Source organism: Mobula birostris, chromosome 6 (assembly GCF_030028105.1).
Source record: "Mobula birostris isolate sMobBir1 chromosome 6, sMobBir1.hap1, whole genome shotgun sequence".
In the NCBI taxonomy this organism is placed as follows: Eukaryota; Metazoa; Chordata; class Chondrichthyes; order Myliobatiformes; family Myliobatidae; genus Mobula; species Mobula birostris.
The window spans coordinates 141,005,816-141,077,904 of record NC_092375.1 but is presented as its reverse complement, the minus strand read 5'-3'; the positions used below and the strand labels follow the sequence as shown (position 1 = coordinate 141,077,904).

Here is a 72,089-nt window from a genome sequence, read left to right as displayed (position 1 = left end):
CTGCCTCACAGTTTCAGTAAACCTAGTTCAATCCTGACATCATGTGGTGTCTGTGAGCAATGTGCATGTTCTCCTTGTGGAGAACTGTGTGGGTTTCTGCCAGGTGTTGGGTGCCTGTAGGTGAACTGGCTCCTGCAATTTGCCCCTGGTGTGTAGGTAAGTAGTAGAGTCTGGGGTGAGTTGCTGGGAATGCGGGGAGAATAAAATGGGATATTGTTAATGTGTGCGCTGGTCAACATGAGCTTGGTATGTTGAAATGTCTGTTTACTGGCTGAATGAACCAACCTCATTCAGTATTACCAGCTGTACTTGACACAGACACACACACACACAAAGACACATGGGATGGGACAAGAGTAGAACGCTGCATTTTGGGAGGTCAAGTGCAAGGGGAAGATATATGAAAAATGGCAGGACTCTTTGGAGTATTGAGGTACAGGGGGATCTTGGTGTGCAAGTACGTTGCTCCCTGAAAATGGCAATTTAAGTGGGAAGGATAGAAATTAAAGTGTATGACATGCTTGCCTTCATTAATCAGAGTTTTGAGTTTAGAAGTCAAGAAGTCATGTTGCATCTGTATAAATCTATGGCCAAAGTACATTTATTATCAAAGAATGTATACTGTATACTGTATACAAACTTGAGATTGTGTGTAGCTCTGGTAAGCGCAATACAGAGAGCTTTAGAGAGGCTTTGGAGAAGGTGCAGAAAAGGTTCATCAGGATGCTGCGTGAACTGGAGAGCATTTCCTACAAGGAGAGGTTGGACAAATTTGGATTCTTTTTCTTTAGACCATCAGAAGCTGATGCATGACCAGATAGAAATTATGAGAGGAAGAAACAGAGATGGTCCGTCATCTTCCCAGGGTGGAATTGTCAAATACCAGAGGACATAACTTTGAGATGAGAAGTGAAGAGTTAAAAGGTTCATGAGGCAAGTTCTTTACTCAGAGAAAGTGGTAGGTGCCAAGAGAAATGGCAGAAGCAGGTAAAAAGGTGGTGTTTAAGAGGCATTTAGACAGACATATGAACAGGCTATAGACCGTGTGCTGGTAGGTGAGGTCAGCTTAAATCACAATCAGCAAAGATATAGTTGTCCAAAAGGCCTGTTTATGTACGGTACAGTCCCACATCTGTTTTATGTTGCCAGTTCTGCTGGTCCTCACTTAGCGAAAGATTGCTTAGTGCTGCCATCGTGTGGAAAACTCAGGGTCAGCATCATGAGGCAAAAGTCGACAGAATAATTGTAGATATAATAATACCCCCTCTCCCAATATCTACAAATACGGCTGCTCAGAACATAGCCTTTAGGTGCCATGTTCGAATTGCAAAACTCAAGTAGTTCTAGGTGCTTAATGTGATCATTAAGAGAAGAAAATGGAAAGAGAAGCAGCAACAACCAAAGCCCGACCTGCCATCTGGAACTACCTGTCCTGAATGTGGAAGAACTTTCAAAGCCAAGATTGGACTCATAAGCCACTTGAGAACCCATAAGTAGATCAACAGAACGAAGACCATCATCCTCAACCTTGAGGGATAGCCACGACGGCAATCATTGTATACACAAATTGCAGTTTTGTTGTCAGGATACTACAAAATATATTCCACCCATCATGATGTAATGATGGTAAACAGATTCAATCAAATTACCTTTTAAAGTAATTACTGTAGTTTAGCTCTTCCTTTACAAAGTTTGCATGTTTAGAAAATCTCTAGTATATTGCAACAATCTAATAATGCCCTACACTAGTAACTATAAGAAAACTGACCACTGTGTTCGATTACTTTGAACGAGGGGAGCGAAAGTTTGAATATTCATTCTGAGCCATGTCTGCTTACAGACTACATGACACAGAATTGCTGGGCGTGTGCAGGGACCTGAACTAGTGTGTAGCCAAGAGGTGACATCACTTGCATCAATGTACATCTTCAGTCTCTGATTTGTTATTCGAGATGGTCTTAAACAACAAGAAAACAATTGGAACAAACCCAAGCTCTCATGTAGATTGATCAAAGGACTGAGAGACTTGTTGTCAGATCATTCAGACAATCCACTGTCATGGCATGGAGTGTGAACTGCTGCCCATGAATCTGAAATAAAGTTACCGTGCTGATGCCCTTGCGCGCAGAGTAACTACTGATAGCCACTGTGGAGTCTTAGCTATCAGAGAATAAAAGGGCAAATATAAGCATGTGATTAAATAGCAAAGGGTCAGAAGGGAAGGAGGTAACAGATAGACAAATGACAAGCAACACACACAAAAAAGCTGGAGGAACTTAGCAGACCAGGCAGCATCTATGGAAAAGAGAAAACAATCAATGTTTTGGATGACTCCCTTCATCAGGGAATATGCAATTCAAATGATGCACTGGCACCCAAAGCGTTGAAGTAAGCAATGCCATTGTAATATTGAAACTGTTGTGAATCACCTATTGATCTTAAAGTATAAAAATGTGATGTACTTTTGGATTTGTGAAACTCAACTTCAAGTGAGGTAGTGTCTCCCAAATGCCTGATTGCTGTGATGAATAAGGGCTCCTATATCTCCAGCTTCAGCATCTGTCAGGTAACTTTGATGACAGTCACAACAACCATGACATGCAGTCTTCAGGCTCAGATAAACTCTGTAGATGGCTCACTATGCCACATAAAAAACAAAGCAAAATTGTCACACTCTCTATGTGTCTTTGCATTGGTGTTCCTGTTCCTTTTCATTCACAGGTCTTCTTCAATCAGAATGTTGATGGTTGTTATTTAAGTTTTCTCTAATGAGATTGTTGCACTTAGTTACAAATTCTTACCCAATGTGTGCGCTGGAGCCCTCTCTTACACTTCCACTATTTCAGTAGCACCATCTGTGACCTGGCCCATGGTGATCCAGAGAGCAAATGAAAGAGACCAGGTACTTTCAGTGCACTAGATTTATACTCTGCCTGTGCCATGATGTCATTAGATGGTGCAGGTGCCGAACAGCAGCCAGTGGAAGGGTTACAATGCTCGTTAAACGGACCAATCCCTAGCCAGCACGGGAAAGTGGCTTTCAATGAGCAGGTAAGATGAGCTCTTACTGCAACACCAGCCTTTTTAATTCCACTTCCATTCCCGCTCTGACATGGTCTCTCTACTGCCAATGTTGAGGGTAGATGCACATCAGAATAACACGTCATATCCCACCTTAGTACTCTCACCTGATGACAACAACATTGATGCCTCTAACTTCTGATAACGACCCCACTTTTGGCAACCTCTCTACTATGTTTCATACTCTGCCTACCTTTTTGTTTTCCCTTAGCCCTCTAGCTCCCTTTCGCTTTTTCTTTCCATTCCCCCATCCTCATGACCTGCCCAGCACCTACATCTTCCTCACTTTTTTCCCCACCTCCTTCCCTTTATTCCATGATCCACTGTCCTCATCTATCAAAATCCATCTTCAGCCCTTCACCATTTTTACCTATCAACCGCCAGCTTCTCAGATTTCATTCACACTACCCCCCACACCCACCCGCCTATCTTCCCCCTCTCACCTGGATTCATCTATCCTCTGCCCTCTTCTTTTCAAGTCCTCATGAAGTGTCTTGGCCCAAAACATTGACAGTACATTGGCCACCATTGATGCTGCCTGCTCTGCTGAGATCCCCCATTGCTTTGTGGATGGCACTCAAAGACCTATTGGCTATGCTTTGTATTTCTATCTCATAGGTGGGATTTCGCCTCGGTCTATCCATTGATCCTCAGATTATAATTGGCAGGAGTGATTCAGACTTTATATTGCTACTTGGGATTTGGCTACTTTTAATTTCTGCTTTAAGATCCTTGGGAAGCAGATGGCACAAACCCCAATCTTTCTGAAGACTTAGTTCTGCACAAACTTCTACAAAGTTTGTACTTAAACTTTTTTTTCCCAGTGACCTTGTAATCCCAGCTCCAAGTTTTCTATCAACTCTTCCAAAGTAAGTGGAAAACCTAAGGGAAAGGGAATGAGACTGGCACATTGGAGAAAATATTAATTTATATTAACCATTATATTAATATTAATGGTGGCCAGGCAGCAGAAAGCTGCTAACATGCAGGGCAGTGAGTTGAGTAAGAGATATGAGCAATAAAGGCAGGGCTCTGTGAGTATGCTGAAGCTTTTAACTTTGGCTGAACCATGGGGCACCACTTGCAATGCCTCACCCTCCATCTGAAGCATCCAGTGCACTCCCACCCGCACATGGTGATTTGAAAAAGATTAGCTTTATTTGTCATATGTACATTGAAACATACAGTGAAATTAGTCATTTGCAGCAAGTCAAATCAGCAAGGATTTTGCTGGGCAGCCCACAAGCGTTGCCACACCTCTGACACCAACATAGCATGCCCACAACTCACCAACCCTAACCATATGTCTTTGGAATCTGAGAGGAAACCAAAGCTCTCAGAGGAAGCTCACACAGTCATGGAGAGAATGTACAATCTCACTACAGGCAGTAGCAGGAATTGAATCTTGATCTCTGATTGCTGGTACTGTACTGTAAAGCGATGCATCAACAATAATGTATTAGTGTGATTGTAATAGTGTTACGCTTACCGCTACTTTACTTCCCCAACCTACTAAAACAATATACAATGTTTCTCCCCCATGCTATCTGTCCCTCTCTCCCCACACCATCTCTCTCCCTCTCTGCCCCACACTATCTCTCCCTCTCTCCCCACACTATCTCTCCCCCACACTATCTGTCCCTCTCTCCCCTACGCTATCTGTTCCTCTCTCCTCCACACTATCTCTCCCTCTCTCCCTCACACTATCTCTCTCCCTCTCTCTCCCCCACACTATCTCTCTCCCTCTCTCCCTCTCTCCCACATTACCTCTCTCCTTCTCTCTCCCACACTCTCTCCCTCCCTCTCTCTGTCAATTGCATTCCTCTCCTAATTACTGAGCACTTCTCCCTCCTCAAGGAAAAACAGCAAGTTAGTGTTTCTTTCACTGCTCAGCTGTCATGAGTCATGACCCTTTCCTGAATTCTACTGTGATTCATTCCTAACCTAACCCTGCCATCTTAAAAGTCCTGATGCAGGGTTTTAAACATAAATATTGACAGTTCCTTTTCCCCAATACAGGTGCTGCTCAGTCCTCCAGGTACAGTGGATTCTGGTTAATTGGGATAGCCACTTATTTGGGACTACTCTTTAAGAACAAAAACTAATTGAGAAAATAGCCAGGATTCTTTTAATTTATTTTGGTCACTGTGCTGCTTAATTAGGATAGGAGACTGTTGCCGTACAGATTCTAATCAGCACAGGTTGTGTGCTCTTGTGGGGCCATTAGACACTACACCATGCTTAGAGCAAACAGTTTTTAAATAGCATCAGTTGTGTGTTGGTGTTCAAAATGCCTTGGTTTTTGTCACTGATAGTTGGCAAGAAGTAAGCAGTAAGACAATTCAGAACTCTTCTGCTTGTTGAGGTTTCAAGCAGTCAGACTTGGAAATGCCATAAATGGCCAGGAGTGAAAATGAAACAATTTCACTACGTCAGAAATTTTGGAACTACGAAGAATTTGAAGGTATCAACAATCATCTTGAACGTTACCCTATCTTTGGTCCCCACTGGACATCAGCTCTCGCCTGTGGCTCCAAGTAGCTGTTTGCATATGACAGTCGCCAACACCCAGTACACTGCTTCGACAGGTGGACTAAACCAGGTGAGGGTAGCCGATGGGTCTCGTACCCCAGTGGGATAGGGACATTGCTGTTCTAGCATGCAAAGTCAGCTCAGGCGGTCTGGGCAGGTGAGACCTCATGGACATAAAGGCAATTCCCTGATGCTACATGGAGAGTGAAAGGCATGACAAGGCACAGAGAGAGTGACCAGGGAAGACCTAGTCGTGATGTCTATTCGGAGCAGTGGACTTGGACTTCCAAGGTCAAGAGAGTGGAACTGCCCCAGTGCAATAGCTTTTCAACTTTAAAGACTCACCTACACAGGTTTCCTGTCATCGTTGGATATGATGGACAACCACCAGTAGTATTGGTACTGTTCTAACATGTTATGTATTTCACTTATATACATCATATACACATCTATAGAAGTTTGTCAAAGTTTTAGATGCCATGCCGAATCTTTGTAAACTCTGAAGGAAGTGGAGGTGCTCAGGGCCGGATTAAGCTAGTGCGGGGCTTGTACCATATGTTATAAAGGGGCTCTAAATTAAGACAATGCATGTAAATATTAAAACATAAATTATTTACTTACATAGTAAAGTAATTCAATTTTTTCATTTGCTATGCAGCCAGATAATATGACAAATGCCTGACTCTTCAGTAATAGTATTACTTACATGTAGGTATCAATTTCAAATATCAAAAGTAACAAAACTACAATTTAAAAGTTACATTTTCTAGATTTATAAACACAAAATAATCTGCAGATGCTGGGGTCAAAGCAACACTCACAACACACTGGAGGAACTCAGCAGGTCGGGCAGCATCCGTGGAAAAGATCAGTCGACGTTTCGGGCCAGAACGTCGCTTCGGTCCTGACGAAGGGTTCCGGCCCGAAACGTTGATTGATCTTTTCCAAGGACGCTGCCTGACCTGCTGAGTTCCTCCAGCGTGTTGTGAGTGTTGCATTTTCTAGATTTAGCATGAGCAAATTTGTTGATGATACTGGAAATGTGTATTTCACACAGATGTTCATGTTCAATGCTCACTAGAGTGAGATTGTTCAATCTGTTTTGACCCATGGTGTTCCTTAGTTCATTTTTAATCCTTTTCAGTTCTGAAAATGAACGTTCTCCACTGCAGTTGGTAACCAAGAGTGACAAATAGATACACAAGGCATTTTCTACATTTGGAAAACATAACTCCAAAGAATTGTCAGTTATCAAACGGTACAACTATAACTCTACAAGGTCTTGTTTGACACCAATATGAGAAGCAAGATCAGTTTTCAACAGTTCAGTAAGCCGCTCAAATTCTTCATCAAGACTTTCTTCCAAAATGATTTAATAAGATTTGCTGACCTCTTTATGATCTCTTCAGGTGTAAATGACTGTAACCGATGAAGGAATCCAAAAACACCTTCATATAAGCTTTCTGTCTTTTTGACAGTGCAGAAAGCAAGCTGTCAATAATGGCAAGAAATGTTCAGCTTTTAAACTTCTGAGAAGGCGTTTGAGATTCAACAAGTGGATCAAGAGTGATGGATCCACTGAAATCATCATACGCGCGATTTTGCTTGTGTTTTCTTCGAGTTTGCTGTTGATAATCTTCATACTTAGTCAGATCCTTGGCTTTTTGCTCAATGTCTGAAAAAGTAGACCGCATAGCTTGAATATATCCATGCAAGGATTCATAGAGTGCACAAGCTGTGTTCAAGTCTTGGCCAGAAGATTGCAAAGAAGCACTGGTCATTTGAAAACATTGTAATACTTGATCCCGTAATATGACCATTATTCCTGTTTCCAACTTCATCATGGTGGAAAGTAGTCCACGAGCCTGTTGTCAACACTCTGCCTTCTGTTCATTGTTATTTGAAATGTCATCCAAGACTTGTTTTATTGCAGAAGAGCTGTGAAAAAGTGCTTTTGTTGCATCTGCACGAGCTGACCACCTGGTATCTGGCATTCTTTTCACAATGGCCAAATGAGCACCACCATCAGATAATGCAGCAGAAAGGAGATCCCACCAATAAGTAGAAGCAGAAAAAACTGTGTACAGGCTTTCTACAAATTGAAAGAAAATTAATGTTTCTTGACAACATTCAGCAGCACATTTTCCAAACAAATTTAGTGAATGTGCAAAACATGGAATGTAATCTGCAAACTCATTCAGCTCTTTAATTCGTGCTTGTAAGCCACTATACTTGCCACTCATGTTGCTGGCATTGTCATAACTTTGACCACGGCAGTCTTTTATATCAATGTCATTTTCCTTTAAAAAGTCAAGTAAACTTTGAGTGAGCTGTTCAGCACTATGACCTTTCATATCTAAAAACTTCACAAATCTTTCAACTGGTCCAGACGGCAAAACATAGCGCAGTCAAAGTCAGCTGGTTCACATTAGATATATCTGGAGTAGTATCCAATGAAACCAAATAATACTTGTATTTCTTCACTTCACTGATAATGTGATCCAGTATGCTGGATCCAATCAGATTGCTGAATTCCTCACATGTTGTTTGAGATAGGTATGATTTATGTCCCCTTCCTTTGTTTGCATGAGCATTTATATGCTCGGCCAGAAAAAGGTCAAACTTGGCCAGTAATTCTAACAACCCCAAGTAATTTCCATTATGAGGAGAGCCAATAATTCCATCACTACCACGAAATGAAAGGCCTCGTTCTGCTAAAAACTTAACAACTTCAATTATTCGCTCTAGAAGTGTGCGCCAATACTTTTGTTCAGTCTCCATTTCTTTCATAAGGTGAGAATCGACATGTTTAGTTTTGTTTTTGAGCATCGACAGTGAAATTAAAGCATGTCTATTTGAGGAACTTTCCTCATGTCGATGTAATAGATTGCTTGCATCTTTCCAGTCATTAAACCCCTCTTCACTAAGCTTTGATGAGCATCCTGAAGTCATAACCTTGCATGGGAAACAGAATAGGCTTCCTTTGCTTTCTGAATCTGTGTCACGTAAAACTGTTGAGTCGCACATCCCTTGTCGCAGGCTCACTGCGGCGGTGCACCCTCCAGCGGTGTAACAGCACACGCTGCAGCGGCTCAGGAGCATGGGGGATAGCACAAAGGTCACCACGACACAGCAAGGAGCCAACACATGCCTGCACACACATACCATGCAGCATGCAGCTCCCTCAATATGGAAGCAACAGCGCTGCCAGATCGTCATGAGAACACGGTGAGATGCCGATTTCACCAGACTGCAGCTTGCAAGAATTTAGTGCGGGGCCCTCGAAAATGCAGGGCCCGTAGCATATGCTACTTTTGCTATTAGGTTAATCCGGCACTGGAGGCACTTAACTAATTGCACTTAACTAACATCATTGCACTTTCATAATAATAACACAGAGGAATTTAAAGTTGCTGACCATATCCACCTCTGATCCTCCAATCAGGGCTGGCTCATGGACCTCAGTCTTCTTTCTCCTGAAGTCAATAATCAGCTCCTTGGTCTTGCAGACATTGAGTAAGAAGTTTTTTCTATGACACCATTCAGACAGATTTTCAATCTCCATCTTATATGCTGATTCATCACTGCCTTCGATTTGGCCTATGATGCAGCCAGTCAATCTGCTCTCCGTCACACCATTATAGAATTTTGTCAAAGTTTTAGATGTCATGCAGAATCTTCGCAAACCCCGAAGGAAATAGTCAATGAGAGGGGCCTGGGGAGTGTTGTAAATCAGAGGAACCTAACAGTACATAGTTCCATGAAAGTGCTGTCACAGGTAAACAGGATAGTGAGGAAGCAATTTGGCAAGCTGGCCTTCATCACTTAGAGTAAGGATGTTCTGATGTTATGTTGCAGTTAGACCATAAGACCAAAAGACAATAAGGGATAGGAACAGAATTAGGCCATTTGGCCCATTGAGTTTGCTCCGCCATTCAATCATGGCTGATCCTTTTTTTCCTCTCCTCAGCCCCACACCCCAGCCTTCTCCCCGTAACCTTTGATGCCATGGCCAATCAAGAACCAATTAATCTCTGCTTTAAATACACCCAACACCCTGGCCTCCACAGCTGCCTGTGGTAACAAATTCCACAAATTCACCACCATCTGGCTAGAAAAATTTCACTGCATCTCTGTTTTAAATGGATGCCCTTCTATCCTGATGCTGTGCCCACTTGTCCTAGATTCCACCACTATGAGAAACAGTCTTTCTACATCTACTCTGTCTGAGCCCTTCAACATTCAAAAGGTTTCAATGAGATCCCCCCCTCATCCTGCTAAGTTCCAGCGAGTACAAGCCCAGAGCCATCAAATGTTCCTCATATGATAAAACTTTCAATCCCAGAATTATCCTTGTGAACCTCCTCTGAACCGTCCAGTGCTAGCACATCTTTTCTTAGATAAGGAGCACAAAGCTGTTCACAACACTCAAGGTGAAGCCTCACCAATGCCTTATAAAGCCTTAGCATCACTCCCTTGTTCTTGTATTCTAGACTCTTGAAGTGAATGCTAACATTGCATTTGCTTTCCTCACCACTGACTCAACCTGCAAGTTAACCTTTAGGGCGTATTGCACAAGGACTCCAAATTCCCTTTGCATCTGAGATTTTTGGATTTTCTCCCCTTTAAGAAAATAGTCTGCACATTTATTTCTTCTACCAAAGTGCATAACCGTGCATTTTTCAATATTGTATTTCACTTGCCACTTTCTTGCCCATTCTCCTGATTAAGTCCTTCTGCATCCTACCTGTTTCCTCAACGCTACTTGCCCCTCCACCAACCTTCATATCATCTGCAAACTTGGCAACATAGCCATCTATTTCGTCATCTAAATCAATTATAAACAGCATAAAAAGAAGCGGTCCCAACACTGACCCCTGAGGAACACCACTAGTCACTGGCAGCCAACAAGAAAAGGATCACTTTATTCCCATTTGCTGCCTCCTATCAATCAGCCAATCCTCTAACCATGCTTTAACTTTCCTGTAATACCATGGGCTCTTAACTTGGTACACAGCCTCACGTGTGGCACCTTGTCAAAGATCTTCTGAAAATCCAAATATACAACATCTACTACACCCCCTTATCTATCCTACTTGTAATCTCCTCAAAGAATTCCAACAGGGTCGTCAGTCAAGATCTTCCCTTAAGGAAACCATGCTGACTTTGTCCTATCTTGTCCTGTGTCATCAGAAGTCAGTACAAGAGTTGCTAAGGCCACATGTGTAATATTGTGATCATTTCTTGTCGCCTTGCTAGAGAACAATGGCACTAAGCTGGAAAGAGTTCAGAGGAGACGTGCAAGGATATTGCTGGTATTCAAGAGTCGGAGTTATGGAGAGCGGTTGAGCAGTTTGGGACTTTGTTCATCAGAGCATAGCAGATTAGGGGGTGATGTTATGAAGAAATATAAAATCATGAGGGGCATAGATAGGGTCAATGTGCACATTGTGCACATAGGTACATGGATAGGAAAGCCTTAGAGGGATATGGACCAGATGCATGCAAGTGGGTTTAGCTTAGATGGGTAGCTTTATCATCATGAACCAAAGGACTTGCTTTGTGCTGTCTGACTTATTCCTTGAACTTAAGCCATAATGAAATGTCTGGCAAAGGAACTACATAAGTCAAGCACTGCGATGCATTTGAAGGGCCAGATATCATTACAAGTGGATGTTGGGGATTAGTAGATAAAGATGGAGTGTGCTGTTATTGAAAACCCATCTGCCATTAAAAGGCAAGGTTCTGAAACCAGATGTAGAGAGGGCATCTAGCAATGGGAGGGAAATAAGAGTCACAGCTCTTCCTCTGCGAGAAGTGAGAATGAGAAAACTTTGACTGAGAGCAGAAGTCGGTCTGAAGAGTTGCTTCACTATTGCTTGCTTCTCCTCTGGATTCACCTGGCTGCCAGTACAGCTTTATATTCATCAGCTTGAACAGGAAGATTATGTGAAAGTAGATGCCCATTTTGTGTCCTAACGTGATGACTTCAATGCCCTTTCCCAAATTCTGGTCAAAGTAAAAGAAATCAGACCAATTAATGAAAATCTTCCAAAGTTGCAGCCTGAAGGTTGACCTTGTACCTGACCTTGCTCTTTAACCTTTGCTGGAGAGCACATTGAAGTTACTGCATCTCAGTTGGATCCTGGAGTTTTCTCCTCCCATATTCTACCCCTTGTGTAATCATTTCATTCACTCATCAACCCCACACCAACCACCAATTAAACATAATCTGCGTTGACTAACTTGGTACTTTCCAAAGGCTTAATAGTCATCACTTTGAAGATTAAACGTAAACTGCAGTCAATGTTGAAAAGATTTACAAAGTAAATGGTTAATTCAAATGAAATCTCCAGGAGGAATAGAAGACCAACAGTTTCCAATAGTTGCAAGATGAGATTGCTTTGAATATGATGAGTTGTGGGGAGATGATTCAAATCTGATCACTTCTATGTTATTAATTGGAAAATCCACCTACGGTATTTGAAGATCTTGACTTTCAATTATAACATATTCAGAGTTTCTGCAAAAATTGACAGTTGCTTATCTTCACCTTGTTGAACTAATACAAAGTTTTAAGTTCTTTCCCTCCTCTTCATACTCCCCCTTCTTCTCCCACACAAAACTTTGGGTCACCACACAGCCCTGTGCAATTGCAAAAGCAGGAAATACAAGTTTTGGACTTCTCCTTAATTGTCAATACTGCCCTGCTCCAAAATAAACATCTCTGAGGAGCACCTACGCATATGGGGTTAAATGGCTTCTGCTTCCAGGAGAGAAGTGTTGGTATTTGAAGTGTGTCCCCACAATGGTGTCTTTTCAGAAGCTAGCTCAGTCAGAAAGCTTACAATCTCAGCTGAACTGTGGTTCATGATGTTAAACTCCCCTAAACTAATGGTCAAACATCACCCTGCCATGAGCACCGACAGATCCAAAGCAAATGAGATTTATAAACCACTAACACGGGAATATGGTTAATGGTAGACCTCTGTGAATCAGGTGTTTCCATTGATTACTTTAGAATGCAAAGTTAAGAATTCTAACTCAGTTTTCCCATTATCTTAAATGGGAGTGGAGCTGGTAATTATTTTTCAATATCTGACTGAAGCCCTGTGCAAAGCAGAACAAATAATCCAGTATGTACAGATCTGGCTAATGGAATGATATCAGTCACTAATTCCACAATCTCCAGGAGTTCCTGCACCATATTTGGCCAACTGGGCAAAATATTTGGGGACACTGATTGCATGTTGGGCTTTATATTGTATATTTTGCTCTAAATGTGGTTTGCACTGTAATCATACAAGGTGATAATGGGAAGAACTGATCATCCAGGAATTTAGCTAAAGATAGGAACAGGTAGAATAAAGAGGAATACAGGAAGAATTATAAAGCCATTGAATCATTGAGTTATGCACCATAGATACAGGCCATTCAGCCTGCAGTAACATGAGCAAAGTTACTGGAGAGACACGGAAGCTAGTGGACACAGAAGTGTTTTATTCATCAACATGAGACACTCTTGGAGGAAGAGGTCTGTTCATGACATTTTATATGCTAAAGATCAAAGGTAGAAGCAGGACAAATCTATAGCTACAATGTATCTACAATGCTTCTTTTGAATTACATAAACAACAGGAATTCTGCAGATGCTGGAAATTCAAGCAACACACATAAAAGTTGCTGGTGAATGCAGCAGACCAGGCAGCATCTCTAGGAAGAGGTGCAGTCGACGTTTCAGGCCGAAACCCTTCGTCAGGACTAATTACATCTAATTTTCACACACCTTCTTCTTCGCGCCCACACTCCAGACACCCAAAATGAATGATAATCAATATTATCTGGTTTTCAATCAACTGGAGTCCACAGCTCCAGGAAGCTATTGTTCAAGGCTGCATTTTAAATTTAATCTGCAATCTGAAGAATGGCTACTATTGATCTTAATTATTTATTATTTACCCAACTCCAAAATATGCCCTAACACAGCCCACCCTATCTATGTTGACCATCACGCCTATCTATACTAATCACACTTGACTGTATTAATTTCCTAACCCTCTATAATCTGCTCATTCATGTGCCATTTCAGATACCTCTTAAATGTTGTTACTGTTTCTGCCTTCACCACTCCTCAGATGCCAGTAACTATTTTTGTGAAAAATGTATGTCTTCTGATCTTTAAACTTCCTCCTTCCATATGACCGTAAGACATAGCAGCAGAATTAGGACATTTGGCCCACCAAGTCTGCTCCACTATACCATCATGACTGATTTATTATCCTTCTCAACCTCATTCTCCTGGCTTCTCCCCAAAACTTTTGATATCCTTACTGCTTAAGAACTTGAAATCCATGTCATTTAGATTTATACAGCCCAACTTTGGGAAACAGACACTAGGAAGGAATAAAGACGCAATATGGAAAAGATCGGGATAAAAAGATTGCAGATGCTGGGTATTTGGCGCAACATAAAAAGGAGCTTGATTTTGCTCTGAGGTTTCCACAATAATGTAAACAATCAACATTGGGCCTATAAACTTAAGAGGGCCAGAAGCGTCCTTCCACAGACTGCAAGAGACAGGGAGGCAAACCGCATGTCAACTCTTGTTGCAAGAGGCTCCATTATATAGAGCCCTGGAGAGATCGCATTACATCTAGAATACTGTATGCAAAAAAAAATCTGGAATACTGTATGCAAATTAATTGTAATGTTGTATACAGATCTCATCTGGAATACTGTGAGCAGATCTGGACTCCCTCCATAAAGAAGAATATATTTGTGTTATAGGGCCTCTCTGTACATGGATAGCATCACTAGTTTCTTATCACTCATACAATCAGAGTTTCGCCCTGAGTAGCTCTGTGATACAGGACCCCATGATCTATGGGCTGCACCAGGGGCACAGATTAAGACAAACATTAACTGCTATTGGAAGGTCATCAATCTGATGAAAGACATACTTCAGTCTGCCCAAAGCTTATTGGTTTTCCAGGGGACTGGGACATCTATACATGAATGCTGCCAAATGGTAAATTCCAGGCTGCAACAGTGCATGCTAAAGCTCAGTACAACCGCTGCAAAGGCTCTGTGGGAAAGGACCACACTCCAGGGTCCTTTTATCTCTAGACACTGAGGGGCTTGGTCCTGCATAATAGTCCACCCAGCATTTCACTGCTGCATTGTCTAAGGACAAAACAGATATTGACACAACATAAGAGAAAATAAGGAACTGGCAGTTGATGGAAAAAGATCTGTATTGATTTTAGTTACTGCAGAGAGAATGAAATTTTTAAAAATGACTTTAGACAGAAGGAAAGCAGGGAAGTTTCACAATATTCATTCCTTGGATGGCAGGCTTGGAGTCTGAGGAGAGGTTATGCCTGGACACTTTGGAGCTTAGAAGAAAGAGAGGAATCATTCTGAAACATCTTGGGCTCAACAGGCTAGATATGGAGTTAATATTTGGACCACCTCAAGTGTACAGAACTTGGGGGTCACAGCTTCAGAATAAGTTTTGGCCATGCAGGACCGAGATGAGAAGAAATTCCATCACCTAAGGAGTAGTGAATCATTGAAAATCTCCACCAAAGAAGCTTGTGAGGGTTCAATCGGTGTGCATGAGTGAGAAAGAGAAAGACTTTCAGATATTAAGTAGAAAAAATTAAATTTCTGCAGGAAAATGATACAGAGATAAAAGGTAGACCAATGACTTATTGAATGGGGGGTAAGGCAGGATGCACCAAATGCCCTATGCTTGCTCCTAATTCCTAATGTTCTTATCATTCAACAGAGCAGTTAGAACCCGGGAATTCCAATGAAATCATTGGTGTCAGCAACAGGGAAGTTATGACCATAAAGGAAAACTCTCCTCTGCAGGGAAGTGGCTGACTGCCACTCACTGGCATATAGCATGATCCAAGTAGCATTCCTCTACTGAATAATTCCATGATCTTACTCCAGGGGTTTAGAGTTGTCAGGTTATGATGTCCTCTTCCGAGGAATGAAACTTCATCTCACCCCATTTCCCACCAAATCTAAACATGATGACGATACCAGGAGGAAGCTTTGCCCATAACTAGAGCCCACCTTTCATCTGGTTCCAGTGCCCACGGTCAGCAAGCTGAACAAACACGAGTCAGTGTTTGAATATGGTGGAGGTGCAGGATATAAAGATTGAAGGTGCCGTGGTGAAGGCAATCGAAAGAGAGAGAAGCATTTCTTTCACTCTGAGAAACCAGCCGGCTGATCCCACACGAGGCAGAATGAAATCTTACCTGCTCGCCCTTGTTGCTATACAGATCCTCCGCTGCTTGGGTAGGTACTGGGGAGAGCGGCACCTCAGAGAGCAAAACGTGAGAAGGATTCACTAAAGTTTATTGGAATGTCTTGTATGACTTTTATTTTCTCTCTCCCTCTCTCTGCAGGAGTGCCAAGCACCAAGGAAGCTCTGAAAGCCTCAGTTGTAAAGCTGAATGAAATCTCCGAGATCACCAACCTCTGTGGTATCTCCAGGAGAGGTGTGACAAATGTAAGTGTGTCCCGGAACATGCAGGCTCATTCATTGATTTTAATAACGTTTAAGTGATTTTATCAGATGTCAATGGTTAAAATTGAGCTGAATCTTAAATCAAGCATGCTTGGGATCGGATGATGATCGGCTCAGGAATGTTAATTTCAGATCAATCTACAACTTAGAACATCTGAGTAGCAGAAAAAAATGCAGATGAGTTCTGAAAATATATGCAAATTTGCGATTAATGTTTCATTATTAATGGCTCCAGTGCATTGACCATCTCTGTAATGGTTACAGGAATCTTTCATTTGTTTGGATAATTTAAATATTTTGATGATCTCGGTGTCCCACTGGAATCACTGGAAACTGAAAATCTGTCTTGATCTCATTTTTACCTGACCAAAGTATGAATACTTCTAATACAATGCAAAAATGCCTTGTATTTTTTTTACCAGACTTATCGCACAGGCAAGTTGTCGTACAACATGGATCTGACATTCTCCGTCAAAGAAACAGTTTGCTCCAAAAATTCTGGGCTGGAATTCGATGATCCCAGCTGTCAATTCCGTCCCAAATCTATTGCTGTAAGTCCTGAGCTATTTTGTTATTCTCTTGTGTAAAGAGTTAGAATTCTTTTCTTTGTGCCAGCTCATAGTGAGGAAAAAAATAAGAAACTTGATCTTCTTTTCACAGGAGAATGGTGTTTGCAGAAGTCGCGTGGAATTTTTTGCCGATAAGGTAGCTGACGTTGATGTGGAGTGTGAAGGTCTGAAGACAGTTGACAGCGACAGTGACTTAACAGAATCAAGTGAAACCAGTATTGAGGTAACTTCAGTTATTTAATTCAGGGCAATGGAATTTCTAACATGAGATTGCTTATTGAATGTTTCTTAGTCTACTTTGCTAATCATGTAAAATTTATATTTTAACACAGGAGAAAACCAAATCAAAAGAGACATCAGTGGAGGAAACATCAAATGTGAGTATTAATTCATAATTATTTGAAGGTTTTCCTTTCTGTAAATTTATGGATTCAACTGGTGAGATAACAGTTTATTTGGATGGGGATTCTGATGATCTGCTTCTGTGGAGGGTTTTCAACCTTTATTAAAAGATTATTGAATGTGCCCCAACAAGGCAACTGTTTCATCTCTCTCTTAAAGATTCAAGTGAACGGAGCATCAATAGCAGGCTGGTTCTGAGGAAAAATATGGTAGCTCTATTGTAATCGGCAATAGATAATAATTACCAGTCCTCCCAGAGTTTTAAAGACTGCAATTCAATTCATAGAACTGTTACTATTATTAGTTTATCAATTGATACACAACCCTACCAGAAGAGTGCTGTAGGAATTATTGCCAGATAGCAGAAAGAGAGGTGGGATAGTTAGAGGGCTAGGTGGGTTAGCTCTTTTCTGCAATGGTGTGTGATTGAAAAACAAATATAACCTGTCAGATTTAGCAATAACTTATTTGTAATTTAATAATAAAATATTTTGCATGGTGTTGAATTTAAGTTCATTTACGAAGTGTCTAAGGCTGTACATTCAACACACATCAAAGTTGCTGGTGAACGCAGCAGGCCAGGCAGCATCTCTAGGAAGAGGTACAGTCGACGTTTCAGGCCGAAACCCTTCGTCAGGACTAACTGAAAGAAGAACTAGTAAGAGATTTGAAAGTGGGAGGGGGAGGGGGAGATCCGAAATGATAGGAGATGACAGGAGGGGGAGGGACGGAGCCAAGAGCTGGACAGTTGATTGGCAAAAGGGATATGCGAGGCTGGAATAGCATGTCTGAGTCAAAATGTGGTCGAAAAGTTGAAGAGCCGAAGAAATTACAGACGGGGAGCAGTGAGAGAGGGTTTCACTGAGCTCCCGTCGAAGAGAAGATTTAAACTTCTTCAGTGTAGGCATCACCGGAAGAGGCTTCGCAGTAGTGAATTTAAAAACGCAAACACGGGGAAATCATACATTGTCTGATATGTCGTTTTTAATATTTTCTTACAGGCCAGTACAGAATCAAAAGAAGTATCACAGGAAAATATTTCAAGTGTGAGTACAAACTGGGAATTTATCAAATATTATTCCTATTAAGCAAGATTGACAGTGACAGTTAAGTCCTGAATCCAATCGTGTTGGATTAGAGTATGAGAGGGCAATTGATTGTAGTGTTGGGTTCAGAGGAAGAGGGTTCTGATGCTTGTCTCTTGGTTTGAATTGAAGTCAAATGCAAAACATGAGTTTATTCAGCACTGCTGATAAAATAAGCCAGCGAAATGCATGACATTCTGGTTCTAGGTGATGACATGTTGCAATTAAAGCTCATTTCAGTTGAATTCTTAGACACATTGCCAGTAACAGTTAGACTCACACAGAACTTAAGTCACCTACAGCAGAAATCAGAGCAGCACCAGTTAGCATCTACCAGCCTGTGTGTCTGTCATAGTTTTGCAGTAAATTGCAAAGCCTGAATGCGTCCATGCTCCAAACACAAACACAATTATAGAAGGTCACTCTTGTTCACTGAGCTAAACATCAAAAAATATTTTCTCATCCAGATGGAAAAGTCAAAGGAGGCATCAGTGGAAGAATTGGCAGATGTAAGTAAAACTGCTGATTTTCAAAAATTAACAATAAACGTGTAAATTCCTTAATTCAACTATGTTAGAACACATTGTAGGGGAAGAATTCATTTTAAAGGATTATAATTCTTAATTTTTGTGTATTTTCCCTATCTTTTCGAGAGATCATGTACTAAATAAATTAGTCTGGAATTTGATGAGATGGACAAGGTCATGACTGGTTTAAAGAAGGATAAATAGAGGCAAACAGTGGCTCAGTGATCAAAGAACACAGATTTCAAGTTTTTTTTGTAAAAAAAATATAAGGAAGCGATATGCAAAATAAAGCTTTTTTAAACCAAGTGTGTTTGATCTGTCACTGCATGTGGATAGGGAAAATAGACACTGCTGGAGCTTTCATAAAGGAATTATGTAGACACTTCCAGGGCTTCAGTAAAAGTAGAGGAAAATAGGCGTGAATGGCTTGCCTTGCAAGATGCCGGCACTGGCTTGATGGTTGCCGCCTTTTCCCATAATAACATAACTTTGTGAGTCTCTGCTAAACAGTCCAACAGCATGGAACATTCCCAGAGGCAATGTTTAAGACAGATGCATTCATTAGGACGACCGAGAAACATTGCAGAGAATAAAGAACAGAAGCATTTGTTCATAGAGTTAGAATTTGTGAGGTTCCTGTGTGAAATCCACACCATTAGAAACCTGTTGGATCAAAGGGCCACAGTCTGAGTCCCATTGAATAAAACCTCATTCTTGCCTGTTATTACTGTAACAAGTAATCCCACAGGCCCAGCATATGAGGGCTCTATTGATTGTCGATGCAATATTTTCCACTTGAACTTTGACCCATTAAAACTCGTCTTAGAAACACCTAGTTGTAGGGTTTAAGTTTAAACACTTCTGTATATAAAAAGTGAAATTTAAGTTATTGCTAAGTATCAGTGCTAAAATGATAAATGCTCATGTTTAATGCAGGTGAAAAGCAAGTCAAAAGAAACATCTATTGAAGAGCCTTCAAATGTAAGTATAAACAAAATGTTCAAATGTTCATCAATCAAAATAAATTTGAAGCTTGGATACTGTTCATTAGGTTTTTAAGGCAGTCCTTTGTTTTCCAGTCAATCAAACATTTTCCCAAGAACAGTATGAGGTGGACATTAGTTATGCCATGAAAGTGATCTGATTTTTGACAGAGAGGTTTTTAACTAACCCTTTGTGTATATGATGTGTTAGATCTTTTTATAAATAAAGGGAACTTAATTCCCACAATACCATGACGTGGGTAATCCTTATGCTGGTTTGGTTGGGGATAGCCAATACAACAGAGAATTAGAATCAGGTTTAGTATCACAGGCATATGTCATAAAATTTGTTGTTTTGTGGCAGCAGTACATTGCGTACATAATAACAAAAATAATTTAAATTGCCATAAGATATATTAATATTTTAAATTAAATAAGTCTTGCAAAAGATAGCAAAAAAAGAAAAGAATTAGTGAGGTAGCATACATGGGTTTATTGTCCATTCAGAAATCAGACGGTAGAGGGTAAGAAGCTGTTCCTAAAATGTTGAGTATGTGTTTTTAGGCTCCTGTACCTCCTTGATGGTGGTAATGAAAAGAGGGCACGTTCTTGGTGTTGAGAGTCCTTAATGATGGATGTTGCCTTTTTGAGGCATTGCCTTTTGAAGTTGTCCTCATTGCTGGGGAGGCTAGTGCCCATGAAGGATAGTGCTGGCTGAGTTTACAAATTTCTGCAACTTTTTTCCAATCCTGTGCAATGGCCCCTCCATACTAGACAGTGATGCAACTAGTTAGAAAGTTATCCACGCTTAATCTGGAGAAATTTTTGAATCTCTTGAAAGATTACAATGTTTGTCAGTATATCTGAGGATAGGATTTATTGTTTACTGCAGAACATGAAAGGCTTGGTGAGGGATGTCCACTCAACACTGAACCTCAGTACTGAAATTTTAAGTCTTACTACTTCTTAATTATCATTCAATATAATTTAAATTTTCATTTGCAAATCTTTCTAAAAACCCAGATTACTCACAATATGTCAATTTGAATATTTCATTACAGATGAGAAGCAAGTCAACTGAATTGTCTCATGAAGAGCCTTCCAATGGAAGTGTTAGCTGGGATTTTGCATCAGATATATTTCCTTGATTCTCATTGACATCAATAAAGAAACATTGAACTTAGATTGAACTCAGTCCTTCTGAAAATGACAATGTGTTCATTTTATCGATTTCAGGAACAGGATGAAAATTTGAGAGCACGACACTGACCATGACTGACTAAACTCAGTGAGAACACAGGAAGACCTCATTCATATTTAATGTTTTATCAATTGTGGCTCATCTGTAAGATGGAGATTTGCAATTGTTGATTGTACATTTTACTGTAAACTGGGAGATTGTTTTGTTTGTAAATGTTTTGTTTGTTGCTGTATATTGTTGCATCTCATTGTGTGGATCAAATTAAAAAAGTAAAGAGAACAATGATTTTCTTTCTTCAAAATATTGTAACAACTGTAACAGATCAGTTGGGAGCTGAAAGAAACATTGGACAAAGGTTCCCTCAGTCTGAAGTGGACAGGTACCACTGAATTGAGTCTTAACTATTTCCTAATGCTAAGAGTCATTGTGGACTAACACAGCCCTGACCTGCCTCTTATCCCCTGCAAAATGCTGTGTTAGTTGTAGTCTGAATTCAATAATAAATCTCGTCTGGTAATCTCTTAATATTAGAAGGTTCAGTGATTAAGGGAAAGTGTTGAGGGGAAGGTTAAGGAGTGGTTGGGGAACAAAAATATCACAATATTTACTATTCCTTGCATTTCCCCACTCAAAATAACAGTCACTGGAAGTTTCAGTGAGCAGTTCATTTAGTAGGGACCATTACCTTTCATTGGCTCCTTTACTAAAGATTCCAGGATGATGAACATCAGAAAAACAGAAAATGCTGGAAACAGTGGAAAGAGAAACAGATTAATACATTAGAATGGGAAGGTAAGAAAATAAGTGAGATTCAAATTCAGGATAGCATGAGGCTGGGCTTGCAAAGGTGATTCCAGTATTTGTGGAATACAAATTTATATATGAGAGAGAGAAAACAAAGGAACATGTTAACGCTATATCAGTTCAGATTTTTTGCACAATGGTGCAGCTTTCTGCAGTGCTATTCTGTTCCCCTTTCAAGTGGGTTTGTACTGGGAAAGGTCTCCAAATGTTGGAGATGGTAATCTCACAGAAGGAAAATATCAGATCAGAGGTTCAGCTTCAGAATTCTTTCAGCCTCTTGTGCTTCCTTACCAAAATAGACGGGTGCCTGTTCCTGCCAGCTCTCATACTTGAGAAGCAGCAAGGCAGCTGCAATCTGGCACATGATATCTTTCAAACCTTCACACATGCGGATGTGCAGGTCTCGATTCCCTACCTATGGAAGAATGTACCTGTAAAGGTGAGGAACACAGGTACGGTTCGTCAGATTGATTACCTGTATAGGTTTTCTCCCATAAAGCGAGATTAACTTGGACTAGGTCTAATCTGTTTAGCTCAGGCCATCTCATACAAAACTCACACATAATGTTTCCCTGGTTGAGTGTCCTGAATCAGGGGTCAGAGTCTCAGAATACGGCCTCAGCCATTCAGGACAGTTCAGAAAAAATTTCTTCAGCAAGCAGAATGTGAAGTCTCAATGCAAGGCTGATGTGGTGTAGAGGCTCAGTAACTCAAAATATTCAAAACAGGAATTAGTAATTTTGTTTTAGATATTAACTGAATATCTGAGTCAAAGAGGGACCAGTGCAAGGAGGTGTTGTTGAGGAATAGATCGGAAATGATCTGAGTGAAAGGCAAGAACTTCTGCTCCTGCTTCTTGGGTTTAAATGTTTTAATGTTTTTCATTTCAAATAGCACAGTCACCTTCCAGCTAACGGAATGATTCTTTCTCCAGAACAATGCACAAAATGCTGGAGAAACTCAGCAGATCAGGCAGCATCTGTGGAGGGGAATAGACGGTCAACATTTTTGACAGAAACCCTTCATCAGGATTGGAAAGTAAGGGGGAAGGAGCCAGTATGAGAAGTGGGGGAGGGGAAGGAACACAGGCTGATAGGTGATAGGTGAGGGGGATCAAGTGAGAAGCTGGAAAATGATAGGTGGAAAAGATAAAGGGCTGAAGAAGGATGAATCACATAGGAGTGGAGAGTAGATTGAGAAAAAGAGAAGGAGGAGGGACACCAGAGGGAGGTGATGGGCAGCTAAGAGGGGATCCAGAATGGGGAATTGAAAATGTGAGAAAGGGAAGGGGGAGAAATCATTGTAAGCTAGGGAAGACAATGTTCATACCATCAGGTTGGAGGTGACCAAGATGGAATAAGGCTGGGTAGCCTCTAACCTGATGTCAACTACCAAGTCAAGTGCAGTGTGAGATTCTTCTCCTAGCTGAAAGTGGCCTCATCGTGGCAATAGACTAACTTGAGGCCATGGGCAAACAAGTAAGAATGAGAATGGGAAGCAGAATTAGAATGGGCTGGCCACCAGTAAATTGTGCTTTTTGTGACGGATGGAGCGAAGGTGCTCAGTGAAGTGGTCCCCCAATCTAGGCTGTATCTCACTGTGCTCAGTAAGAGCTTCCAGATTGGCACAGTAAACATAGAAACATAGAAAATAGGTGCAGGAGTAGGCCATTCGGCCCTTTGAGCCTGCACCGCCATTCAGTATGATCATGGCTGATCATCCAACTCAGAACCCTGTACCTGCCTTCCCTCCATACCCCCTGATCCCTTTAGCCACAAGGGTCATATCTAACTCCCTCTTAAATATAGCCAATAAACTGACCGCAACTGGTTCCTGTGGCAGAAGGTTCCACAGATTCACCACTCTCTGTGTGAAGAAGTTTTTCCTCATCTCAGTCCTAAAAGGCTTCCCCTTTATCCTTAAACTGTGACCCCTTGTTCTGGACTTCCCCAACATCGGGAACAATCTTCCTGCATCTAGCCTGTCTAATCCCATTAGAATTTTATACTTTTCAATAAGATCCCCCCTCATTCTTCTAAATTCCAGCGAGTATAAGCCTAGTCAATCCAAGCTTTCATCATATGGAAGTCCTGCCATCCTAGGAATCAATCTGGTGAACCTTCTTTGTACTCCGACTAAGGCAAGAATGTCTTTCCTCAGATTAGGGGACCAAAACTGCACACAATACTCTAGGTGTGGTCTCATCAAGGCCTTGTACAACTGCAGTAGAACCTCCCTGCTCTTGTACTCGAATCCTCTTGCTATGAATGCCAGCATACCATTCGCCTTTTTCACCGCCTGCTGTACCCGCATGCCCACTTTCAATGGCTGGTGTACAATGACACCCAGGTCTCGTTGCACCTCCCCTTTTCCTAATCAGCCACCATTCAGATAATAATCTGTTTTCCTGTTCTTGCCACCAAAGTGAATAACCTCACATTTATCCACACTAAATTGCATCTGCCATGAATTTGCCCACTCACCTAACCTATCCAAGTCACCCTGCATCCTCTTAGCATCCTCCTCACAGCTAACACTGCCGCCCAGCTTCGTGTCAACCGCAAACTTGGAGATGCTGCATTTAATTCCCTCGTCTAAGTCATTACTATACATTGTAAACAACTGGGGTCCCAGCACTGAGCCTTGCGGTACCCCACTAGTCACTACCTTCCATTCTGAAAAGGACGCGTTTATTCTCACTCTTTGCTTCCTGTCTGCCAATCAATTCTCTATCCACATCAATACCATACCCCCAATACCGTGTGCTTTAAGTTTGCATATTAATCTCCTGTGTGAGACCTTGTCAAAAGCCTTTTGAAAATCCAAATATACCACATCCACTGGTTCTCCCCTATCCACTCTACTAGTTACATCCTCAAAAAATTCTATGAGATTCCTCAGACATGATTTTCCTTTCACAAATCCATGCTGACTTTGTCCAATGATTTCACCGCTCTCCAAATGTGTTGTTATCACATCTTTGATAACTGACTCTAGCATTTTCCCCACCACCGATGTCAGGCTGACTGGTCTATAATTCCCCAGTTTCTCTCTCCCTCTTTTTTTTAAAAAGTTGGGTTATGTTAGCCACCCTCCAATCCTCAGGAACTAATCCAGAATGTAAAGAGTTTTGAAAAATTATCACTAGTGCATCCACTATTTCTTGGGCTACTTCCTTAAGCACTCTGGGATGCAGTCCATCTGGCCCTGGGGATTTATCTGTCTTTAATCCCTTCAATTTACCTAACACCACTTCTCTACTAACACGTATTTCCCTCAGTTCCTCCATCTCACTAGACCCTCGGTCCCTTACTATTTCCGGAAGATTATTTATGTCCTCCTTACTGAATACAGAACCAAAGTAGTTATTCAATTGGTCTGCCATGTCCTTGTTCCCCATGATCAATTCACCTGTTTCTGTCTGTAGGGGACCAACATTTCTCTTAACCAATCTTTTTCTTTTCACATATCTATAAAAGCTTTTACAGTCAGTTTTTATGTTCCCTGCCAGCTTTCCCTCATAATCTTTTTCCCTTTCCTCATTAAGCCCTTTGTCCTAAGAGGCAAGTCACCAGCTGAGGACCTCTGTTTCAACTGGAGCTGCTCTATCACCTTTATTGTTGCCTCACCCCAGCCACAGCCTGCTGGTACCTGACCATTTGACTCCATGGACAAGTATTCAGCAATCTTTCTTTATGAACAACTAATTCATTATCATTTCTTTGTTCAGTAGTTGCTCTGAATTTACAGAAAATTTTATGTAACCAATAAAGAGGTTATTTAGCTTTTGGAGAAGCAGGTGTTGTAGTCCTGATGTATCATAGAGTTATACAGCACAGAACAGGCCTTTGGCCCAACTCATCCATGCTGACCAAGGTGCCTTCCTGAGCTAGGCCCACTTGTCTGCATTTGGTCCATATCCCTCTAAACATTTCGAATCTATGACCCTCTTCAAATACCTTAAAAAGTGTAATTGTACCTGCATCTAGCATTTCCTCTGGCAGTTCTTACCATATACCCACCAGCTCCTGAGTAACCTGATTCTCGTGTCACCTTTAAATGTTTCCCCTCTCACCCTAAACCTTTGCCCTCCAGTCTAGGATTCCCCACCGTCTGTCTTATTTATAACCTCTCACTAGTTTATAGGCTTTCATAATGTCATCCTTCAACCTCATTCATTCCAGGGGAAACATTTCCAGTTTATCTTTGGTGAGACGTTTACTATTTCACTTGTGAATGAATCAGTGATTGCTATTCAGTTGTTCTAATCACATGGCCTAAAGATATGAATAATTCAACACGTTGACCATAGTACTTTGCGGTATGAACTGCAAATGCCCTAATATGGGATAAACTCACAATCTCTGGGAATTTATTGAATTGTTTTACTGTCCCCACAGTGTGATTTTTGCTTCATATAGAGTCCAAAGTTCAAATTCTGAAAGTTTAGCAATTTACTTTGTTCAATCCTCATTTCAATAACAGCAATTCCAGTATTTTGTGTTAGTTACTCAAGTTTTCCAGCGTCTGCAGAATCTTAAGTGTTTATAACTTGCATTTATTTTTCCCCTTTAATCCATCCCAACATGTTCCTTGGGGACATTACCCAGGAAGGTGTGTCAGCAAGCCTTTGATTCAGACTAGGTTTAATGAAGTCTCTTAATGAAAGAGAGGGAAGAGCTGGAGAGTCAGAGAGCTTCATTGAGTTATTTTGGAGCATGGTGCCTGGGTGGCTGAAAGAGTTACTGCTGATTGCGATCAAGGTTGAGATGTTCTGGACATCACCTTCTTATCCGTGGACACTGTCTACACTTCCCACTGACTTGAGAAGCAGCCAACATAATCATAGACCACACTCACCCCGGACATTCTCTCTTCTCCACTCTACACTCATTGAGCAGAAGATACGAAGGTCTGAAAACACATACCACCAAGCTCAGGAGTACCTTCTATCTCCCAGTTATAAGACTATTGTAATGATCCCCCAGTATGATAAAGTGAACACTTGAGCTCACACACTACCTTGTCATGACTTTACAACTTATTGTCTGCCTCCACTGTACTTCGTCTGTCACTGTAAAATTTTATTCTGCATTCTGCTATTTCTTGCCCTTGTACTCCCTAGATGCAGTGTGTAATGAAATGATCTGTATGGATTAGCATTCAAAACAAAGATTTTCTACTGTATGTGACAATGGTAAACTGATTTACCAGTTGCTTCGCAGTAGTTCTAAACTTCTTCGGTGTAGGCATCACCGGAAGAGGCTTAAGCCGTCTCGATCAGCCGTCTTGACTTCACCGCATCTTGTTCCTATTCCAACCTCACTCCTTCCGAACGCTCTGCTCTCCACTCCCTCCTCACTAATCCTAACCTTACTATTAAACCTGCCGATAAGGGGGGGTGCTGTTGTAGTCTGGCGTACTGACCTCTACCTTGCCGAGGCACAGCGACAACTCGCGGATACCTCCTCTTATTTACCCCTCGATTGTGACCCCACTAAGGAGCACCAGGCCATTGTATCCCACACCATCACCGACTTTATCAGCTCAGGGGATCTCCCATCCACTGCTACCAACCTTATAGTTCCCACATCTCGCACTTCCCGTTTCTACCTCCTACCCAAGATCCACAAACCTGCTTGTCCTGGCAGACCTATTGTCTCAGCTTGCTCCTGCCCCACTGAACCCGTTTCTGCATACCTCGACATGGTTTTATCTCCCCTTGTTCAATCTCTTCCTACTTATGTTCGTGACACTTCTCACACTCTTAAACTTTTCGAAGATTTTAAGTTCCCTGGCCCCCACCACTTTATTTTCACCATGGATGTCCAGTCCCTATATACTTCCATCCCCCATCAGGAAGGTCTCCAAGCTCTCCGCTACTTTTTGGACTCCAGACCTAATCAGTTCCCCTCTACCACCACTCTGCTCCGTCTAGCGGAATTAGTCCTTACTCTTAATAATTTCTCCTTTGGCTCCTCCTATTTCCTCCAAACTAAAGTTGTAGCTATGGGCACCCGTATGGGTCCTAGCTATGCCTGCCTTTTTGTTGGCTTTGTGGAACAATCTATGTTCCGTGCCTATTCTGGTATCTGTCCCCCACTTTTCCTTCGCTACATCGACGACTGCATTGGCGCTGCTTCCTGCACGCATGCTGAGCTCGTTGACTTTATTAACTTTGCCTCCAACTTTCACCCTGCCCTCAAGTTTACCTGGTCCATTTCCAACACATCCTTCCCTTTCTAGGTCTTTCTGTCTCTATCTCTGGAGACAGCTTATCCACTGATGTCTACTATAAGCCTACTGACTGTCACAGCTGTCTGGACTATTCCTCTTCTCACCCTGTCTCTTGCAAAAATGCCATCCCCTTCTCGCAATTCCTCCGTCTCCGCCGCATCTGCTCTCAGGATGAGGCTTTTCATTCCAGGGCGAGGGAGATGTCCTCCTTTTTTAAAGAAAGGGGCTTCCCTTCCTCCACCATCAACTCTGCTCTCAAACGCATCTCCCCCATTTCACGCACATCTGCTCTCACTATATCCTCCTGCCACCCCACTAGGAATAGGGTTCCCCTGGTCCTCACCTACCACCCCACCAGCCTCCGGGTCCAACATATTATTCTCCATAACTTCCGCCACCTCCAACAGGATCCCACCACTAAGCACATCTTTCCCTCCCCCCCGCTCTGCTTTCTGCAGGGATCGCTCCCTACGCGACTCCCTTGTCCATTCGTCCCCCACATCCCTCCCCACTGATCTCCCTCCTGGCACTTATCCTTGTAAGCGGAACAAGTGCTACACATGCCCTTACACTTCCTCCCTTACCACCATTCAGGGCCCCAGACAGTCCTTCCAGGTGAGGCAACACTTCACCTGTGAGTCGGCTGGGGTGATATACTGCCTCTGGTGCTCCCGATGTGGCCTTCTATATATTGGCGAGACCCGACGCAGACTGGGAGACCGCTTTGCTGAACACCTACGCTCTGTCCGCCAGAGAAAGCAGGATCTCCCAGTGGGCACACATTTTAGTTCCACATCCCATTCCCATTCTGACATGTCTACCCACGGCCTCCTCTACTGTAAAGATGAAGCCACACTCATGTTGGAGGAACAACACCTTATATTCCGTCTGGGTAGCCTCCAACCTGACGGCATGAACATTGACTTCTCTAACTTCCGCTAGGCCCCACCTCCTCCTCGTACCCTATCCATTATTTATTTTTATACACACTTTCTTTCTCTTACTCTCCTTTTTCTCCCTCTGTCCCTCTCACTATACCCCTTGCCCATCCTCTGGGTTCTCCGCCCCCTTTTCCTTCTCCCTGGGCCTCCTGTCCCATGATCCTCTCATATCCCTTTTGCCAATCACCTGTCCAGCTCTTGGCTCCATCCCTCCCCCTCCTGTCTTCTCCTATAATTTTGAATCTCTCCCTCCCCCTCCCACTTTCAAATCTCCTACTAACTCTTCCTTCAGTTAGTCCTGACGAAGGGTCTCGGCCTGAAACGTCGACTGTACCTCTTCCTATAGATGCTGCCTGGCCTGCTGCGTTCACCAGCAACTTTGATATGTGTTTCCAGTTGTTTAATACTTTCATTGACACAGCAGAATTTGCTTTCTGTTCTGGGACAAATAGATGTTAATTTTGAAATAGTTACTAATTGGGAAGAATTGAGGTAGAGTTGTGGAAATAGTGGAAGCACTGGGTTTGATGGATGTCTGACGGCAGTATGGTTTGCAAAGTGGCTTCTTTCAGATACTGAATTGAGTTCTGCAGATACAATGTACCGTGAGCCTGAGGGACACGCATCCTGAGTTACCATCCGCAAAGAAATGCTGCCAACTGCCTGAGGGATGCACTGGAGCTCAGTATAACTAATTCAAAGGCTCCGAGGGGAAGGACTACAATGTAGGCTCCTTCCACAGTCACACATGGAGGGGCTGAGTCAAAGAGAGAAATATTGAAATGCAGCATCACCCAGGGGGATCACATGAGTGGCTACAATGCCTCTGTTTTAAACAAGGAAGTTAAATGCTGCTGAATGTATTGACAGTGAATGCAAATGTTTTGCACTGTGTTTATTCTTTCATATTTATTTCTATGGTGAATAAAATGTTGGATTTGACTGTTTATTTGCCATTTTCTTTGCAGTTTAACTATTAATTATCTGCTTTTATTTTAAGTAGGCTTTATATACAAACAGCTTAAGTTAAGATAAGATAAAACTTTATTTATCCTGAAGGGAATTATTGTTGCAAGGTTGCTCAGTCAGAAATATATACTTTAAAATACAAAGTGTAAACATTGAGGTACAAAAAAGAAATCAAAATGTGCATTAAAAAGCAATAGTGCAAAATATAGATAAGCAATGAAACTATTTACTTATATACTTAAGGAGGAGCATTTGTAGAGTCTTATAGCCACAGGGAGAAAGGAACTCCTGTGGCATTCAGTGAGTCTTTAATATGTCTAGTGGTTATACAAAGTATAATTCTTGAAGCTTCTTTATTCTGCATTAAGTGAACAAGTGTTTTCTCCTTGGTTAATTTTACTGCAGTATTGTATAAGTATTCTCTAATTGGTTTATTATTATCTATAGATTTGAACGAAATTTTACTTATCTCTATCGGTATAAAATAGCTGAACACAAAGCATCACAATTTTAATCTTATTAATTGCCTTGAATCTTAACATTGGCTGTTAGTGTGTTCTGTTTTCTTCTGTCCTATCAACTCTTAATAAAACAATCATGAAACAATAAGCTTTGTGGCTGTGTACATACATCTACTGATGCTTCTGGAACATCACTGAAGATGTGTCCAGAAGCATCAGTAGATGTATGTACACATCAATAAAACAATCATGAAACAATAAGCTTTGTGTCTTGTTCCTGACTTCTAAAAGAACCTTGGATTAAAACACCAGATACCATGAAAAGTATTTCTGAACTATTAAAAGAGAAGATTTGTTGATTCGGTCTGAGTTCAGAGCAAGAGCTGAGATCACAAGAGATAGAAAATGAGTTCTGTCATCAGGAGGACTTCACCAGCTTGAGTAAACAAGTAGTTGTTCCGGAAAATTCTGTTACCTCTCCAATCCACAGCCATTTTTCTCTCAGTCATGTACTTGAATGCCTGCAGTCTCATTTCTTTCCTGCACTGCGATGAACTGTCCATTACCAACATCACAAATGACTTTCTTTGTGATCTTGACTATGGCCAACCATTAATTTTCAGATGTTAACTCAGCCTTCTCATTAACACCACAGGTGAACCTGGCACCACCAATGGTTCAATCTAGTAACTCACTGTGTAAAATAATAATTGTCGTCACATCACTTGGTTCTTTTGCCATTCACCTGATTCTTGACATCTTTGCTAATGGGAACACTTTGCCTCTATCCTTCACGACTTTCAGAACTTCTACCAGATCCCCTCCGGTTGTGAGTGAAGCAGTATCTTTTAAAGGTTCATCATAATTTCTTCGTTGTTGGCCTCCGTACCGCTTACTTATAAAGGCCAGGATCCTCTGATCTTTGACTACGTTCTCAGCCTGTCCTGCTACTATGTGAGCATGCATACCTTTTCTCTCTTTATGCCTTTTAGAATTATGCCATTTAGTTTATAACGCTTCCTCTCATTCTCCATCCCAACATACATGTGCATTTTTTAACATTAGATTTCATTGGCCACCCATCCACTTACTGTTCATTGAGGCTTCTTACAATTCTCTTTACACTGCACCTCTCCGTGTAACATTGAGTCCTTTATGGCCTGCACCTACCATACGAGTGAGAAGAAATTTTCTTAAAACATATAATAGTCTTGGAGGCACATGACCAGGTGGATGTAGGGCTGATGTTACCTGTGACCTGGGTCTCTACTTCCAGGGTTCATGGTTTCAAAGTAAGAGATCAGCTATTCAGGACTGGGATGAGAAGACATACCTTTACCCAGAGGGGAATGAAGTTTTGGAATTCTCTGTCCAAGGAAACTGTGGAGCTTTAGACCATATTAAAGACCAATATTTTTAGATACTGGTAGGGTCAAGGGAGAATGCAGGCAAGTGTTAATGAGCTAGATCTGCCATGGCCTTGTATGATGGGATGAACTTGAGGGGCTTAATGGCCTACACCTACTTCTATTTCCTAAGATCTTATGTTCATATAAATAGCTTATCAAATTCCCCCGCAGTTCGCTTTTGAATTATTAAAGCTTACCCAAACATTTCTTGTTTCTAACGCACATTCAAAGGGTGACTATTAATAGTGGCAGTCCCCTGTGATTTTGTGGCTTTTGCCTTAACCTTTCGAATAATTCCTGATCACTTCTGTGTCAAAAGTTCAAAGATTCATTTATTATCAAACCATGCAACTCTGAAATTTGTCTTCTCCAGATAGCCATGAAACAAAGAAAGACCTTGAAAATTGTTCAGAGGGAAACATCAAACCTTACAAAAAAGAACAGCATCCCGATCATCAGCCCCCAAGCCCCTTCCTTCACTGTGTCAGTGAAATCCATCTCTGTCTTCTAAAAGGGACATCATCCCATTTGATGCTTTGAAGGGAAATTCTGTGTATTCGGAAAAAACGATGAAAAGATTTCTCTCCAACAGTGAGCAGGTTGTTTACATGTACAGAGGTTCTTGGCAACGGCATTCCAATGGAAGTTGTTACTATTCTGTCTTGTGGACTGTGAGACAACAGGATTCAGGGAAAATTAATGACATCATTATTTTTACCTGAACCCTGTTGTCTGATAGACCACAAGACATACAATGGCAACAACTTAGATTTAAGCCTGGTCTGATTACTCTATTTATTTTCTCGGGTTAGTATAAAATCCTGTTTGAGTCCATGTGGAAATAACTCTTGCATTCCTCCCAGCTAGTTTTCAAAAATACACTTCAACGTCCTGTGGGTTCCTTGAGATTTGTTGGGATTTGAAGTTTGATCAATTTATATTCACAAACCGAAGCATGGTACCGTAGCAGTTACCATGTTGTTTTACAGTGCCAGCTGTGATATTGGTGTTTGTTTCTTGCCACTGTTTGTAAAGAGTATGTACATTCTCTCCATGGCCACATGAGTTTCCTTCGAGTGGTCTGGTTTCCTCCCACATTCTGAGGTGTACAGTTAGGGTTAGTGAGTCGTGGGCATACTATGTTGTCGCCAGAAGTGTGTCAGCACTTACAAGATGCTCAGCACAATCTCACTTATTTGATTTGACACGAAGGATGTATTTCACTCTCTGTTTTGATGTACATGAGACAAATAAAACTAATCTTCCCTTCTTGGAAATTCCGCAAGACGTAAGAGGCTATTCAGCCCTTTGACTTTATGCTGTCCATTGGAACAATCCTATCAGTTTACCCCCTCCCTCCATTATTTCCTGGTAATCCGTTCTCTTTCACATACTCATTGATTCCACGCTGCTCCTAGTCCTCTCTCATCCACCTAAACTAGGGAAACTAGGGGCAACTTACAACGACAGTTAACCTACCAAATGGCAAGGATTTCCCTCCGGCTATTGATGACCCCTTCTCCTGCCTTCAACCCTCCTCTTCCTCCTGGACACCCCGCCCGGGCCTTCTACCTGCACTCGATCTCTTCATCTCCAACTGTTGCCGAGACATCAACTGTCTCAACTTCACCACTCCACTCTCCTGTTCCAACCTCACTCCCTCTGAACACACTGCCCTCCACTCTCTCCGCACTAATCCCAACCTCACCATCAAACCTGCTGACAAAGGTGGTGCTGTAGTAGTCTGGCAGACGGACCTCTACCTCACTGAGGCCAAACGGCAGCTCTCTGACACCTCCTCTTACTTACCCCGGAACAGAACCCCACCAAAAAACATCAAACCATTATCTCCCATACCATCACTGCCCTTATCAACTCCGGAGACCTTCCATCCTCAACCACTAAACTCATAATTCCCACACCCCGTACTGCTCAGTTTTACCTCCTCCCAAAGATACACAAGCCTGACTGTCCCGGTAGACCCATAGTTTCTGCCTGCTCCTGTCCCACCAAACTTGTATCTGCCTACCTGGACTCCATTTTGTCACCCATAGTTCAGTCCCTCCTCACCTACATCCGGGATACATCCCATGCCCGCCACCTCTTCAATAACTTCTAATTCCCCGGTCCCAACCGCTACATTTTTACTATGGATGTCCAATCCTTATACACCTCCATTCCCCATCTACAAGGCCTCAAAGCCCGCCGCTACTTCCTGGATAATAGACCTCACCAGTTCCTCACCACCACTACCCTCCTCCGGTTGGCGGAACTGGTTCTCACACTTAATAACTTCTCTTTTGGCTCTTCCCACTTTCTTCAGACTAAGGGTGTAGCTATGGGAACTCACATGGGACCCAGCTACGCCTGCCTCTTCATTTCTTCATTGGTTATGTGGAACAGTCTGTGCTCCAAACCTATTCTGGTACTACTCCCCAACTTTTCCTTCGGTACATTGACGACTACATTGGTGCTGCTTCCTGCACCCATGCTGAGCTCGTCAATTTCATCGACTTTACTTCAAGCTTCCACCCAGCCCTCAAATTCATTTGCTCTATCTCGGACACTTCTCTCCCCTTTCTCGATGTCTCGGTCCCCATCTCTGGAGACAGACTGTCCACTGACATCTTCTACAAGCCCACTGACTCTCATAACTACCTTGACTATACCTCTTCTCACCCCACCACATGCAAAAATGCCATTCCCTACTCCCAGTTCCTCCGTCTCCACCGCATCTGCTCTGAGGATGAGGCTTTCCGTTCCAGGACATCTCAAATGTCCTCCTTCTTTAAGGATCGTAGTTTCCCTTCTACTGTCATCAATGATGCCCTCACCCGCATCTCCTCCATTTCCAACACTTTGGCCCTTACCCCATCCTCCCGCAACCACAACAGGGACAGAGTTCCCCTTGTCCTTACCTACCACCCCACCAGCCTCTGCAACTTCCGCCACCTTCAACAGAACCCCACCATGAAGCACATCTTTCCCTTTCCACCCCTCTCCACTTTCCACAGGGATCGGTCCCTCCGCGACTCCCTTATCCACACGTCCATCCCCACTGATCTCCCACCTGGCAATCATCCCTGTAAGCGTAAGTGCTACACCTGTCCTTACACCTCCTCTCTTGCCACCATTCAGGGCCCCAAACAGCATCCAGGTGAGACAACACTTCACTTGTGAGTCTGTTGGGGTCATCTATTGCATCCGGTGCTCCCAGTGCGGCCTCCTCTATATTGGTGAAACCTGACACAGATTGGGGGACCGCTTCGTCGAGCACCTCCACTCCGTCTGCCACAACAGACAGGATCTCCCGGTAGCCACCCACTTCAACCCTGCTTCCCATCCCCATTCAGGTATGTCCATACATGGCCTCCTCTACTGCCATGATGAGCCTAAACTCAGGTTGGAGGAGCAACACCTCATATACTGTCTAGGTAGTCTCCAGCCCCTTGGTATGAACATAGAATTCTCCAACTTCCGGTAATTCCCTCCCCCTCCCTTCCTCTATCCCTATTTCACTCTACTCCCTCCCCCAGCTCCCTCATGGTTCCGCCTCCTTCTTCTACTACCCATTGTTTTCAGGGCTATGACATCAATGCTTCCCCTCCCCCACCCCTTTGTCTTTCAAATTACTGGTCTTTCAACTGAAGCTACAAGCATTCTTCAAATCCTTCCCCATCTTTCATTCTTCAGTCCTGACGAAGGGTTCCGGCCAGAAAAGTGGACTCATCATTTCTAACTGATGCTGCCCAACCTGCTGAGTTCATCCAGCGTACTGAAAGTGTTGCTTTGATCATAGCATCTACAGATTATTTTGTGTTTACAACCTACCAAATGTCATGTCTATGTCTTTGAGACGAGGGGGGAAACTGGAGAACCCAGGCAAAGGGAAGACAATGAGTAAATTCCACATGGGTAGCATCCAACGTCAGGATCAAGTATAGAATACATATATTGGGACATTATGGCATAACTTTACACTAGTCAGACCACACGTTGTGTGCAGTTTGCGCAGCTCTGATTGCCACGTTATAGGAAGGATGTGGGAGCACTGGAGATAGTGCAGAGGACATTTACCAGATTGAAGGACTTAGAGTATGTGAAGAGATTGTCTGGGATGGGCTTGTTTCCCCTGGTGTGAAGGAGGCTGAAGAGTGGCCTTATAGAAGTTTATCAAATTATGAGAGTCATAGACGGGGCAGAGACATTGTAATCATTTCAAAAACAAGAAGGCATAGGTTTAAGGTGAGAGCAGGGAGCTTTAAAGTGGATCTGTGAGGTAAGTTTACTTTTAAATAGGAAGTGTTTGATATTAGTAAGACCTCACTTGGAGAACTGTGTTCAGTTCAGGTCACCCCACAACAGGAAAGATGTGGATGCTATAAAGAAAGTGAAGAGGAGATTTACAAGGATGTTGCCTGGATTGGAGAGCATGACTTATGAGAATAGGTTGATTGAACTTGACCTTTTCTCCCTGGAGAGATGGAGGATGAAAGGTGACCTGATAGAGGTGTATAAGATGATGAGAGGCATTGATCATGTGGATAGTTAGAGGTTTTTTTTTCCAGGGGTGAAATGACTAACGAGGGGGCATAGTTTTAAGGTGCTTGGAAGTAGGTACAAGTGAGAGGTTAGAGGTACATTTTTCATACAGAGAGTGGTGGGTGCATCGAATGCACTGCAGTGAAGGTGGTGGAGGCCGATACAATAGGGTATTTTAAGAGACTCTTAGAAGGTACATGGACCTTAGAAAAATAGAGGGCTATGTGGTAGAGAACTTCTAAACAGTTTCTAGAGTAGATTACATGGTTGGCACAACATGAAAGAGCCTGTAATGTGCTGTAGATTTCTATGTTCTATGTTCTATGCTTTCAGAGGGGGTGGTGGAATCAGATATATTTACAACATTTAAGAAGCATTCAGACAAGCACTTAAATAGACAAGGCATAGAAGGATACAGACCCAGTGCAGGCCAATGGGATTAATATAGATGGGCAAAACAATTGGCACGATCCAGTGGGCCTTTTTCAGTGTAGTATGGCTCCATGAGTCTTCACAAGATTTGCATCTACTTTAGCTTGTCCTGTGATGAAACTCTTATTGCTGTGATTTTTACTTTACATGACTATTCCAATACTGTTCCATGCTCTACTCTCTACATAAATGTGTGTTCATCAAAATCTCTGATTCCAGTGGTTTGACCCGCTCAGGTGATGTTCCTCCTTGTGTTTATGGATGTATATTGGCTTCTGCCTGTCAATATCTCCAGGTTACATGCTTTACTTCCAGTAAGCCCAAAGTGTAATTGCACCCGTTCGCACATCACCACTCCCCTCCCAAGCAGCTCTGTTGCTGGACCTCTTCCTGGCCTACAGCTTCCCTAGATTTATGTGCTCTTCCTGTCTTAGCCTGTTACATCTGTTACAGCTTCTGCCCTGCCAATGTCTCCACATCGCACACCTTGCTTTCGGTAAGCCTGAGGTGTCAATGCACCTGCTCCCACATCATCACTCCCCTATAATGAAGTGACCAGAATTGAACACAATACTCCAAGTGTGGTCTAACCACACTTAATAGAGCTGCAATGTTATCTTGCGGCTCTTGAACTTAATCGCCTGACTAACAAAGGGCAATGCACTTCATGCCTTCTTGCGATCCTATCAATTTGTGCAGCAACTTTGTGGGATCTATGGACTAGGCTCCAAGATCCCCCTGTTCTTCCACACTACAAAGAATCCTGCTATTAACCTTGTGTTCTGCCTTCATCTTCAACCTTCCAAAGTGTCCAGACTGAACTTCTCAGCCCAGCTCTGCATCCTATCAATGACCTGTTGTGAACTATGACAACCTTCTTCACTATTCACAACATCAGCAATCTTCATGTCATCTGCAAACTTACTAACCTACTCTACCACTTCCATTAAGCAATTAATAAAAAAATTTACAAAGAACAAGGGGTCCTGTAGCAAATTCCAATGGAATACCCCTAGACCTCTGTGTGTGTGTGTGTGTGTGTGTGTGTGTGTGTGTGTGTGTGCGTGTGCACGTACCTCTGCGTATGTGCATATATTTGTGTGCTCTTCAATCATCAATGACAATGATGAGGGGGCAAGGCCAAAGCTCGGCCAAGTGGTCTGCATATTTATTTACATGGATTCCAAACGTACAGTTTAAATATACACTCTTGAACCAAGGAAGGAGGTGAGAATCCACAGCAGGTTGTAAAGCTTCAAAAAGATTTGCCCTAAACTGCTTATTGACATAGTTCTCTAAACTATGCATCTTACCGCCCTTTTAAATATAAAGTTTTATTTGTGACATGTACATCAAAACATCAAAACACAGTGATATGTGTTGCTTGCATCAAAAACCAATGCATTCTGAGGGTGTGCTGCAGGCAGCCCGCAAGTTCTGCCATGTTCCTGGCTTCGATATAGCTTGCCACAACTTTTTAACCCTGGCTATACTGGAACATGCTACCACGTTCTAACCCTGGCCATACTGGGACGTGCCACAACTTTCTAACCCTGGCCATACTGGGACATGGGAGGAAACTGGAGAACCCAGAAGTGATCAAGGGGAGAATCTACGGACAATGGTGGGAATTGAACCCTAATCGTAAAGAGTTATTATTATGTTTTTTAACTCCAAAACATTAAACTAATGGAAACCAAAAACACGGAGCTGGGAATAACGTATCTTAGTTTTGATTGTACTTTAAGCGAGGAGCATAGGTTTGATGTGGTGGCATAATGACATACCGTATACCACTCATATGCTTTGTATATATAACCATAATAACTCATTTAAACAATGAGGAATGCTCAATCAAACAACATACCCAAAATATTACTCAAATGTTGCTCTCCCTCTCCACCTATCTGATGAACCCAAAGGAACGACAGAGACTGATATAGTTTGGCACCAGCAGTGTCACAGGAGTTGCCAGTCAGCAATTAACTGAACTTAGGGACTTCAGCTCCAGATCTTTCCCTTGGAGTTTACTCTCGATGCTGACTGGGTATAGCCGCAAGGCAGCAGAAGTTCGAGATCAGAGTTTTCTTTCTCCTAGATCAGCTGCCATGCATGGCTGATGAGCCCCATCTGCCTGAAGTGACTGGCTTTAAGGCGCCAGTAACCTACCTTTGCCTCTTTTTCTGTCAGTACAAACAGTTCTGCTAAGCCACAAGTGAGGGTCAGGAGCTGGAGAAATCCACAGCATACAAAATTTTAAATCACTCCATTCAGTGAAAGCAATCTGAAGCTCTGGGGCTTCCTCAGTGGTGGTTGTAGGAGTTGACTTTGAGACTGCAGGAAGTGGTTCTGACAGCGCTGGACACTCTTCTCCTTTTCTTGGCTTTTCTCTCTGGATCTACTTTGATCTTTGCTTCTCTCGCAGACCCACTTTCTTTCTCCCTCTTTGTCCTACTCTAGATCCCTTTCTCGGTCGAGTTCCCTTTCCTTATCCTTGGTTCTCTCATGATCCCTATCACAATGTCGCTCATAGTCCTGAACCCGCTCTTTTTCTTTTTCACATTCCTTCTTTCTTTTACGCCTTTCTCACTCACATTCTTTCTATCTCTTCTCTCCTTTTTATGTTGTCTTTCTTTTTCTCACTTTCCTTCTTCTAGTTACTTGTGAGTACCTCTGAATTTACTAACTTCTCGAGAAATTAGATCTCATTTATCCTCTTCTATTTCTATCACGCGTATATCAGCCTCCTCTTCCTTTTTTCTTCTTTCTAGAATGTGCATCTTGATCTTTGGAACCATTGTAACGGATGTCGTTTCCACAGGAGTTATCTTTTCTCCAGTTTAAGTTCTTAGTTGGATATCTGCAGGATTCAGTTTGGTATCAATACAGTTAGATCTAAACAAGATCCAGATGTGAGCAGGTAAATGGCAGATGAAGTTTCATGTAAGTAAGTGTAAAGTATTACATATAGGAAATAGAAATATTAGTTATAAATATTCAATGTGGAGTCTTGAGTTAGAAAGTGTACTGTATGAGAAGGATTTGGGTGTCCTGGAAGACTCATCATGATCAACATCCAGACAATGCACAGAAGTGTTTAGGAAGGCAAGTAGAATGTTGGGTTATATAATGCGCTCAATGGAGTTCACATCGAGAGACCTTCTTTCTAAGCTGTATAACGCACTTGTGAAGCCACACCTTGACTCTGTGTACATTTTTGGTCTCCATATTGTGTGAGTGATGTGAAGGCACTGGAGAGAGTTCAGGGAATGGTGACTAGGCTCATTCAAGGTCTGCAAGGTATGAGCTACAAAGAAACATTGAAGCAATTAAATCTTTTTTGTCTAAGTAGATGTAGAATGAGAGGAGCCTGACAGAAGTGTTCAAAATCTTTAAGAGATATAAGTAAGGTGGATGCCAGCTGATAGTTCAAAATTGATCTATCGTTAAGGACTTGGGGCTATAGGTAGAGACTGGTTATAGGGAGACTTCAGACTAACATCAGGAAATACTTCTTTGCAAAGCGAGTTGTGAATGTGTGGAACAAACTACCTAGTTGTGTAGTTGAGAGTAAAACCTCAGGCACTTTCAAATCTAAACTCGATAGTTGTTTCCACACACTATGTGAATAAGAGTTTGGCAAGCTTTGTTGGGCCGAATGTCAAAAATGTTTTAATGTTTTTCTCTCTGAAATGCTGTTCGAACTCATGTAGCTCACTGGAGTGGTCTCTTATTAATCTGTCTATTGCTCTCTTTGTGATCTGATCACTCCTCCTGGTTTCCTCATCCACAACATCATCTGACAAATCCTCTGTTTTTATATCTCCATTGGCTCCTTTCTTTTTGGCCTTCCATTCATCCAGCTGGGCTTTGATCTTTGCATTTACCTTTACAAGCAGCTATTTGTCACCCACTTGAAATTCATGCAATAATGTTAATGCATGCAGAGTAGATTCTGGTTCTTTATACTCACAAAAGCTGAATGCTTGCAACTTTTCTGAAGCTCCTTGAACTCTCTTCCAGCTTAAAACCAAACCAAATTTTGCAAGTAACTGCCTGATTAACATAACGTTGTTCTGCCTGGCTCATTTCGGTTTAGACGCTCCACTTCTGTTAGTGCTCACTTGTATTCCTGTATTATGTTAAATACACAACAGTTATAGCAACCACTACGCTACCTTGCCATCCTTTCATGAACTATGAGATGATCCTTAATTCGTCAGGTACAATCACTTTCAACAGCAACGATACTTGGTGGCCGAAAATATCCAGGTCACTTTTGCTGTGTTTTGTGAACCTTCTCACCATCTTCATTTCTATTACATCTCCGCTGAAAAACACATACCAGCAACACACATCAAAGTTGCTGGTGAACGCAGCAGGCCAGGCAGCATCTCTAGGAAGAGGTACAGTCGACGTTTCAGGCCGAGACCCTTCGTCAGGACTAACTGAAGCAAGAGTTAGTAAGAGATTTGAAAGTTGGAGGGGGAGGGGGAGATCCAAAATGATAGGAGAAGACAGGAGGGGGAGGGATGGAGCCAAGAGCTGGACAGGTGATTGGCAAAGGGGATACGAGAGGATCATGGGACGGTCCGGGAAGAAAGACAAGGGGGGTGGGAACCCAGAGGATGGGCAAGGGGTATAGTGAGAGGGACAGAGGAAGAAAAAGGAGAATAAGAGAAAGAATGTGTGTATAAAAATAAATAACAGATGGGGTACGAGGGGGAGGTGGGCCATTAGCGGAAGTTAGAGAAGTCGATGTTCATGCCATCAGGTTGGAGGCTACCCAGACGGAATATAAGGTGTTGTTCCTCCAACCTGAGTGTGGCTTCATCTTTACAGTAGAGGAGGCCGTGGATAGACATGTCAGAATGGGAATGGGATGTGGAATTAAAATGTGCAGCCACTGGGAGATCCTGCTTTCTCTGGCGGACAGAGCGTAGATGTTCAGCAAAGCGGTCTCCCAGTCTGCGTCGGGTCTCGCCAATATATAAAAGGCCACATCGGGAGCACCGGACGCAGTATATCACCCCAGCCGACTCACAGGTGAAGTGTCGCCTCACCTGGAAGGACTGTCTGGGGACCCGAATGGTGGTAAGGGAAGAAGTGTAAGGGCATGTGTAGCACTTGTTAGCTTACAAGGATAAGTGTCAGGAGGGAGATCAGTGGGGAGGGATGGGGGGGGACGAATGGATAAGGGAGTCGCGTAGGGAGCGATCCCTGCAGAATGCAGAGAGAGGGGGGGAGGGAAAGATGTGCTTAGTGGTGGGATCCCGTTGGAGGTGGCGGAAGTTACAGAGAATAATATGTTGGACCTGGAGGCTGGTGGGGTGGTAGGTGAGGACCAGGGGAACCCTATTCCTAGTGGGGTGGCGGGAGGATCGAGTGAGAGCAGACGTACGTGAAATGGGGGAGATGCGTTTGAGAGCAGAGTTGATAGTGGAGGAAGGGAAGCCCCTTTCTTTAAAAAAGGAAGACATCTCCCTCGTCCTAGAATGATATTCCGTCTAGGTAGCCTCCAACCTGATGGCATGAACATCGACTTCTCTGACTTCTGCTAATGCCCCACCTCCCCCTCGTACCCCATCTGTTATTTATTTTTATACACACATTCTTTCTTTCACTCTCCTTTTTCTCCCTCTGACTCTCTGACTATACCCCTTGCCCATCCTCTGGGTTCCCCCCCACCCTTGTCTTTCTTCCCTTTGCCAATCACCTGTCCAGCTCTTGGCTCCATCCCTCCCCCTCCTGTCTTCTCCTATCATTTTGGATCTCCCCCTCCCCCTCCGCCTCCCACTTTCAAATCTCTTACTAACTCTTCCTTCAGTTAGTCCTGACGAAGGGTCTCGGCCTGAAACGTTGATTGTACCTCTTTCTATAGATGCTGCCTGGCCTGCTGCGTTCACCAGCAACTTTGAGGTGTGTTGCTTGAATTTCCAACATCTGCAGATTTCCTGTTGTTTACATACCAGCATCCTTACACACACACACACACACACACACACACACACACACACACACACACACACCACACACCACACACCACATACACACACACGTACATGCAAACATGCACATATACACATACGCACGCACACACGGCACAAAGATTAAACATCAACCAGAAATCATCTTGACGAATGTAGTAAAGGTTAACAGAATAAAGAGCAATAAGGAATGGGGAAAAATAACCTCCAGGCAAGATCCAAGATTTAAATGTTTCTCATTTCAATTATCACAAATGGCAAATTTGAAAGGTTTTAATGTTATTAGATTCCTGATCAAATATAACATATGAATGTTGAGTAATTTATAGTCCTAAACTAATGTTTATGTTCCAGGTTTCCTGCATTTATTGTTGTCCTTTGGTCACCCTTTTCCCCTCCCACACAAGTCATGGGGTGAGCACACAGTTCTCTGCAAACAAGAGGACAGGAAGTTCCATCACTGCAATAATAAGGCCCCACTCTAAAGCAAATCTCTGCAGCACCCACACTCTCAGAAGACTGGCCAGTGTTATCAGTGATGTTGAGGGGAAAATTCCCAGTACTTGCTGTGGTTTTCCTAACAGTTCCTGAACAAACATTGCAGGGGCAGTCATCTCACATGTTCAAGGCTGTAGTATCCAGGGCAATGGAGCAGAGAAAAATAATCTCCATTTGCCTCTCCACTGTGACATGTGAACCAGTAATAACTGAACCTTGACTTTGCTTACAAGCCATTAATGGTGAAATGATTGGTATGGTGTCATCATGTGAGGAACTGACATGAACTGATACATTTGTAAAAATCAGCTACTTAGATATCCCATTATCCACGAGATAATTCCAGTCTGATGTCATGTCATTCTAAGAATTTCCCCACCTCTCTCGGTTTATTATGTCACGTTCTGAGAAATAAAGCCTGTTTTAATAATTTTCCCACCAAACCTAAACACGATGACCATGCTTGGAGGAAGCTCTGCCCAAATTACTGCCCACCTGGTTCCGGTGCCCACGACTGTCAAGCTGAGCAAATATGAGTCAGTGTTTGAATTTGGTGGAGGTGCAGAATATAAAGACCCAGGGCAGCATGGTGAAGGTAGACTGAGAGAGAGAGAAGTGGCTCCTTCACTCTGCAGAAGCAGCTGGCTGATCCCATATGAGGCAGAATGAAATCCTTCCTGCTGGCCATCGCTGTCGTGCAAATCCTGCACTGCTCAGGTGGGTACTGGGGACAGTGGGACCTCAGATATCAGTGAGCTATTGGTAATGAGCTTCAACCCGTGATAGTTCACCCACGTGTCAAAAGAATTAACTCAAGTTTCCTAGAGAGCCTCATTTAAATTTACCTGTCTTTCTGCAGGAGTGCCACGCGCCAAGGAAGCTCTGAAAGCCTCAGTCAAAAAACTGAATGAAATCACTGAGATCACCAACCTCTGTGGTATCAGCAGGAGAGGTGTTGCAAAGGTAAGGGTATCCTGGAGTAAGTGGGTTTCATTTCATAGACTCTTTGAATATTATTGGGCTCAGCAGTTCTGCTTCTCTGGGTATTCAGCTTGAGCTGAATCGTAAATCAAGCATGCCCAGTGCTCGGCAGCCTTCAGTACAGTAATACACTCCTAAGTCCGCCTTCGAATTTGAATATTTGGAAAGAAGTAATAACTAGATTTGAGATTATGGAAATGTTTCTGTATTTAGGATTTCCAAATTCCAATAATTGTAATAATTAGTCCCTTGTTTGTTAACTTCCTCCCGTCATTAAAAGTGATATATATTGAACATATATATATATATATGTCCTGACGAAGGGTCTCGGCCTGAAACGTCGACTGCACCTCTTCCTACAGATGCTGCCTGGCCTGCTGCGTTCACCAGCAACTTTGATGTGTGTTGCTTGAATTTCCAGCATCTGCAGAATTCCTGTTGTTTGCATATATTGAACATCCTATCTTTGGTCAGATTAAATGTTTTCTGATAACCTTGCCTGTCCTCGTGAAGGCATCAGTTGAGCTGTTTCTGACCTTTATTAGTCCAGAGTTTGAACATGAGATAACACCATCTAATCAATTATTTTCCTTTTATTAGACCTATCGTACTGGCAAATTGTCATACAAGGTGGACTTGACCTTCTCTGTGAAAGAAACTGTCTGCTCCAAAAACTCCAGCCTGGAATTTGATGATCCCACCTGTCACTTCCGCCCCAAAAAGATTGCTGTGAGTTCCGAGTGATATTTTGTAACATTGAAGCTCCTTGTGTTCTAAGTTAAAAATGAAATCTGTCTGCATCAACACTGCTTTCCTTAAATGATTTGCATGTACTCTGTTTTTTTCTCTACAGGAGAAAGGGTTTTGCAAGAGCCATGTTGAATTTTTTGCTGATAAGGTGGCTGACGTTGATGTGGAGTGTAGAGGTCTGGAGACAGTTGACAGTGCAAGTAACTCATTGGAGTCGAGTGAAATCAGCTTTGAGGTAATTTCATACTTATACAATGCTGGGCAATGGGACTTCTGGGCCTAGTGCCAGGCTGTTCTTCTCCCAGCTGAAGTGGAGAAGGGTTATATTCTAATGACAAATCAAAGATGCTAGAAATACTCAGCAGTCGAGGCTACGTCTATAGAGAGGGAATCAGAGTTTATGCTTCAGGTTAATCGCTTTTATCAGTGCTGACACAAGTGTCCATTCTGAAGAATGAAGACTTTTGGCCAATGAATGGACACAGAGGTGAACCCGTGGAAGAAAACCCCAGATTCATTCTCTGATGAGTTATCTTCAGCCTGAAACATTAAACATGCTTTGTCCCTCTGCAGAAGCCATCTGACCTACTGAATATTGTCAGCAGCCTCTGCTTTGATTTCAGAATTGCGGCATTTGGAGTAGTTGGGTTAAGTGTTGTGGGAAGCTCAATGGACAGTGTGAGTGTGAGAGTTGCTTCGATGTACAGAGTGCACCATTAATGAGAAGATCTGTTGAAGGAGATAAATGCATTGCATGATTAAATTTAACAAACTTTCCCTTTAAATTGTCAATTTACATTAAATTTACATTCAGTCTGTTGCCCATCTGACTGAGATTCTTCAACATTTTGGAAGCAAATACTGAGAACCTGCCAAGGTCTTTCCAGTCCGATGGCACTCCAACATTAGACTGAGAGCCCAGCACTGTAAGATTTTATAGGTCAATCAATGGATTTTTAAATTGCTCTAAATCAGCAGATTAGTTTTAAAAATGTCAAAATATTTTATGTTTTGAGTGGTGAAAGCATTATCAGAAACAAACTGTGTGTCAACCAGATGAACTCCTTTATAATCAGATTCACATTAGCCACAAACTCTGGATATGCACCAAAAAATTTGATATGCATTTATTGTTTGACCAGTCGTAACCTGGTGAGCATTGATAGAGGCTCTATCAGAATCTGCAATAAGTGTTCGGCTGGAAAGGTGGTAAGACATGGAATTATAAACTGCCCTCAAAGCTCCATTGCAAGATTAACTAATTACAAAATGCCCCTTCAATTTCTCCAGGTGGAAAAGAAATCAAATGAAACAGCAGTTGAGGAGGTGGCAAATGTGAGTATCAAAGATGAGTTTCTCACCTGATTTTTTATTATCCTGGATTCAAGTGCATTAGAATGGGAAGGATAATGGCCCCCTATCCTAGATTTAGATAGTGCGGAACAGTCTGATGCTTCAGCCCTGTGGATAGTTTTCAATGTCAGCCGGAGTTTTAACGAATTAACCCTAAATAAACGGATGAAATTGTTTTCTCTGGAAAGTATCGTGTGGTAGATATTAACAGAACAGAACAGTTGCAAAGGATGGCATCAAGCTAACATTACATTCTCTCCAGTAACAGACCAGTGGTTACTCCTCTGTTCAAGATAATATTAACAATTTTATTGGAACAGGGAATAACTTGAGATGCTTGACAGTTAATGTGATTCCTGCATTTAAGACAGATGCCCGGGAGGAAATGAAATTACAGCACTACTGCATAAGTACCATATGTAGATGCAAGATTCATAGAGTCATACAACATGGACAGGCTCTTCATCGCACTAATACAGCACAAATTCCATTTTTATTCTCCCCACGCTCTCAGTGATGTTCAATGCAGCCTTCTTCGACTCTGCACCATTGAGTCAAACTGTGAAATATGCAGGGTTAATAAGTCCTCAGTATTTATTCAGGATTGAATTCATTTTTTGTGGAAATGTTATGCTGTTGCTGAAAAATGTACCATTGAAATCTGTGCTAATCATAATTCTGAACATATTAATTCAGGTGATGAATCAGACAACAGACCCATCACTCATGAAGCCTTTGAATGTAAGTGTGATCCGGAATATTTTACTCTGATAATTGTGAATTGCAATGCCCATTTGAAAGCTGAATATAGTGATGTCAGATAGAAGCAGGTCCTTGTTATTAAATCACTTTGTGAAAGAGTGGGATGGTGGAATGCTAATTTCCAATTCCAATAAAATGGAATCTAATCCTTTCTGGAGTATTTTCACAAATGATTCTTTGCACAGGTAATTCTTTAGTTCTCCAACAATCAAATGTATTTAATTCCCACAATCTCAGACCAAGCTTGCATGATGTGGGCAACTTACACTTTACTGTTTGCGGATATCTAATGCAACAGAGAACAGCCGAGAGAACATTATGTTTGTCAATATATCTCTGAGTCCAGAGCTGTATGAATCACTTCAGAACGTATGAGGTCTGGTGAGGAGTCATTCACTCATTGAACCTTAGCTCTGAAATTTAACATCTTCCCATTTTTTAAATTATTCTCTAATATAATTTAAACTTTCCTTTTGTAGATGTTTCTAAATATGTGATTATTTAAGTATACTAAAAATGTAACAATGAACATTTTATTGCAGGCGGAAATAAAGTCAATGGAATTATCGCAGGAGGACCATTCCAATATAAGTGTCGGATGACTGCCACTTGGTCATCATTAAAACCTTTAATAAGACATTGACCTCTGACTGCACTCAGATCAACTGGAAATAACAAATCTGTTGATTATGTCTATTCCAGGAACAAAATGATAAATCAAGAGGGAGACAACAAAATGACAAATCAAGAGGGAGACGACGAAATGACAAATCAAGAGGGAGACGACGAAATGACAGGTCAAGAGGAAGACAACAGAATAACAAATCAAGAGGGAGACACTAATCATGAATGAAACTCAAGAGAGTCTGAGCTCAACATGAACAAAAGACCTCATTCAGAATATACATGTTAACATTATACTGTACTCACTCATATATATGCCTGAGGGGCCTGGAGCTCCTGACTGTACATTTTACTGTAACTGAGAGATATGATTGTTTATAAATGTTCTGTCCTTTGCTATGTATTGTGTCCTTCCTTGAATTAAAAGAGTAAAGAGAGCATTTATGGACTTTTTTGCTTCGCTGGTTAGATGGGAGATCAGTTTGTTACAGAACTTCAACCAGCCTGTCATATAGTGCATTAGCTTACTGATAGCTCTGAGCATCGTGGGCTATTGCTGCCTTAAGATTATTTTTGGAATATGAGCCTTGTTCTCTGCTCCATTTTCCACCAAGGAGCAGCTTCCATGTACTGTGCTCCTGTTTATAAAAGAGCAGCCAATTTTTCTACTTGGTGGAAGCTTTACAAGTGGCAGCATGCAAATGAATTTCAGCAGGAACTTGAATGGTAACCAAAGAGCTCCACTGAACCTTTGTTTTGGACACAGTTTTCTGATTTCATACAAATCAGAAATTTTGACCCTGTGATGTTGCTGATCTGCTGCATTCCAGTCTTTTCCCTCCATCTGTACAGGCTGGTTTTTGTCTCATATCAGCTGGTCTGTGAAGAACTGAAATGTGAAATGGACAAATTCAAAAACACAGCTGAATTGAAACAGGAAGTTTGTATGATATCAGGGTCCAATGCTTCCTTTACATTGTCAGTACAGCATTTAAAATCATTTGGGTTTAAAGCTCAATACCAACTAACCCAGTCTTGGGTATTTGTTGTAACATATCTTCCCCCCACCATCTGTCTGCCATTCATAGCTCCACCTCCCCATCTCTGCACCTCCTCTCCTCTACATCTCTCCACTACTCTCCACCTCCTCACCTCACTCTTGCACCCTTCCACTTCACCACCTCTTTTCTTTTCACCTCTCTGCTGGCCCACTTGCCTGACCTCTCAATCTCCCTTCTCGGTCTGATATATAATTGTCTCTGAGAACGTCTGGAAGGAGCATTGTTCAAGGAAGGCAGTGTGTCTGGCCAATCCTTCCTCAATCCCTCCCTCTCTCACTACCAAATTATGAATCTGGGCATTTAGGGGAATGGGCTGGAGTGGAACAAGAATCTTCTTTGCAGTTCCTTTCAGCAGGGGAAGCACAGCATGTTCTAGAGTCCAAAATTCTCCAGTGTACAGAATTCCCTATATTCACTACCCTCTGAGAGAAGTTGCTCCCACTTAGCTCAGACTACAATAACCCCCCTGAGCTTGTAACTTTGTCATCTCATTTTAGACTGTCCCACTATGGAAAACGTTTTGATGTCTACCAACAAGCCTTCTCACAATTTTACATGTTTGAATAAGGCCACCTTCAATCTTCTCCAAGCAATAAAGATTGAAATTCGTTAGCCCTCATGCCTATCCCACATTGCACCTCTGCACCTGCTTTTTACAAGGAATGTGGTATGGAATTGCACAGACAAAAGTGTTCAATCGGTGTAGCTGCAGTATAAGTGATTAATTTCTACCGGTTCACTCCTTTATTGTGTAACAGCTGATGGTCTAGAATATCTCACAGTATTTTGCTTTATATATGCTGTACAGCATATATAACCACGTGCAGTTTGAAAATTGAGTTCTGGCAACTACCTGCATTGAGACCAGGTTCCCTCCCCACGAGAACTGGTTTCAGGGAAACCGAGGTGTGAATGAAATTGATGCAATTACTTCAAGAGCTGGCATGAGCTTGATGGGCTGCGTGGCCTCATTCTGTGTGTGAGTAAACAGGAAATCCAAAATTATTATTAGCAATACTGAAGCAGCAATTTCAACAACAGAGCTTCCTGGATGAACAGGTAGATAGTTTTGCTCCTGCAAGACTCATCAAAGACAAATATGATTGCTGAGATACTGTCCAGATTATCACATGAAATATCGAGCACTGCCAGTAAAAGGCCGGTTTACACATGGCACCTTTTAGACAGTTTTGACACTGAAATATCTCAGGCAATTCAATGAAAATTACATTTGGATGAGCAGCCTGGTTAGGTGTTCAAATGAGGACATATTGCCTGGCTTAGCTGGAGAGCTGACAAGCTGCAATGAATCAAGAAGTAATGACTCGAGATGAAGAAAAGTAAGACTAGCCGTGAGACTCACCAGGCCAGTGTGTTAGGACATCTTCTCAGTGATGCCATTGTGAAGACTGCCAGGTCGGCAAACTGAAAATCTAGTTTGGGCTCAGAAATAAGGTTGGAAGAGTCTATGTTGATCATATGATCACTTTAACTGTTTAAATGCTCTCTCTGTGACTCTAATCTCAGAGCAGGCTGATGTAAACAAAAGACCACATTAAGTCTGTATACTGAAGCTGAACAACTGACGTGAACATTCAAAAGCCATGATTCAAATCATCATTGACTTGTTTTTTGAAACAGTAAAACAAACAAAAGACAATATCTATCTTCTAAATCTCTCAGCATCTGGGCCATCTTATCTTCTCAGAGCTGCTATCTGGCAGGAGGAACAGGAGCCTGAAGTTACACGCAACCAAGTTTAAGAACAGCTACTTCTCTTCAGTCATTCAGTTTTGAATCAACTGGTATGCCAAATCACTACATCAATATAGCAAGGCTATAACCACATTGTATATATTTGTTTGAAGTATGATTTTTTTTGAACAATTGTGTACGTGTTTTGTTTAATTTGTTTTTCCAGTGAATGCTGCATATTTGATGTTACGTCCTCGTGATGCCGATGCAAGTAAGGTTTTCATTGCACCTGTGCTTATACATAAGACGATAAGGTACAGGAGCAGAATTAGACCATTTGGCCCATCGAGTCTGCTCCACCATTTCATCGTGGCTGATCCATTTCCCTCTCAACCCCGTTCTCCTCCCTTCTCACCGGAACCCTTCACCCCTGACCAATCAATCTCTGCCTTAAATACACCTAATGACCTGGCCTCCACAGCAACCCATGGCAATGAATTCCACACCCTCTGTCTAAAGAAATTCCTCCTCACCTCCATTCTAGATGGACGTCCCTCTGTTCTAAGGCTATCCCATCTGAACCTAAACTCTCCCACAAAGGAAATTCTTCTAAACTCCAGCGAGTAAAGGCCCAGAGCAATCAACCGTTCTCATATGATAAGCCTTCAATTCTTGTAAACCTCCTCTGCACGCTCTCTAATTCTGCACATCATTTCTTAAATAAGGCACCCAAAACTGCTCACAATACTCCAAGGGAGACATGCTTGATAAAGCCTCAGCATTACATTGTTGTTTTTATATTCCAGTCCTCTCTAAATGAATGCTAACATTGATATGCCTTCCTCACCACCAACGTAACTTGAAAATTAACCTTTAGAGTACTTATGCATCTGACAATAAACTCAAATTTAATAGCTTTTTATACTTTTCAAGACCCTTTACTCTAGTACTTTCTGTTAGGATATATTCTGGAGTTGGGGTACAGTATATAGCAAATATTAATTACAACAACAACCAATCTTCAGATTTGAATGTGGATTGTAAATTGAATTTAAAGTACAGCTCTAAACAGCAGTCTCCCTGGAGCTGCAGGCTGGAGTTGATTGCAAACCAAGAAACACCCATTCATTTGATGTCTGCATAGTCATAGTCATAGTCATAGTCATATTTTATTGATCCCGGGGGAAATTGGTTTTCGTTACAGTTGCTCCATAAATAATAAATAGTAATAGAACTATAAATAGTTAAATAGTAATATATAAATTATGCCAGTAAATTATGAAATAAGTTCGGGACCAGCCTATTGGCTCAGGGTGTCTGACCCTCCAAGGGAGGAGTTGTAAAGTTTGATGGCCACAGGCAGGAATGACTTCCTGTGACGCTCTGTGTTGCATCTCGGAGGAATGAGTCTCTGGCTGAATGTACTCCTGTGCCCAACCAGTACATTATGTAGTGGATGGGAGACATTGACCAAGATGGCATGCAACTTAGACAGCATCCTCTTTTCAGATACCACCGTGAGAGAGTCCAGTTCCATCCCTACAACATCACTGGCCTTACAAATGAGTTTGTTGATTCTGTTGGTGTCTGCTACCCTCAGCCTGCTGCCCCAGCACACAACAGCAAACATGATAGCACTGGCCACCACAGACTCGTAGAACATCCTCAGCATCCTCCGGCAGATGTTAAAGGACCTCAGTCTCCTTAGGAAATAGAGACGGATCCGACCCTTCTTATAGACAGCCTCAGTGTTCTTAGACCAGTCCAGTTTATTGTCAATTCATATCCCCAGGTATTTGTAATCCTCCACCATGTCCACACTGACCCCCTGGATGGAAACAGGGGTCGCCGGTGCCTTAACTCTCCTCAGGTCTACCCACCAGCTCCTTAGCCTTTTTTCACATTAAGCTGCAGATAATTCTGCTCACACCATGTAACAAAGTTTCCTACCGTAGACCTGTACTCAACCTCATCTTCCTTGCTGATGCATCCAACTATGGCAGAGTCATCCGAAAACTTCTGAAGATGACAAGACTCTGTGCAGTAGTTGAAGTCCGAGGTGTAAATAGTGAAGAGAAAGGGAGACAAGACAATCCCCTGTGGAGCTCCAGTGTTGCTGATCACTCTTTCAGACACACAGTGTTGCAAGCACACGTACTGTGGTCTGCCAGTCAGGTAATCAAGAATCCATGATACCAGGGAAGCATCCACCTGCATCGCTGTCAGCTTCTCCCCCAGCAGAGCAGGGTGGATGGTGTTGAACACACTGGAGAAGTCAAAAAACATGACCCTCACAGTGCTCGCTGGGTTGTCCAGGTGGGCGTAGCCACGGTTCAGCAAGTAGACGATGGCATCCTCAACTCCTAGTCGGGGCTGGTAGGCGAACTGGAGGGGATCTAAGTGTGGCCTGACCATAGGCCGGAGCAGCTCCAGATCAAGTCTCTCCAGGGTCTTCATGATGTGGGAGGTCAATGCCACCAGCCTTTAGTCATTGAGGCCGCTGGGGCACAGCGTCTTCGGCACAGGGACGAGGCAGGACGTCTTCCACAGTACAGGAACCCTCAGGAGCCCCAGGCTCATGTTGAATACATGGCAAAGTACTCCACATAGCTGACGGGCACAGGCTTTGAGCACCCTGGTACTGACACCATCCGGTCCTGCAGCCTTGCTTGGGTTGAGACGTTTCAGCTATCTTCTCATCTGTTCAGCTGTGAAGCCCACCATGGTGGTTTCGTGTGGGGGAAGGGTATAGTCATGAAAGCAGGGTGGGGGACTGTGAGGAGGGGTAGGAGGGGAGAGTGGAATATGTGTTGGTTGGGGGCCGACAACAGATGGCTCATGTGGGGGATGGGCAGAGGTCACAATGTCAAATCTGTTAAAGAACAGGTTAAGTTTGTTGGCCCTGTCCACACTGCCTTCAGCTCCTCTGTTGCTAGTTTGCCGATACCCAGTGATGGTCCTCATCCCCCTCCAGACCTCTCTCATGTTGTTCTGCTGGAGTTTCCACTCAAGTTTCCTCCTGTACCTGTCTTTAGCCTCCCTGATCCTGGCTTTCAGGTCCCTCTGTATTGCCTTCAGCTCCTCCCTATTTCCATCTCTAAACGCCCTCTTTTTAGCGTTCAGGATGTCCTTAATGTCCTTTGTCACCCATGGCTTGTTATTTGAATAACAAAGGACAGTTCTCGTGGGAACATTGCAGTCCACACAGAAGTTAATGTAATCAGTGATGCATTCTGTGAGCCCATCAATATCCTCTCCATGTGGCTCACAGAGTGCCTGCCAGTCTGTCACCTCAAAACAACCCTGGAGCGCCTCATAAGCCTCCTCTGACCATTTCCTCACTGTCCTCGAGGCTGCAGGCATATACATGAGTCCAGAGAGAAAGACAATGCTGATTTACATTCATTTTGGATGTGTAGAGTATGGCTGTGAAGAAGGAGGTGTGTGAAAATTATCTGTAATTCAAAGAAGATAGTCCTCCCACAGCCAGGTGACCAAGTCATGGTGAAGGAAGAGGTTGAAAAGACCTCTTTGCTCCCAGGTGGATAGAACCACAGATGGTGCCCTGGATGAATGACGCCTGTGTTTGGTGTACAGTCCCGGCAAAGTAGCCAGAGAAAACACTAGACTCAGGTTAAGCTGTGTGGCCCACCTTCCTGTCTCCCTCACAGACAGAGCGGGAGATCAAGTGTACATGGTAACAGTGTCATTGCAGAGGATCCAAGAGATAAACACCAGCCGGCTGCATCAGACCTGACCACAGCTGATGGGGGCAGATCCACAGCAAACACAAAGGCAGAAGACGCCAAGACAGTGTGACAACAAGCAGTGACTAGCATGTTGAAGTGTAATGGTAACTGTAATGAAGGCAGGTCGCTGAAGGTAGATGATTAGTTGTTTAGCTCAGATTAGAGAAATAGGGAAATAAATAGGAAGGGATCTGAGCTACAGCAGAGACAGGTTCCACAGCTTTGGAGGTGCGGCAGACTGAGAAAGAAAAGAAAATACACACAGTGTCTGAGGGCAGACACCTCCAGTCTGAATGAGGAGCTGGGCCCTTTCAGTGGTTGGGCCAGTGATTGACTAGCCAGTCCAGAAGTGGGGGCCACCGGGGAGAGGTCCTTGCAGTTATTCATATAGAGACTACCCCAATCCCTCCTGTATGATGATGAGAGGGTCTGAGAGATTAGTCATCAAGATTCTGACAAACTGTTGTAATAACATGGAGTGTGAACTGTTGCATGTGAGCCTGATACATTTACCTCACTGGTGCCCATGACCAGAGGGTAACCAGTGAGAGCCACTGCTGAGTTTTAGCAATCAGAGAATGAAGGGATGAAGATAACGAGTGTGATTAAACTGCAATCAGCTAGCAGGGAAGGAGGCAACAGACATATGAATGGCAAAGCAGTGTTTTAAAGACTGTTGGTCAAATTTCTGGAACAATCTCTGCTTACAGTCTTGTAGGTAGCCATTAGGATGATAGGGTGGACGTAGGTGCACATAGGGATATAGTGGGTAATTGGGGAAGAATGTACCAAGTACAGGGCATTTTTTGCTGTCCTATTTGATTAGATCCTCCTGTGGTAGATTGGTTCTCACATTAAGTTCTCAAAACTTTGCTGTCAACTGTTTCCCTTATACTCTACATTCCCACTTTCCATGATAGACTTCAGGAGAAGGACACCAGAGGTCCATGAGCCAGTCCCCATTGGAGGATCGGAGAGGGAGAGAGTTAGCAACTTTAAACTTCTAGGTGTGATTATTCCAGACGGCCTTTCCTGGGCCCAGCATTACAAAGAAAACACAGCAGTGCCTCTACTTCCTTAAGAGTTTGTAGGGATTTGGCATGACATCTAAAACTTTGACAAGCTTCTATAGATATATTTGATGGGGAGTATATTAACTGGCTGTATCACATCCTGGTACAGAAGCACCAAAGCCCTTGAATGGAAAATCCTACAGAAAGTAGTGGATTCAGCCCAATCCATCACGGGTAAAGCCCTTCCGACTATTGAGCACATCTACGTGAAATGCTGTTGTAGGAGATTAGCATCTATCATCAAGGATCCCCACCACCCAGGACATGTTCTCTTCTCACTGCTGCCATTAGTAAGAAGGTTCAAGAGCCTCAGGACTTGCACCACCAGGTTCAGGAACAATTACTACCCCTCAACCATCAGGCTGTTAAACAAAAGGGATAACTTCACTCAACTTCACGTGCCCCATCATTTAAATGTTCCCACAACCAAGCATCTCATTTTCAAGGACTCTTCATCTCATATTCTTTATATTTTTTGAGATTTATTTATATTTGCATTTGTACAGTTTGTTGTCTTCTGTATTCTGGTTGAAGACCCTAGTTGGGTGATCTTTCGTTGATTCTGTAAGAGTTACAATTGTACAGATTTGTTGAGTATTCCCACAAGAAAATACAGTATATATGGTATACATGTATATAAAAATGTTCATGTATATGTACTTTGATAATAAAATTTACTTTCAACTTTCAACTTTTCCAGACCAACAAAATTTAAATTCTTACAAAATTTAATTTTATGTTACACATTTTCAGAGAAATCAAGTTTAACACTTTCCTTACAGCATTGACCTTGGAACTGAGGATGACATTTTCTCCAATATTCTTTGCCTTTGAAAGGTGAAGGGCATTGAAAGGGAACAAAATTCAACATGCTCATGGCTACAATAGGGTCTTTTAAGAGACTCTTAGATAGGTACATGGAGCTTTAGTAGGGAAATTCTAGGTAGATTTTAGAGTAGGTTACATGGTTGGCACAACATTGTGGGCTGAAAGGCCTGTAATATGCTGTAGATTTCTATGTTTCTATGTTTCTACTGCATTTAATAGTTTGAACATATTTTTAAAAAATGTATCCTGAAGCTATGCTCATTAATGAGTTTTCTTGTACGTCTCCCATTCCTTGGGATCAGAAAATCAAGGATATGTAAAAGTGAGAGCATTCTGACAAGTTGCTTCTCCATCGGGTATGGGAGCAGCTGAGCATTGGGCCAGAAGTCCCTACAAAGGACTGTGAAAATGGCTGAGAGGATCATCAGGGTTTCCCTACCATCCATCAGGGACATTTGTCAGGAGCGCTGTGTATACAGAGTCCTTAAGGATCCCACCCATCCATCCAGCATCCTCTTTGACTTTCTACCTTCAGACAGGAGACTACGACACATAAAAACAAGAACGGCCAGTATAGGAGACAGTTTCTTCCCTCAGGCCATTAGGCTTCTGAACTCCCTGCCGCATCACCTTCGAGGTGTCACTGTTCTGCACCTTACAATATTTAATTTATGCACTTTAGTGTGTTATTTATGCATGATTTATCCGCAGATTTTATCCTTACCTTATTAATTTATTGTGTTATGTGTGTTATGTGTACTACTGTGTTTTACTCCCTGGTTCAGAGAAGCATTGTTCTGTTTCTATATAAGTTATATGATTATATATATTATTTACATGTATATAGTTGAATGACAATAAACTTGATTTGACTTGACTTGAGGTGGGAATCTGGGTTACATTGGGGATACTGAACCCCTGTTGTTCTCAGCAAGGGGTTTGATTGGGTCTAACAATACTTGTTGTTAACAAGTCTGTGACACTCTCAATACCCCACCCCACCCACCACCACCCCCCACCCATCCTGTGACATACATGGCATGGCTTGTGTGCTGACCAGAAGGCTTAAAAAGGTGATCTTCATAGCAGTCATAAAGTCCGTTCTCACGTAGGAATGCGAGACATGGACACTCACCAAGACTATGTGAAAGTCTCTAGATGGTTGCTATACACAAATGCTCCGGATGGCTCTTGACGTGAGTTGGCAACAGCACATGACGAACGTCGAGCTCTGTGACAACCTACTGATGCTCACCACTAAAATCAAGGTGAGAATACTGCAACTAGCGGGGCACTGTCTACGCCACCCCGAGCTACCTGCCAGCCTAGTCATCTGGGCGCCCTCCCAAGACTATGGTCAACACGCTCCTAGAAGACAGCGGCACGGCTAATGTAGATGAACTGAACACACTGATGAGGGAGAGGGAGAAGTGTAGAGTCTGTCATCATGCCCGACCCCAGCCCCTAGGCCTGAGTCGACATAGTAGTAGTGTGTTTAGAAGCTCATTCAGCACCATCAGCCCCTGCTCTTAGACATAATAGATATGGGCACAGCATTTCCCTCATCACCTACTGCCAAACTGGATTTGTGACTCTCTTGGTCATGGCTAATTCTTCCTTTAAATGCACCAGTTAACCGTAATTTCCATTTCTTCCAGAGTGGATTGTATCGGCAGAGAGGGGAATTTATAAAATCTATCTGAAAATCCAAAATGCCTTATTAACATGATGTTAATTAATGTGCTCTCAGTTCATTATGGTTTTTCCACTAGTTACTTATCTTGTACTTTATAGTAACTTGGTTCAACTCAGGGTTTGGTAATGCCTGTTTTAGCCACAATGTGGCAGCATTGTACTGGAGACGTTCCACTGGCCCCTATTCACCCAGACATTGCTCTGTCTCTAATCAGTGTCCCATCTCCAGTCAGTGCTCCATCCCTTGTCGAGTTCTCTGTCTCCAGACATTGCTCTGTCTCCCATCAATCCTTTGTCCACAGCCAGTACTGTTCCCTTGCTTCACACTCATTTATCCAGAGTGGAACAGTGGTGAATGGCAGAGTTGCTGTGAACCAGGGAAAAGACAAATTGACTAACAATTCCTCTCCAATTCACATAATCTGTTTAATCTTCCCCTTCTCTTAGTTCTTCCGTCTCCGCGGCATCTGCTCTCAGATGAGGCTTTTCATTCCAGAACTAATGAGATGTCCTCCTTTTTCAAAGAAAGGGATTTTCCTTCCTCCACCATCAACACTGTCCTCCCCACATCTCTTCCATTCCATGCTTGTCTGCCCTCACCCATCCTCCCGCTACCCCACTAGGGATAGAGACCCTCTTGTCCCCACCTACTACCCCAGTAGCCTCTGCATCCAGCACATAATTCTCCGTAACTTCCGCCATCTTTAACGGGATTCCACCACCAAGCAAACTTTCCCTCCCCTCCCCCTCTTCCCAATTTCTGCAGGGATTGCTCCCTACATGACTCCATTGTCCATTCATCTCTCCCTATTGATCTTCCTCCTGGTACCTAGCCTTGCAAATGGAACAAGTGCCATACCTATATCTACACCTCCTCCCTCACTATCATTCAGGGCCCCAACAGTCCTTTCAGGTGAGGTGGCACTTCACCTATGAGTCTGTTGGGGTCACCTACTGTGTCCGTTGTTCCCAATGTGGACTCCTGTATATCGGTGAGACCAGATGTAGATTGGGAGACCACTTTGCCGAGCACCTACGCTCCGTCGGTCAGAAAAAGCGGGATCTCCCAGTGGCCGCTCTCTTCAATTCTACTTCCCTTTCCCATTCCGACATGTCAGTCCATGACCTCCTCTACTCTTGTGATAAGGCCACACTCAGGTTGGAGGAGCAACACCTTATATTCCATCTGGGTGGTCTCCAACCTGATGGCATGAACATCGATTTCTTAAACTTCTGTTAATTGCCCCTTTTCATTTTCACCATTGCCCATTCTCATTTCCCTCCCTCCCCTTATCTCCTTACCTGCCCATCACCTTTCTCTGATGCTCCTCCCTTCCCTTTCTGCTGTGGTCCTCTACCCTCCCATGTCAGCTTCTTTACTTCACCCCTCTCCTTCACCCGTTTTCGCCTATCACCTACCATCTTGTACTTCTTCCTCCCCTCCCCCCACCTCCTCGCTCTAACTTCTCATTTTTTTTTCCAGTCCTGATGAAGGGTCACAGCCAGAAACGTCAACTGTTAACTCTTTTCCATGGCATTTGCCTGGCCTACTGCGTTCCTCCAGCATGTTGTATGTTGCCTGGATTTCCAGCATCGGCAGATTTTCTCATCTTTCTGTTTAACACAGAAACATAGAAATATAGAAAGCCTACAGCACAATACAGGCCCTTTGGCCCATAAAGTTGTGCCAAACATGTCCCTACCTTAGAAATTACTAGGCTTACCCATAGCCCTCTATTTTTCTAAGCTCCATGTACCTACCCAAAAGCCTCTTAAAAAACCCTATCGTACCCACCTCCACCACCATTGCCGGCAGCCCATTCCACGTACTCAACACTCTCTGCTTAAAAATTACCCTGACATCTCCTCTGTACTTACTCCCAAGCACCTTAAACCTGTGCACTCTTGTGGCAGCTATTTCAGCCCTGGGGAAAAGCCTCTGACCATCCACATGATCAATGCCTTTCATCATCTTATACACTTCTATCAGGTCACCTCTCATCCTCCGTCGCTCCAAGGAGAAAAGGCCAAGTTCACTCAACCTGCTTTCATAGGGCATGCTCCCCAATCCAGGCAACATCCTTGTAAATCTCCTCTGCACCTTTTCTATGATTTCCACATCCTTCCTGTAGTGAGGCGACCAGAACTGAGCACAGTACTCCAAGTGGGGTCTGACCAGGGTCCTATATAGCTGCAACATTACCTCTCGGCTCCTAAATTGAATTCCACAATTGATGAAGGCCAATACACTGTACGCCTTCTTAACCACAGAGTCAACCTGCGCAGCTGCTTTGCATGTCCTTTGGACTCGGACCCCAAGATTCCTCTGATCCTCCACACACACTGCCAAGAGTCTTACCATTAATATTATATTGTACTGTCTTTCCTCCTTGCCATAGCTGTGCTGCATGTAGTAGATAAGGAACATTTATTACTATTTATTATTTATGGAGCAACTGTAACGAAAATCCAATTTCTCTTGGGATCAATGAGGTATGAATAAGGACCCTCCTGACCTATCTCTGGAAGCATCTGCTGGTCCTGCACAGGCCTCACAAACCAGAGTGGTTGCAAATCACCCTCAAGCCCAAAAAGAAGTTATCAAAACAAGCTCAGCGGGGCAAATGGAGTTTTGAGTCAGCTGGTCCAAATTAAAGGGATTTTCACAATGAAGAGAATATTTGTCCCTGCCAGAGGGCGTGTTTTCACTTTACTTTGACAAATCAATCACTTTAAATCCCCTGGTTTAGAATGCTTTGCTGCTGCAAGCCCAATTTGTACTAAAGCTTCAATGTGTTGGCATTTCAGAATCATTGTTTACTTTTATTATTCCCCAGAACGGAATATCTTGCTTTAATCTGAAACAGACAGGCCTAGAGATGGGATGGAGATTCAGTTTGGTGACATTTTATGCTACAGTTATTTCTATTCTCTTATTCAGTCTCCATCAGTTTCAAGGAGATTAATAATACATCACAAGCCATCTGTAATTTGAACGCATGATAACAGTTGCATTCCTTCTTTGTCATAGGGTTCTTATGACTAACCAATCATGCTTACTAATTTTTCCTGAGGTGGGCTAACAGTATTAATTTATAAGGTGCAGTGAATGACAGAATCGTCATTTAAGTGAAGCTGTGGGATGATTACCCAACAGTCTTCTAACAAGCATAAGGACACCTCTGGGTAGTTACTGCCATGTTTCAAGTGTGGGCACAATGTTCTCCCTAACACATAGAGCCTAACTCTGCTGTTTCACATCAACAAAGTCATAATCTTTGTGCTTTCCCTCAGAGCATGTCATCTGATCACCATATTTTACAACCAATCACCATAGAATCTTCTATGTCCATACGACATAGAAGGCAATTCATCCATTTGAGTTCTATATACTGTATCTCTCAGAGAATTCCAGTTCATCCACTAATTTTCCCTGTAATCTTTCCTTCTCACATTCCCAACACTCCCCGCACCCATTGACCAGGGGCTCATTTACAGCAGCTAATTAATATAACAACTCATACAAAGTTGAAATGAAGGTGGAAGCAGAGCACCTGGAGGAAATGTGTTGACTCCACATAGACAGCACCTGAAGCAAGGACTGAGCCAGGCGCTGGAGCTGAGAGGCGGTAGCTCTACTTGCTATACGGTGGTGCCATCCATTAAGGGAAAATTTTTCAGAGTGTTATAGAACAATACAGTACAAATACAGGCCCTTTGGACAAACCAGTCCACGTCAACCACAATGCCACCCAGCTAATTCCAATTTCCTGCATTCATCTCATATCCCTCTTACCCATACAACTGCTTGTGAAGTGATACTTTTGAACCTCCCTCAACCATTTCCTCTGGCAGCTTATTCCAAATACTTGTCACGCTCTGCATGAAAAAGTTTCCCCTAAGGTTCCTTCCTCTCACTTTCAATCTGTGCCCCTTGTTTTGTACTTCCCTACCCTGGAGGAACCTCTCTCTGTAACTCAGGCTCTCTAATCCTGACAACATCCTCATAAATCTTCTCTGCACTCTTTCCAGTAATAGATCTTGAGGGGGAGATGATGGGTTTAACCACATTTTTCCTACAGTAGGAAAATAGGAGTAAAACTGTACACAGTATACCAGGAAAATATTCAAATGTAACGTAATGTCCCAACTCCTATACTCAGCACTCTGACTAATGATGGTCAACATGCTAAATGTCTTTCTCACCACCCTGTCTACCTGTGATGCCACTTGTATTCCTCAGTCCCTCTGTTCCATTACACTTCCTAATAGTCATAGTCATATTCATACCTCATTGATCCCAAGAGAAATTGGATTTTCGTTACAGTTGCTCCATAAATAATAAATAGTAATAAAACCATAGATAGTTAAATAGTAATATGTAAATTATGCCAGGAAGTAATTCCAGGACCAGCCTATTGGCTCAGGGCGCCTGACCCTCCAAGGGAGGAGTTGTAAAGTTTGATGGCCACAGGCAGGAATGGCTTCCTGTGACGCTCTGTGTTGCATCTCGGTGGAATGAGTCTCTGGCTGAATGTACTCCTGTGCCCAACCAGTACATTATGTAGTGGATGGGAGACATTGTCCAAGATGGCATGCAACTTGGACAGCATCCTCTTTTCAGACACCACCGTCAGACAGTCCAGTTCCATCCCCACAACATCACTGGCCTTACGAATGAGTTTGTTGATTCTGTTGGTGTCTGCTATCCTCAGCCTGCTGCCCCAGCACACAACAGCAAACATGATAGCACTGGCCACCACAGACTCGTAGAACATCCTCAGCATCCTCCGGCAGATGTTAAAGGACCTCAGTCTCCTTAGGAAATAGAGACGGATCCGACCCTTCTTATAGACAGCCTCAGTGTTCTTAGACCAGTCCAGTTTATTGTCAATTCGTATCCCCAGGTATCTGTAGTCCTCCACCATGTCCACCCTGACCCCCTGGATGGAAACAGGGGTCACCGGTGCCTTAGCTCTCCTCAGGTCGACCACCAGCTCCTTAACCTTTTTCACGTTAAGCTGCAGATAATTCTGCTCACACCATGTGACAAAGTTTCCTACCGTAGCCCTGTGCTCAGCCTCATCTCCCTTGCCGGTGCATCCAACTATGGCAGAGTCATCAGAAAACTTCTGAAGATGACAAGACTCTGTGCAGTAGTTGAAGTCTGAGGTGTAAATGGTGAAGAGAAAGGGAGACAAGACAATCTCCTGTGGAGCCCCAGTGCTGCTGATCACTCTGTCGGACATACACTGTTGCCCTGCCATTCATAGTATAAGTCCTACACTGATTTGACTTTTCAGAATACAACACCTCACACATATCTGCATTGAAGTCCATTTGTATTCAGTCAAACTCAAAGCACCAACATCTCCACATGGCAGCCTGTGCTTGCATGACAGAATAAAGGAGATTCTGAAGTGGTTTTTATTCCTCTTTCCTATCCTTGTCTCTTTGTTTGACCTTTTCTCTAACTTTCTACTTGTTCTCTTCGGAATCTGTCTGCCTGTGGGTTTCTGAAGTGTGTCCTCATTGAGCAAAATCAACCAGAGAGAGCTAGCATATGAGCAATGGATTAAATATGGGAGCAAGAGAACTTCCTCAATTACAACTGCAGCTACATTCTGTGTGTCTAGATATCAGAAGGAAGAGTTTTCTATGATGAAATTTCATCAGGATTTTTTATGGTCTTAAACATGAGGAAATCGTCCTTTTTGGCAGAAAAAAAAGGTACTGAAAGCTAACTGGGGACTTTGGAAGTGGCGGTCAGGCAGATAGCCAGAAAGACAGACACACACACACACACACACACACACACACACACACACACACACACACACACAGGGCAAGCCATTGTAAGGAAAGACAGACGTAAGACATTCTTTAGAGATCATAAGGAATTGAAGCATAAAAGAATAATTGATGCTGAACTTAATGGCACAATCACAGCATGTATTACGAATCCTTACAATGAAAAAATGGTATAATAATCAGGAGTGAGCTCAAACTGTTGTGTGCAGAATACGAGGGGTAATTGATAAGTTCGTGGTCTAAGGTAAAAGGGGTCAATTTCAGAAAAGTTAGCACATTTATTTTTCAACATAGTCCCCTCCTACATTTACACACTTAGTCCAGTGGTCGTGGAGCATACGGATCTTGGACCTCCAGAAAGCGTCCACAGCAGGGGTGATTGATAAATCTGTGACCTGAGGTAGAAGGAGATGAGTTATACAGCTCTCGTTACATGCACGTGCAGTTCAACTCTTGGTTTGAAGTTAATAATTCATCTCCTTCTACCTTAGGCCACAAAATTATCAATCACCACTCGTACACTTTTCAGCTTCTGAATTCATTATGGACACCGCCAATAAATTAGATCGTTTAGTGGAACCCTGCTGAACAATCTAGTGCAGGACCAAGGCCTGAAATGGATAAGTGATAGAGAGAGAAAGCGAGTTCATCGGTGGACCTGAGAAGGGAGTTCAGAATGTTATGATTGCAAAGTTCAAAGTTCAAAGTAAATTTATTATCAAGTTAAGGATATGTTACCATATCCTTCCTTGTGATTCATTTTCTTGCAGACATTCGCAGGAAAAAAGGAATACAATAGAATTTTAGGTAAAACTAAATATAGAAACCATAGAAACCATAGAAACTACAGCACAGAAGCAGGCCTCTTGGCCCTTCTTGGCTGTGCGGAACCATTTTCTGCCTAGTTCCACTTACCTGCACATGGACCGTATCCCTCCATACACCTCCCATCCATGTATCTGTCCAATTTATTCTTAAATGTTAAAAAAGAACCCACGTTTACCACCTCGTCTGGCATCTCATTCCACACTCCCACCGCTCTCTGTGTGAAGAAGCCCCCCCTAATATTCCCTTTAAACTTTTCCCCCCTCACCCTTAACCCACGTCCTCTGTTTTTTTTCTCCCCTTGTCTCAGTGGAAAAAGCGGGCTTGCATTCACTCTATCTATACCCATCATAATTTTATATACCTCTATCAAATCTCCCCTCATTCTTCTACGCTCCAGGGAATAAAGTCCTAACCTATTCAACCTTTCTCTGCAACTCAGTTTCTCAAGTCCTGGCAACATCCTTGTAAACCTTCTCTGCACTCTTTCAACCTCATTAATATCCTTCCTGTAATTTGGTGACCAAAACTGAACACAATACCCCAGGTTCCGCCTCGTCAATATAATCAGACAAAGACAAACAGACAACCAATATGCAGAAGAAGACAAATTGCAAATAAAACATGAGTTGTAAGGAGTCCTTGAAAATGAGTCTGCAGGTCGTAGAATCAGTTCAGAGTAGTGGTGTGTGATAATATCCATGCTGGCTCAGGAGCCTAATGTTTTTAGGTTAATAACTGATCCTGAACTTGTTGTAAGCTTACGGTAAATATAGTCTATGTAAAAAGTCTCAACAATAATCAGAAGAAGGCTTTTGCTAAAACTAGCCTTAGAGTGAACTGTTTGGAAAAACGTGTTAAAAGACTAGAGGAAATTGAAACAAAACATAATGTAGTTTAATTGTGGTTGTAATCACACCATTAAGTGGTAACAAGATACCAGCATTGGTACTTGGGAAAATGATATGAAACAATAGAAATTGTTTTGTCTCAGTAATATCTATTAATTACAATTTAAAACCTTCATTATATTGTAGACTCGGCTAGTGGCGTAGTGGCATCAGCACTGGACTTTGGGACGGCAGGTCCCAGGTTCGAATCCAGCTGGCTCCCCTGCACGCTTTCCATCCGTGCTGGATTACGAGCTGGTGATCTCTTTGGAAACTCACCTGGCAGAAGGCAATGGCAAATCACTGCTGTAACTTCCCTCATACACGGTTCCCCACTGCGTCAGAGAGGCGTGGAGGGAAATCGTCTGCTAACCGGAGAAACTCTGGATGCGACGTACCTTTCTTTATCATATTGTAACATGCTGTAAGATTTTACTGCTAAGGCTATTGTAATGGCTTCTATGTAATTTTCCACTGTTAAGGTAATGGTTTCTCTGTAGCAGCAATGTTTGGGTTATGATTAGAGATAATGGGACATTGGAATTCAGTGGCTAGCGAATAAGAAGTTGTTGCTGTGTCTTGTGATTCTGGAAGCAGTTGTTTTTGTGGGCTTTTGCGAGAGGGAGAGAGAGAGATGAAGAGAGAAGATGCGAATGGAGCAATTTGGTAGACCGCCGGACTGGGTGGACTTGGAGCGGGGGTCCTAAGGTCGACGACACTCGGAGGAGATCGATGGTGGAAGAAGAACTACTGACCTGTGTGAGCTCTAACTTTGCGTGCACATGACTGTTTATTAAGATTTAGGCCCTTTCTCTTCTATATTTTGTTTGTCTACTAAGCATATAGTCAAAGTAAGAGTTATAAAGCTAAGAGTTTAATCACGTGTTGTGTACTGTTTGTTATTTTGGGGTACTGATGTGTAACAGGGGACATGTTGGGCAGCATCCACCCAAACGAGATTTCTTAAGTTTGGATGGGCAGGTGGTTTTCGCCCCCTATATTGAGCAGCTAGGCGAAGCGAATGTTACAATATTCATAGCCATATGTGCTTCAGTCTTCATTCCCTCCTGCACACAGTTTTGTAATCCTCAAGGTCCATTGCACCCCCAGTTCTGATCTCCCCAGCTCCTGCACGCCTGATACTTTCACTGCTAAATCAACACTACCAGCATCATATTCCGGGATGGTGTTGCAAGGAGAAGGGAATAAGGAGCTTCATCCCTTCCTGTCCCTCCTGCCCAGTTGTCCTGGACATTGAATCCCCTGAGGACATTCTTAGAAATCTGTTCAACGCTGCAGGAATGTCAACCAACTATCCCAATGGTGTTTCATTGCAAAATCCAGTTCCTTGTTGGTCACAAAGTGTGGAGGTGGGAACATAGGAATTTAAACATTACAAAACACTAAAAGTGAGCTGAAGATAACAAAGACCTAATGGTTGTTTGTCAGTTATAGGTAAAAGGGACAATAAGGCTGATTATAACAAAACCTGCACCAGCTTAAAAAACTCAAGAAAAACATAAGGTGCTGGATGACTGTATCAATGAAGAGATGTAAAAGGAGATGACTGAATGGCATGTTGGAATAAGCAAGTACAATCATAAACTGCAGCGGAACTCAAAGAGAACTGCAATAGACCCAAAATAAAACAATTAGCCACAATGTGCTCCATTCAGAGTATGAATCCATCACATCTTCCAGAGCAAAAATAAAACACAAGGCTGAGGGAATGGCAGAGTGAAGTGGTCAATGATTAGATACCCGTGTTGGTCATAGGTCAATTATTGAAATACTGTGTCATCCTGGCTCTGTTAACATAAATGACTGGGTTGATCATTCACATTCCAAGGCTCTCAATGTACCACACACAGCACTGATCTACCCTTGATGGTGTCTGATTCATGCATGAGACTGTGATTACAGAACTTTTTTTTATGGTTAGCCTTAATGCGAACCGATCTCATATTCATGGATACGTGGCATATGTAGTATTCTGAAATTGGAAGGGAAAATGTATTGCATATAAACCAGCTGTCCCAATGGCAACATAAAAAAATAAAAATATTGCTGTATAATAGTTCCTCGATTCACCAATTTTCAGATATGTGATGTTTCAGATTTCATACAGTTTGCAATGTATTATAGAATTTTATCCTTTCCTGCATCTGTTTAAGACAGTCCAAAACCAGGAACAATGATCAACAAAGAACATCAAACTCAGTCAGACCCTCAAGGTATAAACACGAGAAATTCTAGAGATGCTGGAAATCCAAAGCAACACACAAAATGCTGGAGGAACTCAAAACCAGGTTTATGATCACTGACACACGTCATGAAATTTGTTGTTCTGTTACAGCAGCACAATGCAATACATAAAGAACACTATAAGTTGCAATGAGAAATATATAAAAACATAAGTAACTAGTGCAAATACTGAGGCAGTGTTCATGGGTTCATGGACCCTTCAGACATCTGATGGTGGAGGGGAAGAAGCTGTTCCTAAAACATTGAGTGTGTTCCTTCAAGCTCCTACCCTGATGATAAAGCTGTGTCCACCATTTCAAACCAAGAGAGTTGCAACAAGCAGCCACAGCACAACCAAAGTATTCAATTAAGGACTGATTGTAAGTTGAAAAGATGGTATCAGTGCAACAACCATTAACAGCCAGAAGTATGCCTGAGAAGCTTAATGCGGTTTAGTCTAATCAGAGCTAAAGTGCCATGTAACACAGTCAAAATTCTGAGAGGAAGGTTTAAGAGGAAAATTTTACACAAAAGGGGAGAGACCTGTGTGGTCGAGGGAGCCGTTTGTAGTCTGGAACTGCTGATGTGACAGGTCTTCATTCAGCACAGGCAATAGCATAGGGAGATCTGCAAGAAGAATTTCCTGAAACTCATAGCACAATTAGATTTTATACCCTTTAGCAATGACAACAATAATAAGTGATCAAATGCAATTTCAATATTTAAAATGCGTTACCTACATCAGTATTATGGTGTGACCAAATGGTTCCAGAGAACTATACATTTTGAAATGGGATCCCATCTTAAAGGAAATAACCAAGGAGCCCAAAATGCAAATCGACTTTGTTGTTTCCTAAAGAAAGAAAAGATCAAAAGTTAGAGCGATTTGCAACATTGAAATAATCAAATGATGATGACTGGATAGCTCAAATGAATTATTTTTCTCCTATGGCTAAAGAAAACCCGTTTGACCAAATGGTCTTTTATTGTTTAGTGTTTGAAATTCTTTGCATTGCATCCTTCCCAGTCACATGCAGCTCATTTGAAAATTGCACACAGTAATCCAATTACATGCTAACTCCTGGAAACCGACAGATCCATTGCCAAGCACTTCCAAGTCCTCTGACTCATGCCATTCCGCAAAACACAGGCAGAACCCTGCTGCACAATGCTTGTTCTTAATCTGAAACATCGTTTTGTTCACAGTTTGACATGACAAAATAAAATATTTTTAACATTAAATTCCTTAACATTGTTAAAGGTAAGAAGAAATTTTATTGACTGAAAAAGTTATGGCCTTGGTCATAACTTGCTGGAGTTTAAGCTTGTGCCCTCTGGCATTTGTACCCTTCAACATAATGGGAAATTTGACTGCAGTACCTTCGTGTCACAGTACATAAGAGCTCAGGAAACAACAGAATGCAATTTCAGAAAATCTATTCCTGGTTTTAAAAGCCCATTAATGTTAAATAATTCCAATATCAAATAAAACCATATTTCTTTCAATTAGTTTAATCCTTAACATCGCATATGCTCAAGCCAAGTCTCAATCATGTTGGTTCATTTAGACTTCAATCTGCACAAGTTACTTTTATATATGGTGTTCCATTAAATGTAACCATATGTCCCGGACACAAGTGAGCTTTAATGTTCTGCATACTTGTGTGTATCTTAAGTGATGTTGTGAATAATAATTTGCCCCATATGTACAACTAGCAAATTATGGACTTTCATGGTTTATTAGTTCCAGTCTGGAGTTATTTAGAACCTATATGGAGACTATAAGTACACTTCTGTGCTGAGGCATTGGGAATCTCGCATGTTCTGACTGTTTTATTTGCTGATATTCCTTGTGGGATTTAATTGGCAGGATTAAGCAAACACCTGGAAACTGTCATATATTGGGAAGTAAATTTCAACTCTGTAACTTCTGTGTTTGAACATCCCAACTTCCACATCAATGTCCTGTTTTTTTTTCCCCACCGTACTTGCCTAACTTTGCTCAGGCAAATAGAGCAGTGAGAGTTTTATTTACATCCAGACCGTTCAATTTCTCCACACCCTGGTTCCATATTGTTAACAAATGCTCATCATTCAGTTCGTGCGTTTTCTCAGCACAGGTACACAGGGTCCTCAAAGTATGCGAGTAAAGGCTGGGTGGGATGCAACACAACGGTTAATGCAACCGATTCGGATGCAATGGAAAGCAATGAGAAAGATCCAGCCCTCCTTTTTGTTTCTTTACTGCAGGTAGGTTTTTGGATTACTGGATCATTGGGACGGCTTTTGGAGAAGGTATGACCTGTGCAAAAGGGATGGGTTATACCTTACAGGTAGGTTTACTAGAACTGTTGGGGACGGTTTAAACTAATTCAGCAGGGGGGATAGGTCAAAAGGGAGGGTATATAATAGAGCAAAAATTGGTGGAAAAGTTAGAAGATTGGGAAGCTTTTAAAGACCAACAGTAGACAACTAAAAAAACCTTAAGGAGTAAAAAGATGAAATATGAAGGTAAGGTAATCAATTATATAAAAGAGGATACCAAAAGTTTTTTCAGATATATAAAGAGTAAAAGAGAGATGAGAGAAGATATCAGACTGCTGGAAAATGGCACCAGAGAGGTAGTAATGGGGAGACAAGGAAATGATGGACAAACTCATTAAATATTTCGCATCAATCACCTCTGTGGAACACACTAACAGCACGCCAGAAGTTCAAGAGTGTCAGGGAGCAGAAGTGAGTGCAGATGCTATTACTATGGAGAAGGTGTTTGGGAAGCTGTAAGGTCTGCAGGTAGATAAGTCACTTGGATCAGATGGACTACACCCCAGGTTTCTAAAAGGGGTGGCTGGGGATTGTGGAGGTACTCGTAGTGATTTTAAGAATCACTAGATTCTGGAAAATTGCAAAAGTCAAAAATGACCTTCGACTCATAAGGGAGAATGAGGCAGTCATAGATGAGAGCTACAGGGAGGTAGTCACACCTAGGCTGTTGGAAGCAGGTCGTTGGGTGACAGTCAGAGGGGGGAAAGCGAAGCTGAGCAGACAGGTAGTGCAGAGCACCCCTGTAGCCATTCCCCTGAATAATAAGTTTACCATCCTGGATACTGTTGGTGGGGACGACCGACCAGGTGTGAGCCATGGTGGCAGGGCCTCCGGCACTGAGTCTGACCCTGTGGTGCAGAAGGGTGGGACGGAGAAGAGGAGAGCTGTCATCATTGGAGACTCTATAGTCAGGGGAGCAGACAGGAGATTTTGTGGACGTGAGAAGGACACCCGCATGGTTTGTTGCCTCCCGGGTGCCAGGGTCCGGGATGTCTCTGACAGGGTGCACGACATCCTGGTACAAGAGGGAAAGCAACCAAAAGTCGTGATACATGTTGGGACCAACGACATAGGCAGGAAGAGGGATGAGGTCCTGAAGTGTAAGTTTCGGGAATTAGGCAGAAGGCTGAAGAACAGGACCTCAAGGGTGACGTTCTCAGGATTGCTGCCAGTGCTATGTGACAGAGATGGCAGTTGAATGCGTGGCTGAGGAGTTGGTGCAGGGAGCAGGGTTTTAGATTTTTAGATCATTGGGATCTCTTCTGGGGAAGGTGGGACCTGTACAGATTGGATGAGTTGCACCTGAACTCGAGGGGGAGCAATATCCTTGCAGGTAGATTTGCTAGCATGGTTCGGGAGGGTTTAAACTAATTTGCGAGGGGGATGGGACCCAGGGCGATAGAGCAGTGAAAGAAGTGCATGGAGTAAAGCCAGATCTAAGATACAGAGAGGCTTTGAGGAAAGAGAAGCAGAATAAACGGTGTAAAGACAATAAGGTAGAAGGGCTGAAATGTGTGTACCTCAATGCAAGAAGCATCAGGAACAAAGGTGATGAACTGAGAGCTTGGATACATACATGGAATTATGATGTAGTGGCCATTACAGAGACTTGGTTGACACCAGGGCAGGAATGGATTCTCAATATTCCTGGATTTCAGTGCTTTAAAAGGGATAGAGAGGGCGGAAAAAGGGGAGGAGGGATGGCATTACTGGTCAGGGATACTATTACTGCTACAGAAAGGGTGGGTAATGTAGCAGGATCCTCTTTTGGGTCAATATAGGTGGAAGTCAGGAACAGGAAGGGAGCAGTTACCCTACTGGGAGTATTCTATAGGCCCTCTGGTAGCAACAGAGATACAGAGGAGCAGATTGGGAGGCAGATTTTGGAAAGGTACAGAAATAACAGGGTTGTTATCATGGGTGACTTTAACTTCCCTAATATTGATTGGCACCTGATTAGTTCCAAGGGTTTAGATGGGGCAGAATTTGTTAAGTGTGTCCAGTATGGATTCCTGACACAGTATGTGGACAGGCCCACCAGGGGGAATGCCATACTAGATAATGAACCGGGTCAGGTCACAGATCTCTCAGTAGGTGAGCATCTGGGGGATAGTGACCACCGCTCCCTGGCCTTTATAATTATCATGGAAAAGGATAGAATCAAAGAGGACAGGAAAATTTTTAATTGGGGAAAGGCAAATTATGAGGCTATAAGGC

The 72,089-nt window shown here is 42.6% G+C and overlaps 1 protein-coding gene and 1 pseudogene across 1 annotated transcript; both read left to right on the top strand.

The window, feature by feature from the left end:
* Nucleotides 1–15,758: 15,758 nt before the first annotated feature.
* Nucleotides 15,759–20,994, top strand: LOC140198729 (secreted phosphoprotein 24-like). Its single transcript, XM_072259744.1, has 7 exons — nt 15,759–15,927; nt 16,038–16,141; nt 16,582–16,710; nt 16,820–16,951; nt 17,061–17,105; nt 19,679–19,723; nt 20,962–20,994. Exons 1-7 carry the CDS (start codon nt 15,762–15,764, stop codon nt 20,992–20,994), a joined length of 654 nt encoding a protein of 217 aa, XP_072115845.1. The 5' UTR covers nt 15,759–15,761.
* A 22,744-nt stretch (nt 20,995–43,738) lies between these two features.
* LOC140198728 (secreted phosphoprotein 24-like) lies at nt 43,739–46,302 on the top strand (annotated as a pseudogene).
* The last annotated feature ends 25,787 nt before the right edge of the window (nt 46,303–72,089 follow it).

Excerpts from the sequence above, each read along its gene's own strand:
- LOC140198729 (XM_072259744.1), top strand. The coding sequence starts at position 15,762 with ATGGTGGAGGTGCAGGATATAAAGATTGAAGGTGCCGTGGTGAAGGCA. Across the intron at positions 15,928-16,037 it reads ACAGATCCTCCGCTGCTTGG|GAGTGCCAAGCACCAAGGAA; the intron begins GTAGGTACTGGG and ends CTCTCTCTGCAG. Across the intron at positions 16,711-16,819 it reads TCCGTCCCAAATCTATTGCT|GAGAATGGTGTTTGCAGAAG; the intron begins GTAAGTCCTGAG and ends TTCTTTTCACAG.